The sequence below is a fragment of the Strigops habroptila genome, chromosome W (assembly GCF_004027225.2).
Source record: "Strigops habroptila isolate Jane chromosome W, bStrHab1.2.pri, whole genome shotgun sequence".
Taxonomy (NCBI): domain Eukaryota; kingdom Metazoa; phylum Chordata; class Aves; order Psittaciformes; family Psittacidae; genus Strigops; species Strigops habroptila.
In genome coordinates, this window is record NC_044301.2 from 37,200,897 (window position 1) to 37,272,985 (window position 72,089).

The following is a 72,089-nucleotide window of genomic DNA, read 5'->3' on the forward strand; positions in this document are numbered from 1 at the left end:
AGAGAAACGTAGGAGTTTTTTGTAACATTTGCTTCAGATATTGGATAGCTTACTTAGGAAGCATGCAGAAGAGAAGCCCATTTCATTAGCTTTGTGGCAAGTATCTGTTGCAAATAAAGGCTGATATTTCTTGGCTTGTTTTGTAGGAGGACTCCTTTTCAGTGGCTACTGAATAGTGCCACAATCTCAAAGTATGACTAGGTGGCTTCAGAGCAAGTAATCCAACCAATTTTTTTTACACGTTTCAAGTAGGTGGATTTGACTTCATAGGAGCTAGAAAATACAGGCAGGTAACTTTAGACATCCATCTTTGAAGATCTGTGTCTTCTTCACTAAGGAGATGATCCTTCTTGACCAGGGCCTGTGACATTCCACTGAAGGTGATGGCTCAGTCTGTGGAGTTAGTGCTTTGGTTGTGAATGTTGTCCTGTTTGCAGTGAAATGTTCTCTGACAAATGTGTCTTCCAGAGATATGCTTGATTGTCATGGTCTTTAAGACCAAATAACTTCATACGGAGAGAAGACAAAGGATGTATCAAACTGAGGAAATAACAATTACTACTAAACTAGTAGAGGTGTAGGCTCAGTAAGTTTGGGTCTAGAGCCAAATAACAGAAAGGTTTTTCTTCCATGTTTTCACATTCTAAATGAATTTGTTACCCTTTTATAGAAAAATGCTGGAAGAAATAGGATATGCTTTAGCTTTCAAAACTATTTTGTAAAGATGCAGTGGCTGTCATCTGATGGTGGTTTCCAGTATGGGTGCTTGCACTGCATCCTGGGACCCCCATGTCAATGGAGGCTCCACAGAAACCTTCTGGGTGTTATGTTTGTGTTTCATTACACCTGGGCACCGATTATGCTTTTTTCTGTAGTTTTCTGTAGTTTTGTAACATGTTTAAGTTTCAAAATATATGTAGAAGATGATACAAGTATGATAAATTGATTATTCATCTAAATGACATAAAGTGGCAGGTTTTTTAATGTGAGTGAAAGGTGAACAGTGGGTGCTGAGAACCACTCAATATGTACTCCTTGTGAGCTTCAGTGGGAAATGTATTGGCCAAATGAAGAGAGTCTATGTTATTCTCAAGGGAAGATGATGAAGAGCTATTGGAGAAGCTGAGGCAGCTAGAAAAAAAAAATAAAAATATTGTTTTCCCTTTTGTATTTGTCAGCTGCTCTAACAGAATAGAACTTAATTTCACACTTATAATATTTGGCTAAAATCCCTGTAACTATTTTTGGAAGCTAGATTCGTTAGTCTTTATGAAGTAGTGTTCAGTACTGTCTTTAAGTGGCAGTGGCTGCCATTAGAACCAGGTTGAGAATGTTCCCTGTTAAGTTTTTAATTTTAATGAAATGTCATACCTGATCTTTTGCTTTGTTAGGATGGACACAAATGGTTAGATACCAGCAGTAGTGGATCAGGAAGAGAAGGAATGGGAGACTGGCAGGAGGACAGACCATGCCTTGCTCATCTAATTTTTTTTTTTTTTTACTGCTCTTCATATAATTAAAAATGCTAAATGGCAAAAGGAAAACTATGAACACTACTGGAACTGTTAGTGGCTAGAATTTATCTGAAACACTAGTGGCTGACCTTTTCAGGGTCATACTGAACACTGCTCCTTGCATTGCTTCAGGCCAGCTGGACTAGCCCAGGGTTCTTGGGACCTGTTGAGGGTCAGGTAGCTGAGTGCCAATATTAATTCTTGCATACTGTCTTCAAAATGCGCTCTGTAGATCACATCTAAGCTTGCCCCCAGTATTGATTGTCACTAAATATGGCATTTGCACTGAGCAAAATATATTCTTCTCCCATATTCTTTACTTCTCATGCAGTGTTTTTTCATTAAACCCTGGGCTGCTCTTCTCACAACCTGTTGTTAAGCGCGTTGTTCTAATAAAGCTACTGTGTGACCACTTTTTTTCATGAGTATGTTTCTGTGGTCACCCATGGTTTTGACCACTGCTGGTATGCAAGTTACCTTTGCTAATTTGCTTCAGACAAAGGTTTGGTTTGTTTTGGGGTTTTTTGCAGGGGTTTCTTTTGTTTGTTTGGGTTTCTGTTTGTTTGGGGGAGGTTGTTTGTTTTTGTTGGGGTTTTATTAGTAACTGCATGAAATTACTCAGCAGCTATAAATTTTTTCTCCCTATGATTATTTGTGGATATGGCAGACAGAGCTTTCTGTTTCTTGGTGAATTGACTCTTTCCTATTTCAGAAATTGCCTTTTTCCTGTTTTCCTACTGCTAATAAAATCTGGTCCAGTGTTGCTATTAGATAAAGCTGTTTTCCCAAATAAGATAGCAGAGAAGCAGAGACACCTAACTGTTTCTAAACATTGAGGAGTACAGGAAAATGGATTGGACCTACTATTCGGCTTTATATATTGTTATATGACATTTGTAAGAAAAATACTTGCAGAGAATTAGTATTAAATTCACTGAGCCATTCAGAAGTAAAACTTGCTTGTATATTTCACAATAGTTTCCTAAATAACATGCGTATTGCATACTTTGTGTTAAAATATTGAATCATTGATCCATAGAGAACCAGTTGTTAATAATCTAACTGTTCAATTACTGTTTACAAGTCTTCAAAATTAAGCCACAGAAATAAACAAAAGTTTTGCCTTCTGTATTGCACAAGATGTTTCATTAGACTGTTTCCATGCACTACATTAGAATCATAGAATAGATTGGGTTGGAAGGGACCTTCAAAGGTCATCTACTCCAACTCCCCTGCAATGAGCAGGAACATCTTCAACTAGATCAAGTTGCCCAAAACCACATCCAGCCTGGCCTTGAATGTCTCCAGGGATGGCACATCTACCCCCTCATTGTAAAAAATTTTTTCCTCATGTCCAGCCTGAATCTCCCCTCTTTTAGCTTAAAACCATTACCCCTTGTCCTATCGCAACAGGCCCTGCTAAAAAGTCTCTCTCCGGCTTGCTTATAGGCCCCTTTTAAGAACTGAAAGGCCGCAATAAGGTCTCCCCAGAGTCTTATCTTCTCCAGGCTGAACAATCCAACTCACAGAATCACAAACTAACAGAATCACAAAATCACAGAATCATTAGGGTTGGAAAGGACCTCTGGAGATCATCTAGTCCAACCCTCCTGCCAAGGCAGGGCCACCTAGAGCAGGTTACACAGGAATGTGTTCAGGCAGGTTTTGAATGTCTCCAGAGAGGGAGACTCCACAACCCCCCTGGGCAGCCTGTTCCAGTGCTCTGCCACCCTCAATGTAAAGAAGTTCTTCCTCGTGTTGAGGTGAAACTTCTTGTGTTTCAGTTTACAGCCATTGCTCCTCGTCCTGTTGATGAGCACCACTGAAAAGAGTCTGGCACCATCTTCCTGGCACCTGCCTTTGAGATATTTATATGCATTAATGAGATCCCCTCTCAGTCTTCTCTAGACTAAACAGGCCCAGCTCCCGCAATCTCTCCTCATAAGAGAGATGCTCCAGACCCCTGATCATCCTTGTGGCTCTCTGCAGGACCCTCTGCAGGACCCTCTGCAGTAGCTCCTTGACTTTCTTGTACTGAGCCCAGAACTGGACACAGTACTCCAGATGTAGCCTCACTAGGGCCAAGCAGAGAGGGAGCATCACCTCCCTCAACCTGCTGGCCACACTCCTCCCGATGCACCCCAGGATACTACTGGCCCTCCTGGATGCAAGGGCACACTGCCAGCTTATAGTCAACTTACCTGCCAATACTCCCAGGTCCATTCTCAGCTGAACTGCTCTCTAGAAGGTCTGCCCCCAACCTGTACTGGTAGTTGGGGTTCTTCCTCCCCAGGTGCAGTACCCTACACTTGCCCTTGTTGAACCTCATTAGGTTTCTCTCTGCCCAATTCTCCAGCTGATCAAGGTGCTGTTGAATGGCAGCACAGCCTTCAGGTGTACCAGTCACTCCCCACAGCTTTGTATCATCAGCAAACTCCCTCAGCCTTTCCTCATAGGAGAGGTGGTCTGGTCATTTTTGTGGGCTTCCTCTGGACCCTCTCCAACAGGTCCATATCTTTCCTGTACTGAGGACTCCAGAGCTGGACACAGGACTCCAGGTGGGGTCTCATGAGAGCAGAATAGAGGGGCAGAATCACCTCCCTTGACCTGCTGCCCATGCTTCTTTGGATGCAGCCCAAGAGACAATTGGCCTTCTGGGCTGCAAGCTCACATTGTCGGCTCATGTCCAATCTTTCATCCACCAGTACCCCCAAGTCCTTTTCCTCAGGGGCACTCTCAATCCCTTCACCCCCAAGCCTGTATTGATACCAGGGGTTGCCCCAACCCAGGTGCAGGACCTTGCACTTGGCCTTGTTGAACCTCATGAGGTTCACGAGCCCACCTCTCGAGCCTGACCAAGTACCTGTGGATGGCATCCCCTCCATTGGGTGTGTCAACTGTAGCACTCAGCTTGGTGTCATCTGCAAACTTAATGAAGGTGCACTCAATCCCACTATGTCATTGATGAAGATATTAAACAGTACCGGTCTCAATACTGATTCGTAGAACTCCTCTCAGTTTATATACTGGGCATGACGTGCTGTGGTATGGAACACCCCTTTGGCTAGTTTGGGTCAGGTGTCCTGTCTCTGCTTCCTCCTGGCTTCCCCTCCTCCCTGGCAGAGCATGAGACTGAGAAAGTCCTTGATCAGGGTAAACATTACTTAGCAACAACTAAAACCATCGGTGTTATCAGCATTGTTCCCAGGCTGAAAGTCAAAAACACAGCACTGCACCAGCTACCAAGAAGGAGAAAAAATGACTGCTGTAGCTGAACACAGGACATGGGGTCAAACTGGTTCAACACCGAGTAAGTTGCTCCTGTATCCGCTAAAAATTTCACCTCATTTTCTCCAGTCCCTAGCTTCAATTTAACCAGTGGATCCGCTAGGGTAGATTCCCCAGGTCCCCATCACCGGAGCTATCTGGGCATTCTTCAACTTAGGACAATCTCACTTTCAATGTCCATTCTCCTTACAATATGCACACTGATCTGATCCCACAAGAAAAGGTTTTGCTCTTTCACTTCTTCCTGACATTCCTCCTGTACCTCTGCCCTGACTTCTTGTGCCAATTCCTCTACCAATCCCTGCTTGTCCTAAAGCTGCCACCGTGGCTGTGGCTATAGTACGACCCAACCTTTTCTTCTCTATCTGTTCCCAATTTCTGTACACTCTCCACATTTCTTCTATCAATTTTTCTATATCACAATTATCTGTTTTTTTAAATTTCTGAAGCTTCTCTCTAATATCTTCTGATGATTGCCCTAAAAATAGATTGGCTATCTGGTGCTTCCCTTCCTCTGAGGAGGGATCTAATGCAGTCAACTTTCACACTGCTTCTTTCAACCTATCCAAAATCTCGGTTGGTGTTTTGGCTTGCCCTTGTTTTATAACAAATAGGGCTGACCAATTTACTGGTTTTGGAATTGCATTTCCCAATCCAAATTTTATCCAATTTTGATATTTTTTCAAAGCAGCATAATCTGCAGACATATCATAGTCCCAATCTGGTGTTGTGGTGGGAATATGATTTTCCACTCTGCCTGCTAATGCCCCTGCAGTAATCTGAGCACTTACATGAGTGCAGGCAGTTTTTAACACCAGCTGTTTTTCTGTTTCAGTTAATGCATCCAGCATTACATCTACTTCTCCCCAGTCAGGATCTTGGCTTTTAATGATTAACTCAAATCTTTTGCCACTCTGTTGGTTTCATATTACTCATTTTATACACTCACACACGGGATCCCACAAGCACACTTCACACAACTACAATACCTAAAACACAAACAAAATCCAATTAGACAAACAACTCTTAATGACACAATCACAACATACAGTACAGCCTTAACCATATCATATCGTCAATACCAAAATCATTACCATGATAATCCGCAAAACTAGGTCAAATACCAGCAAGTCATAAACAGAGTTCCAAATAAATCCAAATGTATACCAATCGGGCGCTAGCAGCCGGGTATACACCTCTACCTATGAAACTTTCTCTGTCTCGATTTACGGGAGGCACCAAATGGGTAGCTCATAGGGTACTCTATTGCAGAATACCCCCACCACAGCTAGGGTAGCTCATAGGGTGCTTTATTACCAAAACACCCCCACCACAGCTAACCTCCCATAAGAGCTCTTTTCCTTTACCGTTACACCTATATAATATAGTTCATAAAGAATACCTTATAAAAGATGGTCCTTGTCTGCTCCCGCGGTGATCCGAATGAGTCGAGGGGTCCCTCCGGGACAATTCCCCAGGGGTACCCAAGGGAGCCCTGTTCTCAGCAGGTCCTGCAGCCAAGCAGAGAGGGTCCCATCCGGGGTGCCAGATTGATTTGTAGAAGTCATTAAGAACTCGCTGTCGTGGTTTAAGCCCAGCTGGTAACTCAGAATCATGCAGCCGCTCGCTCACTCCCCTCCTTCCTCCTCCCCCTGCTCCCGGAGGGATGGGGAGGAGAATCGGAAGAATGTAACTCCCATGGGTTGAGATAAGAGCAGTCCAGTAACTAAGGTATAATACAAAGCCACTACTGCTACCACCAGTAATAATAATGATAAGGGAAATAACAAGGGGAGAGGATACAATCACTCACCACCCACTGACCGATACCCAGCCCGACCCGAGCAGTGATCTGGGCCTTCCGGGTAACTCCCCCCAGTTTATATACTGGGCATGATGTGCCATGGTATGGAATACCCCTTTGGCTAGTTTGGGTCAGGTGTCCTGTCTCTGCTTCCTCCCGGCTTCCCTTCCTCCCTGGCAGAGCATGAGACTGAGAAAGTCCTTGGTCAGATTAAACAGTACTTAGCAACAACTAAAACCATCGGTGTTATCAGCATTGTTCCCAGGCTGAAAGTCAAAAACACAGCACTGCACCAGCTACTAAGAAGGAGAAAAATGACTGCTATAGCTGAACCCAGGACAACAAAGTTTTAAGTTGACAAGCAGGTATTCTTTATTGCGGCACCGGGGAACACGGGGGATAGCTCCTCCTAGCGTGTCCCATCAAACAAACTGTGATTATATTGTTGTTAATCATACATATTCATTACATTAAATGCATATTTATGAAGTTGCTTATACATGACATCACATTTCTAGATTATTCTTCCTGCATGCGCACTCTATTATGGTAGTGGTCTTTGGGACCCCTGGTGGTTGTTTCTTCATCATCTTCTTCTTCATCACCTTGTCCTTTGGCTGAACTTCAAGTTTGGAAAGTCCCATCATCAAGCCAACTACCACCAGTCCAGTTCTGGCTGGTTATTGTGAAACCTCATTTCTGTTACTTACTCCTTTCTATTGTTCGAAACCACCAAGCTCAACATCCCGTAACCACAAAACAAAAATGAGTTTACTTATTTACAAAAGATAATTTTTCATTTTTTACTTTCCTGTCTCAATACCTGGCTTAAGAATTTATCCTCAATGCACTCCAGGAGTCTCCTGGATTGCCTACAGGTCGCCATGCTACTTTTCCAGCAGATGTCAGGGTGGTTGAAGTCCCCTAGCAGCACAAGAGACTGCAAGCGTGATGTCTCCTGTAGCTGGAGTAAGAAAGCTTCATCAGTAGTCTCCCCCTGATTGGGCAGCCTGTAGTAGACACCAATCATAACGTTTCCTTTGTGGCCTTGGTCCCTGATTCTTACCCACAAGCTTTGACCTGCTTGTGGCTATTCTTCAGAAACAACTCTTTGCACTCTGTCCATCTCTTGATGTAGAGGGCAACCTGTCCACTCTTCCTTCCTTGCCTATCTCTTCTGAACAGCCTGTAGCCATTGATAGCCACACTCCAGTCATGGGATCTGTCCCACCAACTTTCAGTAATGGCCATCAGGTCATAGCTTTCCAGCTTCACAGTGGCTTCCAACTCCTCCCGTTTGTTGCCCATGCTGCGTGCATTGGTGTAGAGGCACTTCAGCTGGGCTGTCAGTCTCATCACCTTCTTAGAGGAACACCTCTTAATTTCTTTGGAGTGTTTCACTGGTGTTTCCCTGTTGGCATTAATTCTGGTGTATTTAGTTTTATAGTTCATGAAGCAAATAGTTCAGAGTGAACAATGCAATTATTCATGTGCAGACCACTAAGCTTATTCATTAAAAATAATAGTCCTCACACTATTGAGCTTGCTCAGTACTTTAGAATTACAATTTGGATCCATTTCTTCAGATTTTCTCAACTAATAAGATGGGAGCTGATATCTGATGGTTTAAAACTAATAATCAAAAGAATTTAAAAGATTCCTAATACTGCCATTTGGGGGGGGTGTGAGTTAAAAGTTAAATTTTATCTGAAAAAAAGCCTTGTATCCTTTTTGCTTGGTTCATGAAAAGCTGAAATGTTTAAGAGCAAAATCGTTGCTTCCTGATGAAGCAGAAGGATTTTGAGAAATATCAGTCTCCCTGGTCCAAGCTAGCACGTCAGTATCTTGACTCAAGAATAGTTTTTGTTGCATGAAGATCAGGATCAGGGCAGGATTGAGTACACTCTGGGCTTTTTAGTTTTGTTTTATTTTTGTGCTGAGGTACGGTAACATGCAGACTGACAACCCAGCTGTTGTCATGTAGCAAACTTCAGCTTGACTAGAATAGATGAGGGGTTTTGCTTCAGATGTAAAAATAAACAAAACCTGTAGGCTTAGGCTACAAAATGAGGATGTCCTGCAGTATGTAGGAAACTGTAGATTCACAATAAAAATATTTTTTCCACAGATCCAACAGTATAAGACTATTTAATAGACTATAGTTTTAGCCAAGCTTGAGTTAAAATAGGAAGGGTTTTTTTGAGTGCTTCAGAAACTGTGTTCTATAAAAATGCACACAATAATTAAATTCTGCAAAAAGATAACTAGTTTACTGAGCAAAAGTTTTCAGACTCTGTTGGTCTTTCCCACCTGCATGGAGGAAAAGCACAAGAATTATTTGTGCAGGCAAGAGTGGATCAGTTTAGTTGTCATGTGAGGAAGAAAGATAGTTGCTTCTGCTTTTTAGAGAACAAGTACAGATTGTGAAGCCTCCACTGTCATATTGCAATTCAAGTCCAAGGGCCTCTAAAAGCCTTTTTTTTTTTTTATTTCAGCTGGGAAGTTAATCATGGTTATATGAACAAATGAAATACTGTGTTATTCTTTCACTGCTGGGATAGTGTTTTCTGTCTTGTATACAAAGTATTCATGCAACTGACATGCTTCATGCCATGGAATAACTAATAAAAAACAGAGTAACTCTGTTTTTAGCTAGCACCTATATTATTTTAGTGCTGTACTGTTTCTATACAGACAAAGATTTTTGTTTGAACTGTTGGGGCTTTTTTTAACTGAGGGAAAAAATGTAAATTCAGCCCTTTTTAGACAGGCTTTTTCCTCTATTTTAAGCTTTTAGGCATGTTCTCAATTTTAACTCTACCTGCTGATGTAATGTCTTTGTTTTTAATGAAGAACAGTTAGGTTTTGTCTCTTTCTAGAAAGCAATAGTATGAAATTTAGTGCTGGGACAAAAGTAACTTGTCACTTGCATTAGTCTTGAAGTTAAGCAAGCATTAATGCTTAACCTCTGAAAAGACATTCTTAGGTGGATTGTTTTTCTATTTGTAAACATTTAAGTCTTTAATTGCTAGACAGCTCTGAGTGTCTAAATTTGGTTATTAACAGTAGTTTTAGATGTTGCTTGAAAGAAAATGAATTTTGTTTACAATATCCGTCTGCTTACTACATTTTATTACTGAACAGGAAGTGTTATTTCCTGTCTCAGAATACTTTGTTTCCTTGGTGTCTACAATGAGAGAAAAAAACCAAACCCAACACAACTACTCCTTCTGACCAGTGAAAACTTCTCATTTTTTCTAAGTAAGGATTTGTGATAAATGAACTTTAATAATACATGGCTGATAGGCATTGTAATTTTAACATCTTATTGCAGTGAACATTGTAGGTAATATGTTGTAGGTAATATGTTGTAGGTCATCATACAGTACATAAATGTAGTTTTAACTGCATAGCTAAAAGTTTTAGAAGTTGAAGACTGGATGCATGAAAGCAGCTGATGTAAATATGCAATTGCTTCTCACTGTAGCTACATTTTTATATAGCCTTATCTTCCACTTTAAATTGTGATTTTATTTTGAAACAATTTTATCTTAAGAGTTGGCTTAATCAAGCTTGCTTATTTTTATATGGCTAACTTCAAGAAGATGGAAGGGGATCATGTACTGCTGCTTAAGAATGTGGTTTTCTTGGTGATTTAGCAGATAATTCAGGAGAATCAGGAAATCTTCCAGACTGTTCATATTTTTTTTTCAGTGTCTGACAGTATTTTTTGCTGCATTGTTGTTGCCAGCAATCAAACTACTTTGCTCTAGGTCAAAAAAGCACAAGCCCAGATGGATTATACTTTCACTTCACAGATGATATGAACTTGCTGTGAGTTTTGCTATGATTATAGCTGACTTGAAGTGCTTCTGAGTCATCAGTCACTCATAAACTAATACACAGTATGTTTAAATTAGACACAGAAATCATGAAAGTAAGGCTAGTGTCCTTGAGAATTGCTTTCCAAGTCCTCTTTTTTTTTTGAGGAAGAGTTCATGTATAAGAAGAGGCACTACATACATAGCTTCATGCTTGTGCATCTTATGAAGATGGAAGCTTTTCACCATTAATTTATATTCAATTTGTAAATTGTTTTAAAATAGAAATTGCAAGCTTTGAATTGCCAATGCATGCATGAACCGTCATAACACTTGTGAATGTTTTGGTAAATGACATGACATACAGGGTAATTTTTGTATTGGTTTAATATTTGCCAAGATATTCCTCTTTACTGGGTGTCCAGTGTTTCAAGCAATACACATATATTTTAAAGAAATACCTCTCAATATAGGTATGATGTGAACTGTAGACTAGCAAATTAGTTGTAACTATTGAAAAACTTGCTGCAGTCAGTTGGAAGTAATCTTTTAGCAGCTGCATTGTAAGGAGATGGAGAACAGGATGGCACAAAGCTTAAGAATATTATAGTATTATACCTTAACTAAAAATAATTGTATCTGACTATAATAATTTTTTTTTCTTTGCTGTAGTTGTGACATGGAGAATAGAGAAACCCTCAGGGGGTTGCAGAAGATGGATGACCACCCAGAAGAACGTATGATAAGGGAGAAACTCAAGGCAATGTGTATGCCTGCCTGGAAGCATGAATGGCTTGAAAGAAGCAGCAGGAGAGGCCCTGTGGTAAGTGGCACAGAAGTAAGGGCAATAACCATTAAAACTATTACAAATAAAAAAATCCCTTAACTTTCTTTTAAAAACCTCTTTATTCTTAACAATTTGCAGACTCTTAATTGTGAACCTCTTATTTTTTTAGTTAGCTGTTTAACAGGAAATTGTGGCTGACTTTATGAAGTGTATGCATTTATTAAGTTTTATTTTTTAAAAAAGGCATATTGCTGTGCTGCAGTATAAGATGCTGTGCTGCAGTATAAGATACTGTGCAGTATAAGATACTGTAGTGTATAAGTACTGTAATAATAGTATAAGATGCTGCTGTGGCAACACTTCCCTCTAATGTTAACAGCAAAAGTAGCTCATGTTCATTAGATAAAAAAATTACATTTGAGTACAAAACTGCCCTGTAGTGCTTTATGCTCCCTTCATTATTTAGGATTCCATGAGCTTGCATTTCCTTAGTTTGTTAAAATGTTTAACGTGTGGATTTTTTTGCTAGATGAATATACAAACTGCAAGCTTATTAGAACCAGAAAAATCAAATCTGAGTAACTCCTTCACATAAGTTTCAACTCTGCTAAAACTTTGATGCCAGAGTATTCCTATTAGCCTTTTTGGGTAATGCTTTTTTATAAATGGCTCATTAGTAATTTTAAGAAATTTCATACAGATCAAACCGAAACTTTATTAAACAGTTACGATTCTAACAAACACTAGCATATTCAGTATAATGGTGGTTAATAATAGCAACTAGTTATGCATGAGTGTAGTTGCATTGATCAATGTGACTCCTGTGTAACACTTGATGGGAGTGCAAATTTAAAGCTAAGATCATCTGATGCAGTAAACAAGTGTTTAGGGGCAGCTTTTCTAGAACAGAAATAAGGGTTGGTAAATTTCTTTCATAAGACCATTGAAAATACTGAAAATGCACCAAAAAAGCAATACCTTGAATAACACAAAACAGTTCTTACTCGAAAAAATTTCCAAACGCATCTTGGTTACTGCATAGCTTGAAATTATGGTTCCCTGCTCAGCTCACTTCCCTTGAGGGTTCTGGGTTTTTTAATACAACTTTTGATGCTCCAGATTCTCAATCACCACCATTTTACATTTAAACTTTTTCAAGCACTAGCAACTGATAACTATAACTTGTCCATAGGCACATGAATCTGCTCTGTTAATTTCAAGTGTTACTTGGAGCTTCCCTCTGGCTTTGAGTCAAGCCTCTAAGACATGGGGCCTTACTCTTCTCATGCATTACGTAAATCTAAGGGGCAGGCAGCTGCAAGTTGTCTTGAAATATGCCATATCTCGGTGTCAAAATTCAGTGTTTATGCAATAAAGCACTGTATTAGTAGTGTATGTGCTAACTCTTCTTGATCATGTGTCTATTCAGGTAGTGCAACACTGTGCACAGTGATTAGCTCAGATACCAGATGCAGTGTAGCTGTTTTACTTGTATTGCAGGCAGAAAAGCTAGCTGTGGTTCTTATAGGGCACAGCACACCTTATTTTTGCTGTATTGCCTTCAGGTTTAACGCAATTTTACTTTTCAGCAACCATTCATATTGTGCTGTAGAAATAGCAATCCTAGTATTTATCAACTGATACTGTATGTAGCAGATGGATCCAAGGTTATGGCTCTTAAATAAGCAGTCAGTATCTGTAGAAAAAAATATTTTGGTTCCTACTTTCCAAATGGGAGAATTGCCATGAACGAGATGCCATGAATGACAATTACAGAAGTGCTTTGAGACTCAAATCAGTTGATGCCACAGCTCTAACATGTGGCACAAATGGACAAGAAAAATGGTTTTTGCTTCTGTGTTGTGTATAGATTAACAAGATAGACCCTACTACATGTTATTATTGGAACCTCAGGAATATGCAAGCTTTGCATGTTTAAATAGAAGCTTGATTATAATGCTAGCAAAGCAAGTTTTAATAAATTTGCTTTGCTTTAACGTAAAATGATCAATTTGTAATTCTAACATGGTTTAATTCCTGCAAGGTGGTGAAACCTATCCCTGGGAAAGGAGATGGGTTGGAAATGAACAAGCTCTCTCTAGAGCCTCAGGCTGAAGGACAAAGCACTGCTACTTCACCTACACAGAAAGGAAGACATAGTCATCCTTTTAGTAACTCTTCATCATCCTCTAGGACAGTTAAATCTGAATCACCGGGTGTTAGAAGAAAAAGGATATCTCCAGTGCCTGTAAGTTGCAAGCTCTGATGCAATTTTTTATTTGGCTACATACTGCAATCTTTTGCTTAGAGAAGCAGTAGGTATCTAATCCTTCCCGGGTAGGCAAGATGCTGATATCAAGGGGTTATGACAGGGTATCACTTGAGTGAGATATGCTCTGCATATCTCACATTACACTTCTCTTAGGTGTGGAATTTTGTTCTTTGCTCTTAGGTGTGTGTCATAGAATCATAGAATAGTTAGGGTTGGAAAGGACCTTAAGATCATCTAGTTCCAACCCCCCTGCCATGGGCAGGGAGGGATGCCTCACCCTAGACCATGTCGCCCAAGGCTCTGTCCAACCTGGCCTTGAACACTGCCAGGGATGGAGCATTTACCACTACTTTGGGCAACCTGTTCCACTGCCTCACCACCCTCATAGTAAAGAATTTCTTCCTTATATCCAACCTGAACTTCCCCCGTTTAATTTTGAACCCATTACCCCTTGTCCTATTGCTACAATCCCTGATGAAGAGTCCCTCTCCATCATCCTTGTAGGCCCCCTTCAGATACTGGAAGGCTGCTTTCAATTTTTATTACTAGGAAATAAATTAAGAAATATAGATGTTCAGTTGTGAAGACATGTATGTTCTCTTAGCTTGATTTGCATGAAGAGGTGCCAGGAGTTTTTTGCTTTTTGTGGGGTTTTTTGTTTTGTTTTGGGGTGTGGGTTTTTGGGGGGTTTTTTTTGTTTGTTTTGGGTTTTTTGTTGTTGTTGTTTGTTTGTGCATTTGGGTTTTGTGGGTTTTTGCATGTCGCTTCTCCAGGCAGGTATATTCCCTTGGGGATAGGATTGTTGACTGGACCCCACAGTCAATTGATGCAAATGATGCACAATATAATTGCTTGCTACATGCTGACTAATACCCAGATGGTCCCTGAGCAGTGATCAGCCACCCCTGGCCAATTCTCTCCAGTTTATATACTGAGCATGACATTCTATGGCATGGAATACCCCTTTGGCTAGTTCAGGTCAGGTGTCCTGTCCAGCTACTAGGAAGAAAATTAACTCTATCCATCCCAGCTGAAATCAGGAGAGTATCCACCCCTTATTCCATACCATTTACATCAGGCCAGGTCCCAAAATTCAAAATACACCATCACCTTTCCGGTCTTTTTTTTATATATACACACACACACACAGATATTCCCTTAATCTCTGGACCATCCTATAAGAGTCCATTGCGTTAACTTATTCCATGACTTTGGGCTCCATCTGTTATAAGATTCAGGGTGGGAAAGATGGATGGTGAGGTGTTCGATTGTTGCATGCTGAAACCAGTTCTGATTCCATCACCACTGCACTTGTCTGGTTTCATCGAAGTTTATTCTTCATTAATGTGGTGATAAAAAGGGAGTCAGGTTCAGATCCTAAAATCTGGAGCAGCAGAGACAGGCACTGTGAGGTGCCTAGCGTGGTGATGGGCATATAGCTGCCATGGAAATGACAATATATAATATACAGTAGTTAACATCATACACTTGAATTCCTGCTTATTCTCACTCAAAATCAAATCCCCTTGAAGCACACACCAGATATTTCCATCCTCCCACACTACCCATGAAGTGTACCCAGGTCCTTGAGCAAAAACATTCCCACAAGTGGGTTTGTCTTTGCCTGAGGCAGGAATAACCTGGACTGTTTACTCCAGCATGTTCTTTATGTGCACCACAGGAACATTATTCCATACTACAGTACGTAAAAGCTTTGATTGGGCAGGACCAGTCCGATCAGCAGATACCGTAGTGTTGACTAACCATGTGGCGTCTGCTAAATGTATATCCCAGTGTTTGAAAGTCCCACCACCCGTTGCTCTCAGTGTAGTTTTTAACAGTTCATTGTACCATTCAATTTTCCAGAGGCTGGTGCATGATAGGGGATGTGATATACCCACTCAATGCCATGCTCTTTGGCCCAGGCATCTATGAGGCTGTTCTGGAAATGAGTCCGGTTGTCTGACTCAATTCTTCCTGGTGTGCCATGTCGCCATAAGACTTGTTTTTCAAGGCCCAGGATAGTGTTCCAGGCAGTGGCATAGGGCTGAGCATGTTTCCAGCCATCCAGTGGTTGCTTCCACCATCATAAACATGTTCTTCAGTAGCTTGACTCTTGGGTACATGGCGGGGGGAAGAAGGGGGGGAGTGAGTGAGCAGCTGCATGGTTCAGAGTTACCGCCTGGGCTTAAACCATAACAACGGCATACCTTTACAACCAGGTTCTCCACCTGGGCAGCAATATCTTGCCACAGTGCAGCAACCCAGATGGGTTTACCTCTGTGTTGCCAGTTGCTCTGCTTCCATTGCTGCAACCACCCCCACAGGGCATTTGCCACCATCCATGAGTCAGTATAGAGATAAAGTACTGGCCATTTTTCTCATTCAGCAATGTCCAAGGCCAGCTGGATGGCTTTCACCTCTGCAAACTGACTCGATTCACCCTCTCCTTCAGCAGTTTCTGCAACTTGTCATAGGGGACCCTATACAGCCACCTTCCATCTCCGATGCTTTCCCACTATATGGCATGACCCATCAGTAAACAAGGCCTATTGCTTCTCACTCTCTGGTAATTTATTATTGTCCTGGGTTCAGCTGTAACAGTTATTTTTCTCCTTCTTAGTAGCTGGTGCAGTGCTGTGTTTTCAACTTTAGTCTGAGAACAATGCTGATAACACTGATATTTTTAGTTGTTGCTAAGTAATGCTTACTCCAATCAAGGACTTTTCAGTCTCATGCTCTGCCAGGGAGGAGGGGCATGGGAAGCCAGGAGGAAGCAGAGACAGGACACCTGACCCAAACTAGCCAAAGGGGTATTCCATACTGCAGCATGTCTTACCCAGTATATAAACAGGAGGGAGTCACTCGGAAGGCCCAGATCATTGCTTGGGTTGGGCTGGGTATTGGTCAGCGGGTGGTGAGCAATTGTATTATGCATCACTTGTGTTTATTGGGGTTTTTTTCTTTAGTTTTCCTTTAGTTTTATATTCTCTCCCCTTATTATTTCCCTTATCATTATGATTATTATTATTGGTAGTAGTAGTAGTGGTTTTGTATTATACCTTAGTTACTGGACTGTTCTTATCTCAACCGGTGGGATTTACATTCTTTCAATTCTCCTTCCCATCCCTCCGGGAGCGGGAGGAGGAAGAAGGGGGGGGAGTGAGCGAGCAGCTGTGTGGTTCTGAGTTACTGGCTGTGCTTAAACCACAACAGTTATACACTGGGGCCTCTTCAGCATGCGTCACCTCTTCTAGTGACGTTCCAAAATCTTTGCCCTCTGGCCAGTCCATGATCACTTCCAAGATTCATGGATGACTGGGATTTCCTATTTGAGCTCATTGTGTGATCAGTGTGACCCATCAGTTGCATGATGTGTAGAGGATACCTGCCCTTTGAACATCCAGCCCAGCACGGGCAACCTGGGTGCGAGGAGGAGCTGTGCTTCACTACCAATCCCTTGGAGTATTTTCTTCCCTTTTTCAAAAACTTCTTCTGCTGTATCACCCCACACAATGATGTGATCAATGTACTGCAGGTGTTCTGGAGCTTGCCCCTGTTCCAGTGCAGTCTGGATCAGTCCATGGCAGATGGTAGGGCTGTGTTTCCACCCCTGGGGCAGTTGGTTCCAAGTGTACTGGACGCCCCTCCAAGTGAAAGCAAACTGTGGCCTGCATTCTGCTGCCAAAGGAATTGAGAAAAATGCATTGGCAATATCACTTGTGGCATACCACTTGGCTGCCTTTGACTCCACTTCATATTGAAGTTCTAACATGTCTGGTACAGCAGCATGACTTCATTCAGGCCACGATAGTCCACTGTTAGTCTCCACTCTCCATTAGTCTTTTGCACTGGCCATATGGGGCTATTAAAGGGTGAGCGGGTCCTGCTGATCACTCCTTGGCTCTCCAGTCTATGGATCAGCTTATGGGTGGGAGTCAGGGAGTCTTGGTTGGTGCGATGTTGCAGCCAGTGAGCTGTTGTGGTAGCAATAGACACTTGTTGTTCTTCGACCTTCAGCAACCCCACAACAGAAGGGTGCTCTGACAGACGGCCCTTTTGGGTCCTTGAAGTACTCTCTCCTGAGATAGTCTATGGAAAGGATGCATGGAGGCTCTATACCAGTCACACTAGGGTGCTTTTACCACTCCTTCCCAGTCAGGCTGATTTCAGCCTGCAGTACAGTCAGCTGTTGGGAGTCCCCTGTCACTCCAGAAATACAAATGGGTTCTGCCCCTTGATAGCTTGATGGCATTAGGGTACACTGTGCACTGGTGTCTACTAGAGCCGTATACTCCTGTTGGTCTGACATGCCAGGCCATCTGATCCACACAGTCCAGTAAACCCAGTTGTCCCTCTCTGCCACCTGGATGGAGGCAGGGCCCCTCTAGTACTGGTCACAGGATTCTCCATGTCCTTCTTGTAGATATGGGTTAGAATGTCTTTCCATAGGATCAGGAGTAACATCAGCCCTTCCAATCTGGTTCGGAAATAGAGACACTGGAGCAACAAGTCCCCTGGAAGAACACCCATTTGCAGTTGTTTTCCCTTGCAGTTCATGTACCTATTCCTCTAGAATTGAGGTAGGCTTTCCATCCCGGTTCCTCATGTCCCCTCCACAGTCCTGCAGATAAAACGACAGGGTACCCTGTGGTGTGTACCTCCTGTATCCACCCTCTCGAGTGAAAGGATGCTTACTGTTAATATGTGAGACATGGGTCCGTACAGGTGGAGAGTAGGACTTATCCTGTTATTGTTGCTGGAACTCCTGGAACAGTTTTTCACACTGTTTGGACAGTTTTCCACAGCGTGCTTCAAGTAAGGTGTTGCAAAATGCAACTCTGAGAATACAGGCAACAACTCCGAGATCAACATTCTGACCACTTGTTGCTGCGTTGCTTCAGCCAAGACTTGCAGAACTAAGCCAACCCCTGGCTTAGGGCTAGAAGATCACAGACACCAATATGGAGGATGACCAAATAGCGTTTTATTGAACAACAGCAGGTGTTTTATACCTTTCGGCCACACGGAAGTACCTGTGCTGACCCAATCAGAGGGCAGGTTAACAATTTTTACCTTTTATGGTATTGTCCAGCCTTGCCCCACAATTCCCCTCTCCATGCTATGGGGCTTCTGAGAGTATCTAGGGGGGGGCTCTCTCTTTCCGTACATCGCGATATCTTCCGGCCGCCATACCTTAACTACCTACATATCCCCCCTCCCTATGCACCAATAAGGTGATTAAGATAAAACAATCCTAAAAATACGTATCATAAAACTTGTGTGCAAACCTAGCAAATGTGTGCTGTTTCTACATTATTTCTTATAAAAATTCTAAAAATATACATTATAAGTTTAGATAGAAAATATAAGGCACGCCAAACAGGATAACTGGGGAACAACTGAGAGTAGTGGTGTATAACTAGGGATAGCTAAAGGGAGTTTTAAATGAAAACAGTCTTAGAGCAATCGCTAAAATGCCATTAATCTAATGCTAACACTCTCTAATTGACTCTTAACAAATGAAACGAGCTTGACAGGGTCCCAAAATCACTGCTATTACAATCATTGTGATTGGTCCCATTAGGTAGATATCAGAGTGGTCAGCCATGGTGAATGGTTGAACCATGACGTAAACCAACTTTGCTGTGCCTCTCGTTCCCTCCTTCGTTTTTTCCAGACCTTTCTGCAATTTGGTCATAGTGTCTTTTACTATTCTGGTGTGGTCTGCATATACACAACACCCTTCCTCTAGTGCAGCGCACACTCCCCCTTGCTGTAGAAGCATCAGGTCTGATCCTCTTCCTTGTCATCTTCATTCGTCACTGGGACGTACGGGTTGCGAGGGTGTCCGACAATCCAGTCCTGCGGACAAGAACTCACAATTTTCATTAGTTTTATTCTGATCCTCCTTTAATTCCGCCTTAATACATCTGCTAGGTACCCATCTCAGCAATCCCTCCTTTTCTACTGCTGCATACCCTCTTCCAATTGTACGCAGCCTCCACCCGGATTCCCACTGTAGGTCCCCTGGAAATTTAACACGCACCTGGGGAAAGGTAGCTACTTGTTGTTTTAAATACTGTTTTTCCATTGGCGAATACTGTTCGTGTCCTCTAATATAGTGATTTAAAGCTAACAGGGCTCGATTTAAGATATTAGTTTGTTGATCTGTCGGTATTTTTCCCGAATACCCTTCTTCTTCTCCAAGGATCTTAATTTTTTCCTTGAGCGCACGGTGACCACGCTCCACAATCCCCTGGCCCTGACAGTTGTATGGGATCCCGTGTTTTAATTCAATGTCCCACTTCTTGCACCAATCTTCAACTAATGTGCTTCTAAAACAAGGCCCATTATCTGTTTTAATCGTTTTTGGGGTTCCCAGCCAGGCCATGACGGTGACCCAGTGTTGTATGACTGTCTTTCCCATCTGCTTGATGTGTGGTGTGGCCATTATTGCACCGCTGTAAGTATCAACTGTAACCGCAAGGTGCTTCCTAGGGGCCATGAGTGAACATTCCGTAAAGTCTGTCTGCCATAACTCTCGTGCTTGCAGACCTCTAGGATTCACTCCAGCCTCCCATAATGGGGAGTGCTGGCAATAGGGACAAGTAGCGACAACTTCCCGAGCTTCTCTAATAGGAATATTACATTCTTTTGCCAATGCCTTTGCACCAATATGTAGCTTTCGGTGCAGTTCACTAGCCTGTTGTAACGTCCACAACCTTTTTGCAGCAGAATCTGCTTTTGTGTTACCTTCCACCAGTGGACCAGGGCAATTTTGGTGGCTATTGATGTGAATCACTGTGACTGTACCAGTTCGCTTTCCTAATGCTTCTTGTAATGCATTTGAAATGTCCCCGTTAGCGTATCCTCCTCTCTTCATTGATTGAACCAATTTGTACACGTACATAGAGTCTGTACAGACATTAATATGTTTTTCAGGAGTTTGTTCAAGCGCTAGACACATAGCTTTTGCCTCTAGCCATTAAACACTCTTCCCTGCTTCTACCCAGATTAGTTTTTCCCATTTATCGGCTTCCTTCCAGACCACCACTGCTGTGTCTGTGACAGAGGATGCATCGGTAAAATATGTCAGCCCAGGCTGGGGATTATCAAGCATTCTCAACTGCAGTGAGGGCTGTAATGCATCCATGTATCTGTCGTGGTTTGAGCCCAGCCGGTAACTCAGAACCACACAGCCGCTCGCTCACTCCCCCCCCCCCCCTTCTTCCTCCCCCCGCTCCCGGAGGGATGGGGAGGAGAATGGGAAGAATGTAACTCCCACGGGTTGAGATAAGAGCAGTCCCACAACTAAGGTATAACACAAAACCACTACTGCTACCACCAATGATAATAACGATTAGTGAAATAACAAGGGGAGAGGATACAATTGCTCACCACCCGCCGACCGATACCCAGCCCGACCCGAGCAGTGATCTGGGCCTTCCGGGTAACTCCCCCCGGTTTATATACTGGGCATGACATGCTGTGGTATGGAATACCCCTTTGGCTAGTTTGGGTCAGGTGTCCTGTCTCTGCTTCCTCCTGGCTTCCCCTCCTCCCTGGCAAAGCATGAGACTGAGAAAGTCCTTGGTTGGAATAAACATTACTTAGCAACAACTAAAAACATCGGTGTTATCAGCGTTGTTCCCAGGCTGAAAGTTAAAAAACACAGCACTGCACCAGCTACTAAGCAGGAGAAAAATGACTGCTATAGCTGAACCCAGGACAGTATCTTTTCCAGAGCTCTACCTTTCCTGTCTCAACCTTCCCATGGTATGTACTTAGAGATAATTGCAGCTCTACTTTGTTCTCCATCAGTTCTGTCACCTGTTTTTTAGTCCAGGGCAGCCAGATGACATCTGGTTCCTTGCCAAATGTTTTTCTGCTTGATTTTCTTAAAGATTCCATTACCAAAACTGCAACCTTGCTCCACCTCACAAAGCTGTCATTTCCCTTTGAAGAGTATGCCCACAACAGGGGACACAATTCCTTCTTTCTGTCTTGTCCTAGCATTCCAAAACAGCCTCCTTTGGTAAAGGCCCAGGCTAAAATGATGTCCTTGCCTGGTTGTATGCGAATAAGGGCAAATTTCTCTGTTCTGCGTTGGATTTCTACCAACGCCTTTCGCGCCTCCTCTGTAAGAGTGCGTGGTTCCCAAATTTGGTTACCCTTTAACAGGTCATAAAAAGGTTCCATTAGGTCATTGGGGATCGGAACAAAAGTTCTCAACCATTGAATGGCCCCCACTAGCTTTTGAACATCGTTAAGTGTCTTAATTTCTGGATTTATTTGGATAGGTTGGGCAGTGACCTGCTCTCCCCTAATTTCTGTTACCAAGTATTTGAGTGTACTACCCTTTTGAATCTTCTCCTCTGCTATGTTTAACCCGAATTGCTGTAAATTGGTCTGCACCTGTTGGAACAAGGAATCCAGGATGGCTCTGTCCTCTGCAGCCATCAAGATATCATCCATGTAATGCAAAACCTTTGTTGTACTCCACTTTTCCCTGATACCCTCCAGCGCCTTAGCCACGTAACGCTGGCACATTGTGGGTGAGTTTTTCATACCTTGTGGCAGGACTGTCCATTGCCAGCGTGTTGCTGGCTCCTCCAAATTGATTGCAGGTAGGGTAAAGGCAAACCTTTTCCGGTCTTCCAGGGCAAGAGGGATGCTGAAAAAACAATCTCGAATATCAATTATTATGATGTACCAATCCTGTGGGATAGCAGAAACAAGCGGCAGACCAGTTTGCAAAGGTCCCATCGCTTCCATATGCGCATTCACAGCTCTCAGGTCATGGAGTAATCTCCATTTGTTTTTGTTTTTCTTTCGAATTACGAATATTGGGGTGTTCCATGGACTAGTAGAAGGCTCAAGATGACCACTTTGAGCTTCTACCTTCACAATTTCCTTGGCTGCTTGTAATTTTTCTTGAGTGAGGGGCCACTGTTCCACCCAAACCGGATCATTCGTCAGCCAAGTAATTCTATCTTGTTGTGGGTCAGGTTGAGCAGTGGCCCCCACTAAAAATCCTTTATAGTAATTCCCATTTGACAGAGTGCATCTCGGCCTAACAGGGCTTGGTCTATCCTAGCAATAACGGGAGTCACTGTGGCAACCGTTTTCCCTGCTCTTCATCTTCTATTATAAACATCATTGGCTGCGAGCTTACAAGAATGTTAGTATCCCCTCCCGCCCCGGTGACCTATCAAAAGTGGACTGTCGGAGGGGATGGGTGGGATCTGTCGTTGCAGCTTGTATGCGGCCTTGCAGTTCGAGATACCATGCCTCCTTCAAAAGAAGGAATAGCAGGCCAGTTAGCACCGCCCTTGCCAGCTGCCTAGCGTCGGCAGGGGCTAGTGGCTGGACGTGGGCGGAGTCGAGCAGCATAGCTGTGGTTTTGCTCGACAAACCTTCCTCTTTTACTGCCTTGTGAAGGGCCTGAACCAACTTAGCGTCTAGGGGCGTCCACATAGCTCCTCCTTGTGGCCCAACCTGAACAGGGAACGCCTGTGGAGGCGCGGCCGCAGGTACGGCTTCTAGGGTTACGCCACTTAGCACACAGTCTTTCGCAATCAAGTTCCAATTTGGCTGCGCCACAGGGGGTGGGGCTTCGCCCAGCCGCTCCAAGGCGCGTTTTTGTCTCAGTGTCTGTGCCTTCAGCGCATCTATCGCTTTGGTAAGTCCCCCCATAACCTCCTTAGGTGTTTCAAGCTTCTCTTCCTCGACACTCGAGCCCTGAGGGGGTCCAGCGCCACTCGCCGTAGCCTCCTCATTTTCTGACTCAGAATCAGAACGCATTTCACACCCACCTCCCCGCCATTCCCGCCATGCCGTTTGTTCCTTCGGGGTACTGCGTTCCTTCTTCCGTGCCCCAAAGGGCCCTGCGTCACCGCCACCCACACGTTTCAATCCCAGGTCTAATAATTCCTCGTCGTCTAGATGCCTCAGTACCATGCCTGGGAGCGCATCTAGGGGGTCCACATTCTGATTTTTTAATTCACCCGGCCCAGACTCGCCGCCCCTGATTGCAGCGTCCCCTTTAAGACATTCCTTGTTAAGACGGGCTGCAGACTTGCCGCCCCTGACTGCAGCGTCCCCTTTAAGACATTCCTCGTTATAATGAGCTACAGTATCCTTTAACTCCCCCCACGGATATGCCGGTGGCGCGGAGGGCTCCTTCCGCGCGGCCCCTCCCTGCGCACCGGTCGCAGAGGGCTCCTCTTCAGACTCAGTAACAAGAAATGCCTGCGGCTCAGGCAGCTGCTCTATAGATTTATCCTCCACCTCGTCCTCCCCACCATCACCAGGCTCGCCAGTCTGCACTGCCGCTGTTGTAGTGGGAGGCGCAGTTTCAAGCGCGGCTCCCCGTAAGTATAACTGCGCCGCCCCCCATGCCTCCCGATCTTGCCGAGCCAGTTGTAATAAAGCCAACAACTTTCCCAAAGTGATGAGGGCGTCTGGCTTTCCCGCCAGTGCCTGCTCAATCAGTGTCTGTTTAACTTGTGGCCAATTTTTGGAATTAAATATCTGAGCAGGGTGACCAAGCACCCCACTGTGAATCAAAGATTCCAGGCACGCCTTAATGCTGCCAGATTTGATACAAATCTTGAAATCCTTTGCCAACGTTTTCAGTACCTTAACCGTCACATCCATGCTCGCGAGCTACACCTCTGCCCTCCGAACGAATCACGTCGGGCTCACCACTTGTTGCTGCGTTGCTTCAGCCAAGACTTGCAGAACTAAGCCAACCCCTGGCTTAGGGCTAGAAGATCACAGACACCAATATGGAGGATGACCAAATAGCGTTTTATTAAACAACAGCAGGTGTTTTATACCTTTCGGCCACACGGAAGTACCTGTGCTGACCCAATCAGAGGGCAGGTTAACAATTTTTACCTTTTATGGTATTGTCCAGCCTTGCCCCACAATTCCCCTCTCCATGCTATGGGGCTTGTGAGAGTATCTAGGGAGGGGCTCTCTCTTTCCGTACATCGCGATATCTTCCGGCCGCCAGACCTTAACTACCTACAACCACTGACTATTAAACCAATACAATGAATTCTTATTATGACACATTTGTTTTAATATGATCCAGTCAGATCTGTTGTTATCTTAACCCTTCGTGCCCCACGTTGGACGCCAAAAAGGACTGTCCTGGTTTAACCCCAGTTGGCAACTAAGTGCCAGGCAGATTCTCACTAATTCCCCCTCTGTTGTGGTTTATCCCAGCTGGTAACTCAGAACCATGCAGCTGCTTACTCACTCCCTGCCTTATTCCCCCCCTGCTCCCGGAGGGATGGGGAGGAGAATAGAAAGAATGTAAATCCCACAGGTTGAGGTAAGAACAGCGCAGTAAATAAGGTATAATACAAAACCACTACTCCTACCACCAGTAATAATAATGAGAAGGGAAATGACAAGGGGAGAGAATATAAAACTAAAAGGGGAAAAGGAAAAGAAAACAATAAACACAAGTGATTGTCCTGGGTTCAGCTATAGCAGTCATTTTTCTCCTTAGTAGCTGGTGCAGTGCTGTGTTTTTGACTTTCAGCCTGGGAACAACGCTGATAACACCGATGTTTTTAGTTGTTGCTAAGTAATGTTTACTCTGACCAAGGACTTTCTCAGTCTCATGCTCTGCCAGGGAGGAGGGGAAGCCCGGAGGAAGCAGAGACAGGACACCTGACCCAAACTAGCCAAAGGGGTATTCCATACCACAGCACGTCATGCCCAGTATATAAACTGAGGGGAGTTACCCGGAAGGCCCAGATCGCTGCTCGGGTCGGGCTGGGTATCGGTCAGCAGGTGGTGAGCAATTGTTTTCTCTCCCCTTGTTATTTCCCTTATCATTATTATTATTAGTGGTAGCAGTAGTGGTTTTGTATTATACCTTAGTTACTGGACTGCTCTTATCTCAACCCATGGGAGTTACATTCTTCCGATTCTCCTCCCCATCCCTCAGGGAGCAGGGGGAGGAGGAAGGGGGGGAGTGAGCAAGCGACTGTGTGGTTCCGAGTTACCAGCTGTGCTTAAACCACGACAGTTGTTTGTGGCACCCAATGTGGGGCACGAAGGGTTGAGCCAACGACAGATCTGACCAGAGTGTGTCTAGTCATATTTGTGATAAGCATTCATTGTTACTACTCGTCACAATGGTGATTTATTTGCTCTCAGAGTTGTTGCGCTTGGTCTCAGAGTTTCAGCATGTTGTACCTTATTTACAGCCAGTATTTGCTGTTTTAATGTTTATTGGCTGGCAGGCCTGGGCTAAAGTTCTTGTTTCACTGCACTTCATGGTAATGACTTGTAATACAATAGACTCATTGATCATGAAACTGGTCTGGCTTGTGTTCCCAGCGTGGCCATCACCTCTATACTTTGGGAGGTATATAATGAAATTTTTTAGCAATTACATATCTTTTTTTTTCTCCTCGGGGGGTCAACCTACAAAGGAGGCATTCCCTTACACCCCCCGTTCCCCCACCAAACTATTTGCAACAGCATTTGAGAGTTCTGAAGGTTTTGGATGGCCTTTGAATACCCTTGAGAGCTGCCTGCTGATTGTGCTGGGGATCAGCATGTTGGCAAACATACAGAGTATGTTTTACCCATGGCCATCCCTCCCTGGGAACACCCTATTTCGTCTGATCTTGAAAGTTAAGCAGTATCGGGTTCAAATCTGGTCTAGGGTTAGAGAATGATATAGGAGAACCAGCAAGAGATTTTCCCTGAGGCTGGACAGTCATGAGTGGCAGGGTGTGTGGGATAGTATGGGCAAGTATCTAGGCCAGTGGGCCCCTCCAGTGCTTTGGAACTTCACCACTGAACAAGTGCAACATCCAGAAAAACTAGTAAAACACTTAAACGAGGTGTGCTGTTGTTCTGGTTATACCATAGAATCATAGAATCATAGAATCATAGAATCATAGAATAGTAAGGGTTGGAAAGGACCTTAAGATCATCTAGTTCCAACCCCCCTGCCATGGGCAGGGACACCTTGCACTAAACCACATGGCCCAAGGCTCTGTCCAACCTGGCCTTGAACACCGCCAGGGATGGAGCATCCACAACCTCCCTGGGCAACCCATTCCAGTGCTTCACCACCCTCACTGTAAAGATCTTCTTCCTTATATCCAATCTAAACTTCCCCTGTTTAAGTTTGAAGCCATTACCCCTTGTCCTACCACTACAGTCCCTAAGGAAGAGTCCCTCCCCAGCATCCTTGTAGACCCCCTTCAGACAGTGGAAGGCTGCTATGAGGTCTCCACACAGCCTTCTCTTCTCCAGGCTGAACAGCCCCAACTCTCTCAGCCTGTCTTCATATGGGAGGTGCTCCAGCCCTCTTATCATCCTCGTGGCCCTCCTCTGGACTCGCTCCAACAGCTCCATGTCCTTTTCATGTTGAGGACACCAGAACTGTACGCAGTACTCCAAGTGAGGTCTCACAAGAGCAGAGTAGAGGGGCAGGATCACCTCCTTTGACCTGCTGGTCACGCTTCTTTTGATGCAGCCCAGGATACGGTTGGCTTTCTGGGCTGCGAGCGCACACTGCCGGCTCATGTTAAGCTTCTCATCAACTAACAAACACCCCCAAGTCCTTTTCTGCAGGGCTGCTCTGAATCTCTTCTCTGCCCAGCCTGTAGCAGTGCCTGGGATTGCCCCGACCCAGGTGTAGGACCTTACACTTGGCTTGGTTAAACTTCATAAGGTTGGCATCAGCCACCTCACAAGAGTTTCAAGGTCCCTCTGGATGGCATCCCTTCCCTCCAGAGAGGGACAATTCTCTGCAACTTGCTGGGGCTTGGCCTACGCCTACAGAGCCCTGCTCAACACTATCCAGCACCTTCAAAGGGAAAAAAATGTCTCTGGATTTGATGGCAAAGCAACAGACAATGCAGCTACTCTAACTCCAAGTACAGCAGCTATACCAACTCCAGTGAACAAGCACAGCAGTTGCTCAAACCCTGACCACAACAGACAACGCAGCTACTCCAACTCCAAGCACAGCAGTTACACCAACCCCAGTGACAAGCACAGCAGTTGCTCAAACCCTGACCACAACAGACAACGCAGCTACTCCACGTACAGCAGCTATACCAATCCCAGTGACAAGCACAGCAGCTACTCAAACCCTGACAGCAACAGACAACGCAGCTGTTGGTGTTACTCAACCCCCAAGCACAGCAGCTGCACCAACCCTGGCAACAGACACTGCAGCCACTTCAACCCTAGTGGCAGACACTGCAGCCACTCCAACCACAGTGACAGACACTGCAGCTAAACCAAATGGCCAATTTGTGACAATATCGGTTGCCCCTGTAAGCAAAAGCAAACGAGAGGCACAAAAAGCAACCTGTGCAGTGAAGAAAGATGAAGTCCCAATGCAATTGCTACAGGGGACATCATCTGAACAAGAGTTACTACTACGTGGATCAGAGGAAGAGGAAGAAGAAGAAGAGGTGACTTCTCGACCCCGGACATCGACCGAGCTACGGAATATGTGAAAAGATTTCACCCGTCTTCCAGGGGAGCACATTGTCACCTGGTTGCTCCGATGCTGGGACAATAGGGCCGACAGTCATGAACTAGAAGGTAGGGAAGCCAAGCAGCTGGGATCACTTGCTAAGGAAGGAGGAATTGACAAAGCGATTGCAAGAGAGAAACGAGCCCTCAGTCTTTGGAGGCGGCTCCTGGCAGCTGTGAAGGAAAGGTTTCCCTACAAGGATGATATTATGACTCGCTCAGCCAACTGGACCACGATAGAGAAAGGCATCCAGTCCCTGAGGGAATCAGCCACTCTAGAGATGATCTATCGTAGGCCAGATGCCGGGAATGCATCCATAGATCCAGATGAAGTCGAATGTACACGACCCATGTGGCGGAAACTTACACGGAGTGCGCCATCATCATATGCCCACACATTGGCATCAATGACCTGGAATGACCTAGCACCATCAACAGTGGATGAAGTGTGTCATCAACTCTGAGAGTTCGAAGACAATCTCACCCCTTCCATCATTTCAGCTGTGGAAAAACTGTCCCAGGAGTTCAAACAAATGAGAGATGATTTATCCGATCTATCCAGCTCCCCACGTGTACCAACCCATGTCTCAACTAGTAACAGAAGGCGCCCTACTGATCGAGAAAGAAAATATAGGAGGTACACGCCACGGGCCACCCTATGGTTTTACCTGCGGGATCACGGAGAAGACATGAGAAAGTGGGATGGAAAACCTACCTCAGTTCTGGAGCAACGGGTGCGTGAACTGGAGAACAATGATCAAGGATGATCCTCCCATGAAAGTTGCTGCTCCAGTCTCTGATGAGCAGTTTCCCAGGTGGAGTAGAAGAGCTGATTTTACTCCAGCTCCTGTGATAAGGAATACTAATCCCTTTCTACAAGACAGAAGTGGAGAATTTTATGATCACTATTAGAGGGGCCCTGCCTCCAGCCAGGTGGAGGAGAGGGACAATTGGGTTTACTGGACTGTGTGGATCAGGTGGCCTGGCACATCAGTCCCACAGGAGTATCAGGCTCTAGTAGATACCGGTGCACAGTGTACCCTGATGCCATCAAGGTATCAAGGGGTGGAACCCATTTATATTTCTGGAGTGACAGAAGGATCCCAAGAGTTGACTGTACTGGAGGCTGAAATCAGCCTGACTGGGAGGAAGTGGCAAAAGCACCCCATTGTGACTGGTCCAGGGGCTCCATGCATCCTTGGCATAGACTATCTCAGGAGAGGGTACTTCAAAGACCCAAAAGGGTATAGATGGGCTTTTGGTATCGCTGCCTTGGAGATGGAGGAAATGAAGCAGCTGTCCAGCTTGCCCGGTCTCTCAGAGGATCCTTCTGTTGTGGGGTTGCTGAAGGTCGAAGAACAACAAGTGCCAGTCGTGACCACAACAGTGCACCGGCGGCAATATCGCACCAAACGAGACTCCCTGACTCCCATCCATAAGCTGATCCATAGACTGGAGAGCCAAGGAGTGATCAGCAGGACCCGCTCACCCTTTAATAACCCCATATGGCCAGTGCAACAGTCTAATGGAGAGTGGAGACTAACAGTGGACTATCGTGGCCTGAACGAAGTCACACCACCATTGAGTGCTGCTGTACTGGACATGCTAGAACTTCAGTATGAACTGGAGTCAAAGGCAGCCAAGTGGTATGCCAGAAGTGATATTGCCAATGCAATTTTCTCAATCCCTTTGGCAGCAGAATGCAGGCCACAGTTCGCTTTTACTTGGAGGGGTGCCCAGTACACTTGGAACCAACTGCCCCAGGGGTGGAAACACAGCCCTACCATCTGCCATGGATTGATCCAGACTGCACTGGAACAGGGGCAAGCTCCAGAACACCTGCAATACATTGATGACATCATCGTGTGGGGTGATACAGCGGAAGAAGTTTTTGAGAAAGGGAGGAAGATAATCCAAATCCTGCTGAAGGCTGGTTTTGCCATAAAACAGAGTAAGGTCAAGGCACCTGCACAGGAGATTCAATTTTTGGGAATAAAATGGCAAGATGGACATCGCCAGATCCCCACAGATGTGATCAACAAGATAACAGCAACGTCTCCACCAACTAACAAGAAACAAACACAAGCTTTCTTAGGTGTTGTGGGGTTCTAGAGAATGCACATCCCAAATTACAGTCTGACTGTAAGCCCTCTCTCTCACGTGACCTGGAAGAAGAATGATTTTAAATGAGGCCATAAGCAACAACAAGCCTTTGAACAAATTAAATGAGAAATAGTTCATGCAGTAGCCCTTGGACCAGTCCGGGCCGGGCATGATGTACAAAATGTGCTCTATACCGCAGCTGGGGAGAATGGTCCTACCTGGAGCCTCTGGCAGAAAGCTCCAGGGGAGACTTGAGGTCCACCCCTCAGCTTTTGGAGTCGGGGATACAGAGGATCCGAGGCCAGCTATACTTCCACTGAAAAAGAGATACTGGCAGCCTATGAAGAGGTTCGAGCTGCTTCAGAAGTGATTGGCACTGAAGCACAGCTCCTCCTGGCACCCCAGTTGCCTGTGCTGGGCTGGATGTACAAAGGCGGGGTCTCATCTACCCATCATGCAACCGATGCTAGATGGACTAAGTGGGCCACACTAATTACACAACGAGCTCAAATAGGAAATCCCAGTTGTCCAGGAATTCTAGAAGTCATCATGGACTGGCCAGAGGGCAAAGATTTTGGGATGTCACCAGAAGAGGAGGATATACGTGCTAAAGATGCCCTGCCATATAATGAACTGTCAGAGAGTGAAAAGCAATATGCCTTGTTTACTGATGGGTCCTGCCGTATTGTGGGAAAGCATCGGAGATGGAAGGCAGCTGTGTGGAGTCCCCTGTGACAAGTTGCAGAAACTGCTGAGGGAGAGGGTGGATCGAGTCAGTTTGCAGAGGTGAAAGCCATCCAGCTGGCCTTGGACATTGCTGAATGAGAAAAATGGCCGGTACTTTATCTCTATACTGACTCTTTATACCCATCCCGACCTGAGCAGCGTTCTGGGCCTTCCGGGTAACTCCCCCCAGTTTATATACTGGGCATGATGTGCTGTCGTATGGAATACCCCTTTGTCTACTATGGGTCAGGTGTCCTATCTCTGCTTCCTCACCGCTTCTTGTGCTCCTCCTCACTGGCAGAGCATGAGAGACTGAAAAGTCCTTGACTGGAGTGAGCATTATTTAGCGACAACTAAAAACATCGGTGTGTTATCATCATTGTTCTCAGACTAAAGTTTAAAACTCAGCACTGCACCAGCTACTAAGAAGGAGACACATAACTGTTACAGCTGAACCCAGGACACCCTCCCACATCAGGATGGGGAGGAGAATTGGAAAAGAGTTAAATCCCGTGCACTGAATTACGGACAGTTAGAATCATCAGAGAATCATCATAGAATGGTTAGGGTTGGAAAGGACCTTAAAATCATCTAGTTCCAACAGCCAACACCTCCTACTAGACTAGGTTGCTCAAGGTCCTGTCCAACCTAGCCTTGAACACTGCCAGGGATGGAACATTTAATAATCGAAATAAAGTAGAATATAATAATAATAATGCAATGATAAAGGAAATAAGAAAAAGAGAACAAGTCAGAGATAAAACTGAAAACAAACCAAAAAGCAAACCAAAACCACAACAAAAAAAACCCAACAACACACAACAAAAACCAAATAAAAAAGAAAAAACAAATGATGCACAATACATTTGCTCACCACACACTGACCGATACCCTGCCTGTCCCTGAGCACTGATTGGCCCTGCCGTGGTTTAAGCCCAGCCGATAACTCAGAACCATGCAGCCGCTCGCTCACTCCCCCCCATTCTTCCTCCTGGTGGGATGGGGAGGAGAATCAAAAGAATGTAATTCCAATGGATTGAGGTAAGAACAGTCCAGTAACTAAGGTATAATACAAAACCAGTACTGCTACCACCAATAATAATAATAATAATAATGATGATGATGATGATGATGATAAGGGAAATAACAAGGGGAGAGAATACAATTGCTCACTACCTGCTGACCAATACCCAGCCCGACCTGAGCAGCAATCTGGGCCTTCCGGGTAATTCCCCCCAGTTTATATACTGGGCGTGACGTGCCATAGTATGGAATACCCCTTTGGCTAGTTTGGGTCAGGTGTCCTGTCTCTGCTTCCTCCCAGCTTCCCCTCCTCCCTGGCAGAGCATGAGACTGAGAAAGTCCTTGGTCGGCGTAAACATTACTTAGCAACAACTAAAACCATCGGTGTTATCAGCACTGTTCCCAGACTGATAGTAAAAAACAGCACTGCACCAGCTACTAAGAAGGAGAAAAAAATGACTGTTTCTGCTGAACCCAGGACAGGCCCCTTTCTGCTAACTCCCTGCGGTTTATACACTGAGTACGACATTCTGTCCTTTTGGCTATTTCGGGGCAGGTGTCCTGGCTGTGCTCCCTCTCAGCTTCTTGCGCCCCTCCTCATTCGCAGAGCATGAGAGACTGAAAAGTCCTTGATCAGGGTAAGCACTACTTAGCAACAACTAAAACATCAGTGTGTTATCAACATTATTCTCAAGACTAAAGCCAAAACACAGCACTGTACCAGCTACTAGGAAGAAAATGAACTTTTTCCCATCCAAAACCAGGACAGCAGGTTATATTTTCTTCAGGCTTTGGGGAGTCTCTTATTCTTTGTCATTTTGGGAAAAAAATGCATAGTTAAAAATTACTGTTGTCCTGGAAATGCTCATGATGGAACTGCTTATGTAGTTTCAGAGTGGACAAATAACACCACCTCGAAGAGCCCCATCTCCAGATGGCTCTTCTCCATACAGCCCTGAGGAAACGAATCATCGTGTCAACAAAGTTCTACGAACCAGGCTGTACCTGCTTCAGCAGATAGGACCCAACTCTTTCTTAATTGGAGGAGACAGCCCTGATAATAAATACAGAGTGTTTATTGGGCCTCAGGTAGAGAATGTTTTTGTGTTGCCTGTAGCTTTTATTAATTTATAGTTAATCTTGGAAAACTGTACAAAACCAAATTAAATCAAGTTTGTCACCAACCCTTGCTAACAGTTCTATAAAGCAATGTTTAAAAGATGTAATCTGTGCTTATGTAATATAATGGCCAGCTTGTGGGTTGTTTTTTTTTTAATGTAGCACGTATTAGTTTTTTTCTAGAGTTTATCTTTAAAATAAATAAATAAATTACTTGGGGGAAGTAATTACTAATGCTCTGTAGATTTCTCATTCCTAGAAGTGGCTCCTAATTCTATGTCTTAAGTACTTTTTGGCTATAATTTGCCCACTTCATTTTCTTAGTTTCTTAATCTGAAACACTATATTTATTCTATTCATGGGTTATTAAATGACAAGAATATGACACAATTCCTTTAATGGTGTGCTAATTTCATTGATGCCCATGGTGAGGTTCTTTTCAGAGACTTGTGTAGGGGAACATTTAGGTTTTTGAGTAAACAGAAGCATCTCATTTAAGTTAGATTGCTGTCATGTTATGGGTATATGATGATTATATGCATAATTTCCTTCTAGTATGAAGTATAGCAATAGCTTTAGCTGATTTTAAAACATAAAAAGGGGGGGGGTGTCAAGAGAAAACTGGTGTTATAATTGTATGCTTTTCCATACATATTCCTGAGTAATGTTTTGGGGATTTGCATTTTCTGTAAGGCCATGCAAGAAGATATTTATGTCATATATATGAAATATTTTGCATTAACTACTGTTTTGTTGTGGGTTTTTTTAAGCGGGGGGGGGAGATCTCTAGTATATGTCTCTGTGACACACTTCATGATCTATGTAATTATCAATCCAGTAGAGCTCTAGCATATTCTTTTCTTTGCAGACTTGTAGCTGTGGCCATGGGATGTTTTGTGTTCATCTGTTGTTTGTTATGTTGCGGGTCTTTCAGCTTGAAGCCTCAGACCCAACGCTCTGGAGGAAGATGCTGAAGAACTTTGAGGTAACGGATTTCTGATAGATCTAATGGCAGATCTAAAATACACTCCAAGTGAAAGTCTTTAGGGTATTATCTAAAAAATGCTGAGAACTGCTGCATTTCAAAGCAACAGGAATATGTTTTTAATTATATCTTTAATTTGGGTTCAAGGGTTCTGCAAGTAGAAAACAAAATACCCTGCAAATAAAAGGCATAACTAAAAGAAATAGCAGAGAGATGTAGCTTAGTGAATGATTCAAATCTTGGATTTTTTACTCAAATTTGTATGTCGTCTCACTGATTAGCTGAAAGGTAAACAGAACAAGGATCTTCAGAAGTAACTGTGTGTATACTTAAAGCTACTATTTTTAATAAGCAAATAGTTTTTTGTTGTAAAGTTTCTTGTGATCTATTAGTAAGATTTCTGAAATTACTACTACTGCATTATCGTGAATGTGAATAGACCTTTCTCAGCAGTAGTTAAGCTTCACTAATAATAACTTTTAAATACAAGCTATTCATAGCATAAATATGACTGTTGCTATCTTTCTGATGTTAGGTTGAGAGCTTGTTCCAGAAATATCACAGTAGGTGTAGCTTGAGGACCAAAGCTCCATCTCGTAACACCATCCAGAAGTTTGTCTCACGCATGTCAAATTCTCATACATTGTCGTCATCTAGTACTTCTACATCTAGTTCAGAAAACTGGTTAGTATTTTTCTAAAGGAATTAAAAGCTTTATTCTCTTGGGGTTTTTGTGGGTTTTTTTAAGGTTTAGAATCACCTACATTCTTTTTGTTCAAAGCTGCTTTAATTTCAAGCCATATTAAGTCTCTGTATTTGCAAACAAGAGTCAAGCATGCATTAGTCACAGTCATACCAAGTGCCCAAGGCTGGGCCTTTCGATCTCTAAGTGGTATCTGACCGAGTCTGAAAAGATATCATGCATTTTGTGATGTTCACTTTCATTTCAACAGTGTTGTCTGCACTCAGTGCTTCTAAAAATTTGGTTGCTCACTTATTCAGACCAAGGTTTAGGTGAATGATTCATGAATAGCATATGGTTATTTGGAAGTGACTGTTCCAAACTTGGAAGTAAATCTTTTTGACTGTTAAAGCTTGTTCTGAATTTTGATTTGCCATTTTTGCAATCACAAATATTTATTTTTATAGTATGAAGGATGAAGAACAGATGTGCCCCATTTGTTTGTTAGGCATGCTGGATGAAGAGAGCCTAACTGTGTGTGAAGATGGCTGCAGGAACAAATTACACCACTACTGCATGTCAATATGTACGTTGTCATCTTTGTCTCATTAAATTCTGGTGACTTGGAGCACTGTGTACAGTTCTGGTGTCCTCAACATAAAAAGGACATGGAGCTGTTGGAGCGAGTCCAGAGGAGGGCCACGAGGATGATAAGAGGGCTGGAGCACCTCCCGTATGAAGACAGGCTGAGACAGTTGGGGCTGTTCAGCCTGGAGAAGAGAAGGCTGTGTGGAGACCTCATAGCAGCCTTCCACTGTCTGAAGGGGGTCTACAAGGATGCTGGGGAGGGACTCTTCCTTAGGGACTGTAGTGGTAGGACAAGGGGTAATGGGTTCAAACTTAAACAGGGGAAGTTTAGATTAGATATAAGGAAGAAGTTCTTTACAGTGAGGGTGGTGAAGCACTGGAATGGGTTGCCCAGGGAGGTTGTGGATGCTCCATCCCTGGCGGTGTTCAAGGCCAGGTTGGACAGAGCTTTGGGCCACATGGTTTAGTGCGCGGTGTCCCTGCCCATGGCAGGGGGGTTGGAACTAGATGATCTTAAGGTCCTTTCCAACCCTTACTATTCTATGACTCTATGACTCTAAATATGCAAAAGTATTATAATTTACTCTGTGTGTTGTAGGTTGTTTGGGGATTTTTTTTGGTTTGTTTTAAAAGCTAAACAGAAACCTGTTCTTAAGTGATGACTCCTTTGAGAGTTTGGTATTATTGTTCAGGTACTATTGATATGCCTTATTTATCTGTTATTAAATGACAACTTGATTTGTGAATGCTTTGAGAAAAAAGTTAACTGCAGGGCTAGAGGTTTGAGCCTCTTACTGAGTGAGAAGATCATGTACAATTAGAGGAAGTTAGGAACAGACTTTTTACCCTTCTGACTTGTCATTAGAATGCATGCAAGTCATCTACTAGGATTATGTAGTGAGTTATGGAGTATTTTTTTATATACTGCATTAAAGTATTTAAATAGTTTGCTTTAACAAATAAAAATCAATATCCCATGTTTTGATACCTTTGAAAAAGTATTGTGTATGTTTGAAGCACAAAAAGAACTGCATTTCAATTTATAAATTTAATCTTAATTGCAGTGCTAAACTGAAGTATTTCTGCACGCAAAAATGTTTAAATGTACATATTTATCAGGCTTCTGCACATGGTTCAGTTCAGAAGTGTTTATCTGAAACTGACATTCTTCAGTAAAAATAAAAAAAAACAAACCAAACCCATATCCTGGTTTTATGCACTATAAAACTGAAATGCACATTATCCTGTTGCTGTGTTCCAGGGGCAGAAGAATGCAGAAGAAACAGAGAGCCACTTATATGTCCTCTTTGTAGATCTAAATGGAGATCTCATGATTTCCGTGGGTAAGGATTGAGTCTAACAAACTATCTGTTTCTGGATCCTTTGTAGGTGTTCCTAAATATGCTAAAGTATTTACTTATCTAAATGTTTCAGTTGTTAATCCATGTTATTTGTTGTTAATCTGTAGTCATGATTTGCCAAGCCCTGTGGATTCTTCTTCTGTTCTCCATGTGGTTCACCAAGAAATTCAGCATCAATCTACAGCTGTATCACAGACAAGAACCCAAGATAGTAATTTTAACCTTACTTATTATGGAGTCCAGCAGATCCCTTCTTCATGGCTAGCTGAGCCATGGATTCAGGTAATTTTACTTTGTAAAAGAAGTTTCAAATGTAAAACCTGATATTTTTAACTGTTTTACTAGATTTGACAACTCAACAGCTACAAAATTTATTCTGAATCCCATCAGCTTTATGGCTGATTCTTATTGGAAAGAATTATATTTAACTTGTGTCAGAAGAAAATGTCTTGTTTTCACTGGGGTTTTCAGTTTTGAGCATTATCTCAGGCCTCGTATTAAAGGTCTATGTAATAAAATGTAGTTTTCTTAATTTTAGTTTTGGTTGTGTGTTGCTGCGTTGCTTCAGCCAAGACTTGCAGAGCTAAGCCAACCCCCTGGCTTAGGGCTAGAGATCACAGACACCAATATGGAGGATGATCAAATAGTGTTTTATTGAACAACAGCAAGCATTATATACCTTCGGCCACGCGGAAGCACCTATGCTGATCCAATCAGAAGGCAGGTTAACAATTTTTGCCTTTTATGGTATCGCCAGGCCTTACCCCACAATTCCCCTCTCCATGCTATGGGGGCTTGTAAAAGTATCAGGGGAGGGGCTCTCTCTTTCCGTACAGCGCGATATCTTCCGGCCGCCAGACCTTAACTACCTACATTTCCCCCCTCCCTATGCACAAATAAATTGATTAAGATATAACAATCCTAAAAATACGTATCATAAACTTGGCTGGAAACATAGTAAATGCGTGCCGTTTCTATGTTATTTTTTACAACAATCTAGAAATATACATCATAAGCTTAAATAGAGAATATAAGGCATGCTAAACAAAGATAACTGGGGGACAACTGGGAGTAGTGGTGTATAACTGGGGATAGCTAAAGGGAATTTTAAATGGAAACAGTCTTAGAGCAATCGCTGGCGTGCCATTAACATAATGTTAACACTCTCTAGTCGGCTTTTAACAAATGAAACGAGCTTGTTCAATATACAGGGTCCAAAAATCAATGCTATCACAATCACTGTGATTGGTCCTATTAGGGTAGATATCAGGGTGGTCAGCCATGGTGAATGGTTAAACCATGACGTAAACCAACCTTGCTGTGCCTCTCATTCCCTCTTTCGTTTTTCCAAACCTTCGCGCAATTTGGTCATAGTGTCTCTTACTATTCCGGTGTGGTCTGCATATACACAACACTCTTCCCCTAGTGCAGCGCACACTCCCCCTTGCTGTAGAAACATCAGGTCTAATCCTCTTACTTGTCATCTTCATTCGTCACTGGGACGTACGGGTTGCGAGGGCGTCCAACAATCCAGTCCTGCGGACAAGAACTCACAGTTTTCATTAGTTTTATTCTGGTACAACTTGCATGGGTATCAGTTATCTGTCTCCTTTAATTCTGCCTTAATACACCTGCTAGGCACCCATCTGTCGTTGCAGCTTGTATGCGGGCTTGCAGGTCGAGATACCACGCCTCCTTCCAAAGAAGGAATAGCGGGCCAGTTAGCACCGCCCTTGCCAGCTGCCTAGCGTCGGCAGGGGCTAGTGGTTGGACGTGGGCGGAGTCGAGCAGCATAGCTGTGGTTTCGCTCGACAAACCTTCCTCTTTTATTGCCTTGTGAAGGGCTTGAACCAACTTAGCGTCTAGGGGCGTCCACATAGCTCCTCCTTGTGGCCCAACCTGAACAGGGAACGCCTGTGGAGGCGTGGCCGCGGGTAGGGCTTCTAGGGTTACGCCACTTAGCACACAGTCCCTCGCAATCAAGTTCCAATTTGGCTGTGCCACCGGGGGCGGGGGTTCGCCCAGCTGCTGCAAGGCGCGTCCCTGTTTCTTTGTCTGTGCCCGCAGCATACGCATTGCTCTGGCAAGTTCCTCTATAAGCTCCCCCGGGGTTTTATACCTCTTTTCCCCGGCACCCGAGCCCTGAGGAGGTCCAACGCCTCTCATCGTAGCTTCCTCATTTTCTGACTCAGAGTCAGAACGCATTTCACGACCACCTCCCCGCCATTCCCGCCACGCCGTTTGTTCCTTTGGGGTACTGCGTTCCTTCTTCCGCGCCCCAAAGGGTCCTAGGTCACTGTCACCCACACGTCTCCATCCCAGGTCTGACAACTCATCGTCATCTAGATACCTCAGTACCATGCCTGGGAGCGCATCTAGGGGGTCTAGATTCTGATTTTTTGGTCCATTCAGCACAGACTCGCCGCCCCTAACTGTGGCGCCTCCTTCAAGACACTCCTTGTTAAGACGGGCTACAGACTCGCCGCCCCTATCTGCGGTGCCCCCTTCAAGACACTCCTTGTTAAGACGGGCCACGACATCCTCTAACTCCCCCCACGGATACGCTGGTGGCGCGGGGGGCTCCGTCCGCGCGGCCCCTCCCTGCACACCGGTCGCAGGGGGCTCCTTTTCAGGCTCAGTAACAGGAAATGCCTGCGTCTCAGGCTGTTCCTCCATAAACTTGTCCTCCACCCTGTCCTCCCCACCAGGCCCACCAGTCTGCACTGCCGTTGTCATAGTGGGAGGCGCAGTTTCAAGCGCAGCTCCCGGCAAATACAACTGCGCCGCCTCCCATGCCTCCCGATCTTCCCGAGCCAATTGCAATAAGGCCAACAACTTTCCCAGAGTAACGAGGGCTTCTGGCTTTCCCGCCAGTGCCTTCTCAACCAGTGTCTGCTTAAGTTGTGGCCAAGTTTTTGAATTAAATATCTGAGCAGGGTGAGTAATCACCCCACTGTGAATCAAAGATTCCAGGCACGCCTTAACGCTGCCAGATTTGATACAAATCTTAAATTCCTTTGCCAAAGTTTTCAGTACCTTAATCGTTACTTCCATGCTCGCGAGCTACACCTCTGCCCTCCGAATGAATCACGTCGGGGTCACCACTTGTTGCTGCGTTGCTTCAGCCAAGACTTGCAGAGCTAAGCCAACCCCTGGCTTAGGGCTAGAGATCACAGACACCAATATGGAGGATGATCAAATAGCGTTTTATTGAACAACAGCAAGCATTATATACCTTCGGCCACGCGGAAGCACCTATGCTGATCCAATCAGAAGGCAGGTATAACAATTTTTGCCTTTTATGGTATCGCCAGGCCTTACCCCACAATTCCCCTCTCCATGCTATGGGGGCTTGTAAAAGTATCAGGGGAGGGGCTCTCTCTTTCCGTACAGTGCGATATCTTCCGGCCGCCAGACCTTAACTACCTACAGTTGTGCAAATGTCACATAAATACAAAGTTGGCATTTGCTGTTACCCATGTTGGGTTTGCAGGAGACAAATAACCTAAATAACCTCTAGAGTCCAGAGGTGGGTTCAACTGATCAGGGATCACATACTGAGAGTGGGGGAATTTGTATTGCCTATATTTCTGCTGTAACTGTTGTCTGGTATAGATGGACCTTGGTTTCGGGGTTATTTATATCAATAAGCTCAACATGAGCTGGCAGTGTGCACTTGCAGCACAGAAACCAATCGTATCCTGGGCTGCATCAAAAGGAGCGTGGACAGCATGTTGATGGAGGGGATTCTCCCCCTCTACTCCACTCTGGTAAGACCCCACCTGGAGTACTACATCCATTTCTGGGCCCCCAACACAAGAAGGACATGGACCTGTTGGAGCAAGTCCAGAGCAGGCCACAGAGATGATCAGAGGGCTGGAGCACCTCTCCTATGAAGACAGTCTGAGAGAGTTGGGCTTGTTCAGCCTGGAGAAGGCTCCAGGGAGACGTTAGAACAACCTTCCAGTACCTAAAGGGGGCCTACAAGAAATCTGGGGAGGGACTTTTTACAAGGGCATGTAGTGACAGGACAAGGGGGAATGGCTTTAAACTGAAAGAGGGTAGATTTAGATTAGATATTAGGAAGAAATTTTTTACTGTGAGGGTTGTGAGGCACTGGAACAGGTTGCCCAGAGAAGTTGTGGAGGTCCCATCCCCGGAAGTGTTCAAGGCCAGGCTGGACGGGGCTTTGAGCAACCTGGTCTAGTGGAAGGCATCCCTGCCTGTGGAAGGGGGTTGGAACTGGATGATCTTTAAGGTCCCTTCCAACCCAAACCATTCTATAAATGAACTCCATACTGAATAATTAAAATTCAGAGTGAATGAAACCATCCATACAGTCATTCCCCCACTTAGCAGAATTTTTGGAGAACTGATGACTTGAAAATGAAACATCATAAATGATGTCACAGAATCTTTTTTAAGACACTACTTTCTGGCACATTTTTGCTGTCAGGCTTCTTAAGATGATCTTTCACCAGAAACATTTTCTTCCTCTTTTTGATTACTGCTCTTAAGTACTTAAGTTGCAGTATTGTTCAATTTGACTCCTGTAGTGTTGCTTTTTTCTTGGCAGGTATTTGGAGTGGAGTTAGATGGCTGCTTGATTTCTCAAAACTGGAATATATGAGAGATGGCACTTAGACATCTTTCCCATGATGTTAGTGGTGCTCTATTACTGGCTAATGGTGAAAGCACTGGAGATTCTGCAAGTAGCAATGGAAACAACACAAGTGCTGGAGCTTTGGGTGCAGTTAGTGGGTCATTTCAGACCAGTATATCAGGAGATGTGGTAGAATCCTGCTGCAATGTGCTATCCATGGTCTGTGCTGACCCTGTCTACAAAGTGTATGTTGCTGCTTTAGTAAGTAGCTGTTTACTCATTGTATTCTAGCAATTTCCAGCTTCATTTTTGAAAGGGGGGAGATATATGAAGTCAGGAATCCTAATAATTGTTGTCAAGCACCACTCACTTTTAACCATCATCTGAAAGTGGTTTGAACAAAATCATCAGCAAGAGTGAAATGATGTGACTCCACTGGTCAAATATAAGGAAATGCTTGCTACAGTGCAAAGTGTTAACAGTACTTATATGACCAGATTCTTTCCAATCTCAAAGAACATGTGACTCATTCTAACAGTGAATATATAGTAAGATTTTTGTTCTTTGAAAATTTCACTGATATTTTGTATGCAATTTACATAGAATTATTTACAACTCTTGAAAAAACAAAGTAGTTAATTTGATTTCATATGTATTGTTTTTTCCTTTCTCTTAGAAAACCTTAAGAGCCATGCTGGTATATACTCCTTGTCATACTTTAGCAGAGAGGACTAAACTACAGCAACTTCTCAAGCCAGTCGTAGAAACAATATTAGCTAAATGTGCAGATGCTAACAGGTATGGTGTCTCATGAACTTCAAATGGATTTTGGATTGTTACTGAAATATCTTGAAGCTTCACTTGTTGCTATTTTACATGGAACTAGGAGACCATTTATAGGTGGTGGTGAAATAAAATGTGTGGATCATATCTATAAATGTTTTTGTTAAAGTCTAGTTGCTACCAACTGACTTCTGTCTTGAAAGTTGTAGGGTTTGAAGACACCTGATTATATTTTTTCCAGCACTTAGGGATCTTAAATGATGCTTTGCTTGCATAAGGCCTTTTTTCCCCTTAAAACAAAGGAAGATATGTTGGGTGCAGTCATCAACCATCCCCTCCATCTCAGTTGATATTACTTTGGTCTAATTCTCATGACCCCTTTAAGCAGTCAGTAACTACCAATCATCAAATTTTGTATCTTTATGTGTGTTTCCTACTTCGACAAAAGCTGTCGTATATCTATGTCATGAAGTGCTAACATAACACTGCTACTTTTTACTTCACAGCATAATGTTAGGAGATGGCTATTCTGAGTGAATGCATTTGGCAGTTCTGTCTTGAGTAGCCCTTGTCTTCCTCTCCCAAACTACCCCATCTGCTCTGCCAGACCAACCGTTTCTTCAGCTGTACTGTAAACTAGATGCAGAAGTCCATCAGATCAATTTTTTTTTTCTCTTTCAGTTTAGTTCCTAAGCAGCGTTGCTTCTGAAACTGCAACTAGAGATGCACTGACAATAGTTTAGTAATAAAAAATATAAAATTAAAGGTGTAAGTGAAATAGAACTGTTCCTTATGGTGCTGGATTCCTGGATTTGGCCTGTGTGCAAAAGGATGAGATCCTAATGTGTAGTTGAATTAATTTCTTTTAATAAAGAGATTATTGCCTGAAAGTCTTAAAGAATATGAGAAATGGGAAACTTATTTCTATTTGGGTTTTTTATTTATTAGTGATAGACATTACACTTCTGGAAGTATCCTTGCAAAAAATGTCACAACTCTATTGGTGGCTTACAGATAGAGGATTATAGAAGTGTATTGGAATAAAGCGATGTGAAATAACTTTCCAAATACAATTCCAAGCTAATGATTATTGAAATGTAATGATTGATTTTTATTTTTGTTGTTGTTGTTGTTGTTGAATGCATCTGCTAAAAGTTGCTTGGGGCATTTCTTTTAATTTCTTAGTCAAACAAGTCAACTTTCAGTCTCAACACTATTGGAGATGTATAAAGGCCAAGCGGGAGAGCTGGCAGTTGGGAGAGAAATACTTAAATCTGGTAATAATAGCTCTTCATATATAATTGAATTATAATTACAAGCAAATATACTGAAGTGTTTTAAATTTAATACAGGTTTTATCCTGTATTCGCCAGCATAGCAAAGAGAACAGTGTTGCTCTCAGCATTTTGGGTTGGGAGGGTGGTGTTAATTTGAGTGCAAATTGTTTATTTCTGTATGATATAGTTCTGTTCCTTATTTAGATTAGAATTTAGATTGTGAACATATCTAATCCTTACTTTATTGACTTTTTTTATAGGGTCTATTGGTATTGATGGTGTCGATTATGTCTTAAACTGTATTCTTGGAACCCAAACTGAGTCTAACAACTGGCAAGCTCTACTGGGGCGACTTTGTCTAATAGACAGACTTCTGTTGGAATTTCCTGGTGAATTTTATCCCCACATTTTCTGTGGAGGTGTTTTACAGGCTGATACCATAGTAGACAGGTACTCACTTAAATTATGTGACTATTGTTCTTTGTAGTTGAATGTGTTGTTGGTGATTTCTTAAAAAATTGGTTGTTTTCATTCCTGTAAACAAATAGTGTATATTTATATGTGAAAGTGCACCTGCTTTACAGAGTAAATGATTGCCTTTTTTTAACTTCTGAGCTGTGAAACAATTCTGAAGAACCAGTGCAGCAATAAGTCTCCTTTCTACTGCAGAACTGACAGCTAAATAGATTATCTTGAAATGGCTTTCTTGGCACTAGTTAACTAGAGCATATCAGTTTATAAGATGCTTCTTTTTTTTTTCTTTTTTATTTTTTAACTTTCAGGTATAAGAAACTTCTCTCCCTCTTAAATTTCGCCTTGCAGTCAATTGACAATTCCCACTCAATGATTGGAAAACTATCACAGAGAGTATTTTTGAGTGCAGCAAGAATGGTGGCAAGAGTACCCCATGTTTTTGTAAAGCTGTTAGAAATGTTGAGTGTGACAAGCTCAACTCATCACACAAGGATACGTCAACGTCTGATGGCAATAGCAGATGAAATGGAAATTGCAGGCTCCATCCAGCTAGGCATGGAAAAAATGCACTCTGGGGAACGTCAACATGAAGATTTTTTGCAACTACCTGTACCAGATAAGTCTCCAGAAGCTACAGAAAGTAATATTCTTAACAATACTGTCCAGATATCAAGGAAAAGTTTAAGTGATGATAAACTGAGTGCTAGTCTAGAGGATGCTTCTGAGATGCTGGATGGCCTTGCTGTGTGACTTTCCATTTCATCAGTAACCGGTGAGCAACCAAAGCCAGCCATTCAAACAAAAGGAAAAACCCGCAGTCAGTGTTTGAACTCTTCTCCCTCATCCAGTCATTCTCACTCACTATTCCCAATGCTTCTGTCTCCTTCAAACCCACCTGTACTAGCTGGCACTGTAACAGATGTCTCTAAACTCAGACCTCAGGGATTTATTCCCTCCAAAATCCCTTCACCTTCTCCTCAAATACAGGGGAAACTTTCTCTCTGGTTTAGAGAAACTGTTCTGAAAATAAAGAACCAGAGAAACTTTTTCCAGTTTTTACCCAAGACAGGCCATTACCATCCAGTCACATACACAGGCCAAAGCCATCATGACCCACCCCAAGTGATGTGAGCAAGCAGGGAGAAACCTCAAAAAACAGTATGACACTTGAAATGAATGATATTTTGCAGTATGATGGCAATAGTAGTAGCAGTTTAGTTATACCAAGTGAAGAGACAGTGTTCACACCAGTAGATGAGAAATGTCAATTGGATGTTAATGCAGAGCTCAGTTCCAGTACTGAGGACCTGTTCAAGGCCACCATACCAAGAAGTGATGGCACAGTTACATTCAAGTCTGAAGTTGCAGTTCTTTCTCCTGAGCAGGCACAAAATGATGATACTTACAAAGATGATGTAAATCATCATAAAAAATGCAAGGAAAAGATGGAAGCTGAAGAAGAGGAAACTTTAGCTATTGCTATGGCAATGTCGGCATCTCAAGATGCCCTGACAATAGTTCCCCAACTACAGGTCAAAAATGGTGAAGATATAATAATCATTCAGAAGGATGTAAGTATACATATGGTAATTTAGCATAAGTCTCTTAACTGAGGTTCACTGATGTCGTGGTTTGAGCCCAGCCGGTAACTCAGAACCACACAGCCGCTCGCTCACTCCCCCCCTTCCTCCCCCCGCTCCCGGAGGGATGGGGAGGAGAATGGGAAGAATGTAACTCCCACGGGTTGAGATAAGTGCAGTCCCGCAACTAAGGTATAATACAAACCACTACTGCTACCACCAATGATAATAACGATTAGTGAAATAACAAGGGGAGAGGATACAATTGCTCACCACCCACCGACCAATACCCAGCCCGACCCGAGCAGTGATCTGGGCCTTCCGGGTAACTCCCCCCGGTTTCTATACTGGGCATGACGTGCTGTGGTATGGAATACCCCTTTGGCTAGTTTGGGTCAGGTGTCCTGTCTCTGCTTCCTCCCGGCTTCCCCTCCTCCCTGGCAAAGCATGAGACTGAGAAAGTCCTTGGTTGGAATAAACATTACTTAGCAACAACTAAAAACATCAGTGTTATCAGCGTTGTTCCCAGGCTGAAAGTTAAAAAACACAGCACTGCACCAGCTACTAAGCAGGAGAAAAATGACTGCTATAGCTGAACCCAGGACAGTATCCACCCCTTATTCCATACCATTCACGTCATGCTCAGATCCCACATCTCTCAACACACCATCACCCCTGTCCCATATATACACATATATATACACCCACACCCACACACAGAGAAAGATATCGTTCCCTAGTCCATGGACCAATCCCTGTAAAATTGCTGAACTCATCCAGTCCATGATGTCAGGCTCCATCTCTTGTAATAGTCTTTCAGGGCAGGAGGGACGGTACGTAGTGTTGGGTTGTTGCCTGCTGATGATACCGCCAAACTCGTCTGGTCACTGCTGAGCTCATCTGGTTTCCTCAAAATTCATTCTTTGTTGAGGTGATGATCGGAGGGAAGTCAGGGTCAATTGCTGGCGACCTGAAGATATCTAGCTGGTGGGCTATAAAAGTGTTATAGAGCAGGCAGCAGAGTACAATTGAGTTCATTGGCTGTTTTCCCCCAAAATCAAATCCCCTTGAGGTACACATCGGACTTCCCCATCTTCCCGCATTACCCACCAAGTATATCCAGGTCCCCGAGCAAAAGCAACCCCACGAGTGGGTTTGCCTTTACCTGAAGCAGGAATAACCCAGACTGTCTTCCCCAACAAATTCTTTATGTGCACCACAGGAACTTTATCCCCCTCTACAGTACGTAAAAGTTCTGATTGGGCTGGGCCAGCCCTGTTGGCAGATCCCCTCGTGTTGACCAACCAGGTGGCTTTTGGTAAATGTGTATCCCAGTGTTTGAAAGTCCCACCACCCATTGCTCTCAGGGTAGTTTTTAACAGCCCATTGTACCGTTGGATTTTCCCAGAGGCTGGTGCATGGTAGGGGATGTGGTATACCCACTCAATGCCATGCTCTTTGGCCCAAGTGTCTATGAGGTTGTTCCGGAAATGAGTCCCATTGTCTGACTCGATTCTCTCTGGGGTGCCGTGTCACCACAAGACTTGTTTCTCAAGGCCCAGGATAGTGTTCCGGGCAGTGGTGTGGGACACAGCGTATGTTTCCAGCCATGCAGTGGTTGCTTCCACCATGGTAAGCACATGGCGCTTGCCTTGGCGGGTTGGTGGGAGTGTGATATAGTCAATCTGCCAGGCCTCCCCATACTTGTACTTCAGCCATCGTCCTCCATACCAGAGAGGCTTTAACCGCTTGGCTTGCTTAATTGCAGCACATGTTTCACATTCGTGAATAACCTGGGCAATAGTGTCCATCGTTAAGTCCACCCCTCGATCACGAGCCCATCTATATGTTGCATCTCTGCCTTGATGGCCTGAGGTGTCATGGGCCCACCGGGCTAAAAATAATTCACCCTTATGTTGCCAATCCAAGTCCATCTGAGCCACTTTAATCTTAGCAGCTTTATCCACTTGCTGGTTATTCTGGTGTTCCTCAGTGGCCCAACTCTTGGGTACATGAGCATCTACGTGGCGTACCTTCACCACCAGGTTCTGCACCCGAGCAGCGATATCTTGCCACAATGCAGCAGCCCAGATGGGTTTACTTCTGCGTTGCCAGTTGCTCTGCTTCCATTGCTGCAACCACCCCCATGGGGCATCTGCCACCATCCATGAGTCAGTATAGAGATAAAGTACTGGCCATTTTTCTCATTCAGCAACGTCCAAGGCCAGCTGGATGGCTTTCACCTCTGCAAACTGACTCGATCCACCCTCTCCTTCAGCACTTTCTGCAACTTGATGCAGGGGACTCCACACAGCTGCCTTCCATCTCCGATGCTTTCCCACAATACAGCAGGACCCATCAGTAAACAAGGCATATTGCTTTTCACTCTCTGACAGTTCATTATATGGTGGGGCCTCTTCAGCACGCGTCACCTCCTCTTCTGGTGACATCCCAAAATCTTTGCCCTCTGGCCAGTCCATGATGACTTCTAGAATTCCTGGACGACTGGGATTTCCTATTCGAGCTCGTTGTGTAATTAGTGCGGCCCACTTAGTCCAGGTAGCATCAGTTGCATGATGTGTAGAGGAGACCCTGCCTTTGAACATCCAGCCCAGCACAGGCAACCGGGGTGCCAGGAGGAGCTGCGCTTCAGTTCCAATCACTTCTGAGGCAGCTCGAACCCCTTCATAGGCTGCCAGTATCTCTTTCTCAGTGGGAGTGTAGCTGGCCTCGGATCCTTTATATCCCCAACTCCAAAAGCCAAGGGGTCGACCTCGAGTCTCCCCTGGAGCTTTCTGCCAGAGGCTCCAGGTAGGACCATTCTCCCCAGCTGCGGTATAGAGCATGTTTCACACCTTGCCCGTCCCGGACTGGTCCAAGGGCTACTGCATGAACTATTTCTTGTTTAATTTGTTCAAAGGCTTGTTGTTGCTCAGGGCCCCATTTGAAATCATTCTTCTTCCGGGTCACGTGAGAGAGAGGGCTTACAGTCACACTGTAATTTGGGATGTGCATTCTCCAGAACCCCACAACACCTAAGAAAGCTTGTGTTTCTTTCTTGTTAGTTGGTGGAGACATTGCTGTTATCTTGTTGATCACGTCTGTGGGGATCTGGCGGCGTCCATCTTGCCATTTTATTCCCAAAAATTGAATCTCCTGTGCAGGTCCCTTGACCTTATTCCGTTTTATGGCAAAACTGGCCTTCAGCAGGATTTGGATTATCTTCCTCCCTTTCTCAAAAACTTCTTCCGCTGTATCACCCCACACGATGATGTCATCAATGTATTGCAGGTGTTCTGGAGCTTGCCCCTGTTCCAGTGCAGTCTGGATCAATCCATGGCAGATGGTAGGGCTGTGTTTCCACCCCTGGGGCAGTCGGTTCCAAGTGTACTGGACGCCCCTCCAAGTGAAAGCAAACTGTGGCCTGCACTCTGCTGCCAAAGGGATTGAGAAAAATGCATTGGCAATATCACTTGTGGCATACCACTTGGCTGCCTTTGACTCCAGCTCATATTGAAGTTCTAGCATGTCTGGTATGGCAGCACTCAATGGTGGTGTGACTTCGTTCAGGCCACGATAGTCTACTGTTAGTCTCCACTCTCCATTAGACTTTTGCACTGGCCATATGGGGTTATTAAAGGGTGAGCGGGTCCTGCTGATCACTCCTTGGCTCTCCAGTCTATGGATCAGCTTATGGATGGGAATCAAGGAGTCTCGGTTGGTGTGATATTGCCGCCGGTGCACTGTTGTGGTCGCAATTGGCACTTGTTGTTCTTCGACCTTCAGCAACCCCACAACAGAAGGATCCTCTGAGAGACCGGGTAAGGTGGACAGCTGCTTAATTTCCTCTGTCTCCAAGGCAGCGATACCAAAAGCCCATCTATACCCTTTTGGGTCTTTGAAATACCCTCTCCTGAGATAGTCTATGCCAAGGATGCATGGAGCCCCTGGACCAGTCACAATGGGGTGCTTTTGCCACTTCCTCCCAGTCAGGCTGATTTCAGCTTCCAGTACAGTTAACTCTAGGGATCCTCCTGTCACTCCAGAAATATAAATGGGTTTCACCCCTTGATACCTTGATGGCATCAGAGTACACTGTGCACCGGTATCTACTAGAGCCTGATACTTCTGTGGGACTGATGTGCCAGGCCATCTGATCCACACAGTCCAGTAAACCCGATTATCCCTCTCCTCCACCTGGCTGGAGGCAGGGCCCCTCTAATAGTGATCATAAAATTCTCCACTTCTGTCTTGTAGAAAGGGATTAGTATTCCTTATCACAGGAGCTGGAGTAAAATCAGCTCTTTCACTCCATCTGGGAAACTGCTCACCAGAGACTGGAGCAGCAACTTTCCTGGGAGGATCATCCTTGACCATTGTTCTCCTCTTCAGTTCACGCACCCGTTGCTCCAGATCTGAGGTAGGTTTTCCATCCCACTTTCTCATGTCTTCTCCGTGATCCCACAGGTAAAACCATAGGGTGGCCCGTGGCATGTACCTCCTATATTTTCTTTCTCGAGCAGTAGGGCGCCTTCTGTTAATAGCTGAGACATGGGTTGGTACGCGTGGGGAGCTGGATAGATCGGATAAATCGTCTCTCAATCGTTTGAACTCCTGGGACAGTTTTTCCACAGCTGAAATGATGGAAGGGGTGAGATTGTCTTCGAACTCTCGGAGTTGACGAATCAGGCAATCCACTGTTGGTGATACTCCGTCATTCCAGGTCATTGATGCCAATGTGTGGGCATATGATGATGGCGCACTCCGTGTAAGTTTCCGCCACATGGGTCGTGTACATTCGACTTCATCTGGATCTACAGATGTGTTCCTGGAATCCGGCCTACGATAGATCATCTCTATAATGGCTGATTCCCTCAGGGACTGGATGCCTTTCTCTATTGTGGTCCAGTTGGCTGAGCGACTCGTAATATCGTCTTTGTAGGGAAACCTTTCCTTCACAGCTGCCAGGAGCCGCCTCCAAAGACTGAGGGCTCGCTTCTCTCTTGCAATCGCTTTGTCAATTCCTCCTTCCTTAGCAAGTGATCCCAGCTGCTTGGCTTCCCTACCTTCTAGTTCGTGACCGTCGGCCCCATTGTCCCAGCATCGGAGCAACCAGGTGACAATGTGCTCCCCTGGAAGACGGGTGAAATCTTTTCGCATATTCCGCAGCTCGGTTGAGGTCCGGGGTCGAGAAGTCACCTCTTCTTCTTCTTCCTCTTCCTCTGACCCACGTAGTAGTAACTCTTGTTCAGATGCTGTTGCATGTAGTAATGGCATTGGGTCTTCATCTTTCTTTGCTTTGCGGGTTGCCCTTTGTGCCTCTCATCTGCTTTTGCTTACGGGGCAACAGACATTGTCACAAACTGGCCATTTGGTTTAGCTGCAGTGTTTGTCACTGTGGTTGGAGTGGCTGCAGTGTCTGCCACTAGGATTGGAGTGGTTGCAATGTCTATTGCTGGGGTTGGTGCAGCTGTTGTGCTTGGGAGTTGAGTAACACCAACAGCTGCATTGTCTGTTGCTGTCGGGGTTTGAGTAGCTACTGTGCTTGTCACTGGGGTTGGTGTAGCTGCGGTGCTTGAAGTAGCCATATTGTCTGTTGCTGTCGGGGTTTGAGTAGCTACTGTGCTTGTCACTGGGGTTGGTGTGGCTGCTGTATTTGAAGTTGGAGTAGTTGCGTTGTCTGTTGTGGTCAGGGTTTGAGTAGCTGTTGTGCTTGTCACTGGGGTTGATGTAGCTGCTGTACTTGGAGTAGCTGTGTTGTCTGTTGTGGTCAGGGTCTGAGTAGCTGCTGTGCTTGTAGTTGGCATAGCTGCGTTGTCTGTTGCTTTGCCATCAGATCCAGAGACATTTTTTTCCCTTTGAAGGTGCTGGATAGTGTTGAGCAGGGCTCTGTAGGCATAGGCCAAGCCCCAGCACGTTGCCAAAATTTGTCCCTCTCTGGTATAACCAGGACGACAGCACACCTCGTTTAAGTGTTTTACTAGTTTTTCCGGATGTTGCACTTGTTCAGTGGTGAAGTTCCAAAGCACTGGAGGGGCCCACTGGCCTAGATACTTGCCCATACTATCCCACACACCCTGCCACTCATGACTGTCCAGCCTCAGGGAAAATCTCTTGCTGGTCCTCCTATATCGTCGTCTAATCCTAGACCAGATTCGAACCTGATACTGCTGAATTTTTGAGATTAAACGAAATAGGATGTTCCTACGATGGGATGGCCGTGGGTAAAACACACTCCGTATATGTGCCAACATGCTGATCCCCAGCACAATCATCAGGCAGGTTTCAAAGGTATTCAAAGGCCATCTAAAACCTTCAGAACTCTCAACTGCTGTTGCAAATAGGCTGGTGGGGGAACGGAGGGTGAAAGAGAATGCTTCCTTCGTAAGTTTACCCCCCGAGGAGAAAAAAAAAGATATGCAATTGCTAAAATATTTCATTATATACCTCCCAATGTATAGAGGTGATGGCCACGCTGGAAGCACAAACCAGACCAGTTTCATGATCAAAGAGTCTATTGTATTACAAGTCATTACCATGAAGTACAGTGAAACAAGAACCTTAGCCCAGGCCCCCCAGCCGATAAACACTAAAACAGCAAATAGTGGCTGTAAGTAAGGTACAACATGCTGAAACTCTGAGATCAAGTGGAACAAGTCTGAGAGCCAAATAATCACCATTGTGACGAGTAGTAACAATGAATGCTTATCACAAATATGATTAGACACACTCTGGTCAGATCTGTCGTTATCTCAACCTTTCGAGCCCCACGTTGGGCGCCAAAAAGAACTGTCGTGGTTTGAGCCCAGCTGGTAACTCGGAACCACACAGCCGCTCACTCACTCCCCCCCTTCCTCCCCCCGCTCCCGGAGGGATGGGGAGGAGAATGGGAAGAATGTAACTCCCACGGGTTGAGATAAGAGCAGTCCCGCAACTAAGGTATAATACAAAACCACTACTGCTACCACCAATGATAATAATGATTAGTGAAATAACAAGGGGAGAGGATACAATTGCTCACCACCCGCCGACCGATACCCAGCCCGACCCGAGCAGTGATCTGGGCCTTCCGGGTAACTCCCCCTGGTTTATATACTGGGCATGACATGCCATGGTATGGAATACCCCTTTGGCTAGTTTGGGTCAGGTGTCCTGTCTCTGCTTCCTCCCGGCTTCCCCTCCTCCCTGGCAAAGCATGAGACTGAGAAAGTCCTTGGTTGGAATAAACATTACTTAGCAACAACTAAAAACATCAGTGTTATCAGCGTTGTTCCCAGGCTGAAAGTTAAAAAACACAGCACTGCACCAGCTACTAAGAAGGAGAAAAATGACTGCTAGTGCTGAACCCAGGTCAACTGAATTTATAAAGCAGTGCTGTTGTATTTCCAAAGTTATATAAAACACAAAGGGACTCAATGCCCTTTCCTAGAAGTTGGAGTATAAACAGTCTAACAGTTGAGGGTGCTAACAGAATCCTTCTATGGTTATTAGCAAGTTTAGAGACAGTATTTGGAAGAGAGACATTGTGTCATATACCAACCTTTAAAATGGCAGAGAAGAAAGTGTAAAAGTGGGGAAACGGGAAATGAGAACAAAGTTTTTAAGCAGGAGTAGAACTGTACAAGGTCTTAATGCTGATTTACTTTGAAGGCAATTGTACAAAACCAAATTAGTTTCTGAAAGAAAAGGCAAAGAGAGTAGGAAGAGATCTTGCTGTCAGCACATTGAGAGAGTTGATGTGAGATACTTTAGAAATCAGAAAAAAAAAAAGTTTGTTTGCAAATAGACAAAAGCATAAGAAGTAAGAATAGAGAAAGGAAAGGAGTATTTTATAAGAAGTTCACAAAATGGTGGAGTGTATTGACTTGAGAGTAAGGCAGGTGCTGGAAGCTTGTGAGGCTGCAAGCCTAAGAAAGGTGACAGACTTGGTAGAGTTACTGGAAAGAAGAATGAAATGTTGGAGTTTGTGATCCTTTGTCTGACGTAACATGTGAAGTATGAAATGACAGAAATAAATTAAGTAGAAAACATGATTTTGTTTGTGTTTACTATAAATGCTGACAAAACCTTGACTAGACATGAGAATCAGGAATAGGAAAAAAGTCTTATTCCTATTTGTGTCCTTACATCTTGCCTTTTACCTTAAGGTAGCAACATAGAGGAGGCTCTCCATTCTTACATACAGTAGAAATATGTGGATTAAGGAATACACTGGTACTCTGGTGTCAACTGAAACATATATAACATGCAGTACAAATAACTGTAAGGGAGAAGAGGCATATAAACTTGAATATTTCATAACCTTCCAGAATGTCTACATTTTAGATGCATATCAATAAACATTTATTTTGAAATTAATTTGCAGACACCAGAAACCCTGCCTGGACATACCAAAGCAAAACACCATTACAGAGAAGATGCAGAATGGCTTAAAGGTCAACAAATTGGTCTTGGAGCTTTCTCTTCCCATTATCAAGCTCAAGATGTAGGAACAGGGACATTAATGGCTGTAAAACAGGTAAATACTTCACTTTCTTGAATATATTGTGCTTGTTCTTTGAAGTATTAAATATAAAAGCTCTCTGCTCTTGCAGACTTCTGTTCCCTACTTCCTTTTCTCTCTGCTGTGTGTACTCACATGATACATAATAGTCTTTATGTGCATGGTATTAACATAATGTTTACAGTTTCTTTTACTTCTCCTTAAAAGGAAAATAAAGTACTTATTTTTTATATGCCCCCTTTCTTTCATAATTCTTCAAATGTATTTTTATTTTATCAAGTTCACAAATCGGTGACAGAGACAGGAATGGAGTATAGGTCTCTTGATTCCAAATTAATGCTCTATTTGAAAGATAGCTATTAAAAGTAATTTCCCCTTGTCAAGATTTTTTCCTAAAACACTTTAAGCAGAGGAAATGTAGTTTAATGCTTGTTTCCTCTGATCCAACATGCGACTTTGAGGCAAGTATTTTTAATATTCAAATTATTAGACACAAAAATGTGACTAATGATGATGGTTCTGAAGCCCAGGGAAAATTCTTTGCAGCATACTATTATTTCAGATTTAGTATGGATCAGAGCTGAGGTTGGCTCCAGTTCCATTTCTGAATTTCTGATCGGCGCTTTTTTTTCCCATCAGCTTTCTGGGATAACACGTTTAGTTATGAAACATGTAGTATAGTTAAACTGGTAAAAAGTCTTACAAATAACGTTACTGTCAGAATCCTGTTTCAGGCCTTATCTATCTTCCTTGTCTTCAAAATATGGGGGGGGGGGACAAACAGAAAAAAAAAAAAACAAAACCAAACTCGTCCTGTCCTAGTTTAAGCAGAGGAGAGTTAAGAGGGAAGTTTCCCCATGCCATGCTTGAAGAGTTTTTAGTTGGCATTTCTTCAGATCACTCTTAATTTTCAATGAATCTCACATGGAGATATATGGTCTCAGCTGAAGAGACTTGAGATAAAAGAATACTTGCTGTTTCCAGATGGTGAAAAGGGACAGAAAAACATCTATTCTTGTTACTGTACTGAAGGGGGGTAGTTATAGGATTGGTAATTATGTAAGGTAAATATGAATACCATATTTCAAAACAGGTGATGTATGTGAGGAACACATCATCTGAGCAAGAAGAGGTAGTTGAAGCACTGAGAGAAGAAATAAGGATGATGAGTCATCTGAGCCATCCTAACATTATTCAAATGTTGGGTGCTACATGTGAGAAGAGTAACTATAACCTCTTTACTGAATGGATGGCAGGTAAACAACTGTATGTCAAAGAAAATTAAAGTATCCATTGAATCTTGAACTATGTAGTTTCATACTGCAAAATATTCTATGCATCACTTCAGTTTGTGAACTTATATTTTTATTGCTGTTGGTAACCAGTTTAAAGGTTTATTCTAGAACAGTTTAAGCGGTATTCTTACTGGCATCCTTTTTTGAATTGGAATTTTCCATCCATACCTAATCTGTAATAAACAAAAATTCTACTACCTAAAATTCTGAATTTAAATGAGGAGTTATGTATTGGGTTTGTGTGGCAAGGTTTTGGTAGTGGGGAGGTGTCAGCAGGGGTGGCCTCCGTGAGAAGATGCCAGAAGCTTCCCCTGTGTCTGACAGAGCCAATGCCAGCTGACTCCAAGATGGACCTGCCGCTGGCCAAAGCTGAGCCAATCAGTGACGGTGATAGTGCCTCTGTGATAACATATTTAAGAAGCAGAAAAAAATGCTGCACAATGGCAGCCAGAAGAGAGGAATGAGAATATGTGAGAGAAACAGCTCTGCAGACACCAAAGTCAGTGAAGAAGGAGGGGGAGGAGGTGCTCCAGGCACCAGAGCAGAGATTAACCTGCAGCCCATGGAGAAGACCAAGGTGAGGCAGGTTGTCCCCCTGCAGCCCATGGAGGTTAATGGTGGAGCAGATACCCACTTGCAGCCCATGGAGGAGGCTGTAACCCCATGGGAAGCCTGCACTGTAGCAGGCTCCTGGCAGGACCTGTGGACCCATGGAGCCTACACTGGACCAGGTTTGCTGGCAGAACTCGTGACCTCATGGGGGACCCATGCTGGAGCAGTCTGTTCCTGAAGGACTGCACCCTGCAGAAAGGATAAATGGGAAGGACCCATGCTGGACCAGTTCGTGAAGAACTGCAACCCGTGGGAAGGACTTGCATTGGAGAAGTTAATGGAGGACTGTCTTCTGTGTGAGGGGCCCCATGCTGAAGAAGGGGAAGAGTGTGAGAAGGAAGGAGCAGCAGAGACAACATCCTTCTCTCTAAATTGGAGAAATGGATTTGATGGGTGGACTGTGTGGTGGATGAGGAATTGGCTGGATGGTCACATCCAGAGGGTAGTGGTCAATGGTTCAGTGTCTGGATGGACACCAGTGACAAGTGGCATCCCTCCGGGGTCCATATTGGGACCAGTACTCTTTAATATCTTCATCGACGACATAGGCAGTGGGATTGAGTGTGCTGTCAGCAAGTTTGCAGATGACACCAAGCTGAGTGGTGCAGTTGACATGCCCAAGGGAGGAGATGCCATCTATATATTGGTACTTAGATGATAAAACTTAAATAAAGATCCTCAGAGGGAACACTTACTGGAGGCTGCACATATCCATTGCCCCAAAGAAAACTAGTGTTCTGCTAGTTGAAAAGCTGACTGCAAAATGTAAATATAAATACATGTAGTTCTTTATCAGCAACAGTACTTTGTATTTGTAGAGATTTGTACATTCTTTTAAGGACAGATTAAAATATTAGGAAGCATAATGACTTATGTATTTGCAGCATATACAGTTCCAGGTAAAAAGTATTAAGTAATTGAGTAACCAAGTATATTACTTAATTACTTCTTGCCTATGGAACCTATGGTTTGGGGTTTGGGGGGGTGGTTAGTTATAAATTAGGAAAATCAATACCAAGCTCCAATTTTAGGAGGCAGTGCTGCATTCTACTAATACAAAATAAGTGTTGACAAATTGTTTTGGTGGTTTGTTGGTTTTTTCATCTTCTAGGGGGTTCAGTTGCTCATTAGTTAAGTAAGTATGGAGCCTTCAAAGAATCTGTTATTATTAATTACACAGATCAACTGTTACGTGGCCTTCTTACCTCCATGAGAATCAGATAATCCATAGAGATGTTAAAGGTGAGAATTATTTAGAATGTCTTTTAAAGAGGAATATTCAGAAAGCAGCATGTATTTTGGCTTGAGACCTATTGCTTCTCTTGGATACCATCTCAAGAGTGTTATTTCTGTTGGGTTTGTCTGATCGTACTTAAGAACCTTTAATTACCGAAATTAATCGGAACATTCCTAGTATGCTTGGGGACACTTTCTACCTGTGCCAATGGTTTAGAAAAATTAGTTTTCTGAATTTGTTCAAATAAAATATGAAGTTGCCATATATCTTTAAAGATTGTTAGTTTAATGTAAATACCCTGAAATGATAGTAGTCTGTGAATAAGCCAAAATAAAGAGGTCAGGTTTCTAATGTATAGGGATATTATGTGTTTTCTTTTTTCATTCTAATTGAACATAAAAACAGTTGTACTGTTTGACGAACAAAATGTGGACTTCATTGGGAAATACCAGTCTTACTAAACTTCTCCCTGTAACATCACTATAGTTGTCCATAAACCAGAAGGATATCCAGATAAGTAGTAACATAGCAATGACAAATATTTGCCTTTTAATATTTCTCCTTAAAATAGGAAAACTTTCAATTGCTCTGTAATTCTCTTCAAGACAACTCAAAGTTGTTTAAGGATGAAATAAGTTTAAATTTCCCAGGGAACTGAAGGCAATGAAAACCTCCAGGATTTTAGGTCACCATTTTGTTTCCATCTCCAGGTATTGTTCCAGAATACTGTTTGCCCTACTTTGAAAGTTTGATTGCTTCTCTAAATCTCTCAAGCAGCCTCCAGCTGTGTGCAGTGTCATTCAGGCATAACAGAAAAGTGACAATATTAGACTTTGTCCTTGACTTTTAGATCTCCTTGATATTGTGGGTGGGGACTATCAACCTATTTATAGCTTTGAAACAGAGGGCGGAAGAGTGTCTGTTCATCCTTTTGCCTTTAATAAAAAGTCAATTAGCAGTATTTTTATTATGCTGTTGACAGGTGCCAATTTGCTAATTGACTGCACAGGTCATAGATTAAGAATTGCTGATTTTGGAGCTGCAGCCAGGTTGGCATCAAAAGGAACTGGTGCTGGGGAGTTTCAGGGACAGTTGTTGGGAACTATTGCATTTATGGCACCGGAGGTAAGGAACCAGTTTTGGAAGTTACTTCAAAAAGTTTGTTTGTACTCTTTAAGCTAATTCATATAGCCAAATAATGGAAAATTGCTATAAATGCTTCAAATGTGTTTTAAATGTACTTTTTCTAGAAATTAGGAACTATTCCAACATGGTGATAATGACATTTCTTTCTTGCTGTCAAAGTTGTTCTAAGTAGCTTGTTACAAGATACATGCTAAGTATTGCTATTAAAGCTCAAATGACCATTTGGTTGAAAGCTAACTATTGCAAGATACTTTGCCCCTTGATCAGGAATTTTATTTACTAGCTCTTTACAGCTGTATAAATCTCATGGCATTTACATCACTGATCACTCTCTCAACCTGAAATGTTAATCAGAATGCACTTGCCTTTTTCTTTTTTTTTTTTTTTTTAAATCTAAATTACTTAGTTAAGATACTTTGAAGTGGATAATCTGAGCTTTGATCTGTCCAGGTTCTGAGAGGTCAGCAATATGGTAGGAGCTGTGATGTGTGGAGTGTTGGCTGTGTTGTTATAGAAATGGCTTGTGCTAAACCTCCCTGGAATGCGGAGAAACACTCCAATCATCTTGCTCTGATATTTAAGGTGAGGTAATTTGTTGCTACAAATATGCTACAGAAGACACTGACTAATTTCATATACAGCAATGTGAATTTTAGAAAAGTATACAAGTGGTAGGGTTTGTTGCAATGGCTCTTTATATTGGTGCTGTTAGTACAAAAATCACTATTGATACCAACATAATTATACTTGCTCATTTAAACAAAAAAAGGCTACCAACACAATATAATATGCAGAAAAAGCTCTGGATTAAGATATAAATATGTAATGTAACAGGCTTAAAAAAATAATATTTGGGAATAGAGTTGATCTTGACTCTAGGCAAAAGATTGGAGTTTGAACTCTTTCTTTACAATCCTGTAAAAGAGAGAAAGATGGTTTTCTACCATAAAATGGTTGTGTATTCATATTTCATAGTGGGGAATGTCCTTTCGTAAAAACCTGATGTTCCATGTTCAGATTTTGCTGAAAGATATTTACCGTTATGCCATGCTATATATGAATATTATTCCTCCTGACCTTCTAGGTCATATATTTTGGCATTCATGTTTCTTACTAAAATCAATCAGGTATATTTAATTCTAAAAATATAATTGAACTGTAGGCATGAATAAAGAAAAAACTGCCACAATTGAAGAAAGTGATTAGCATCTTCACTAGCATGAGTGAAGAAAGTGTTTCCACAAAACAAAACTAGCACACCAGTATTCAAATATGTTCTAATTAATTACAAATCACATATGAGAGATGTAATTGTCTTGGCTCTGTGTCTGTGAATCTGGTGGTGTCACCCTAGTGTTCTCAATCTTAATTTGATCTAGAGAAGATCAAAATAAATTTGGTCAAGAGTGATCTGCTTCTATCTGAGAAAGATTGCCCTTTGGGGTGGTAGCAGAAATACAGTAAGACGATGCAAGAGAACATACTCAGCTTAACATATCATAACGTAACATCACTCAGCTTAATATATCTCAATGTTTGCTTACACTATGCCAATTAACAGTGATGGCAAGTATTACACTAAAGAATACCCGTAAGTGTGGCATAAGAGCTTTTATGGCCTGCTTTACAGATGGTTACTGCAGAATCTTGCTGCAAGAGGAAAATTTAGAAAAAAGTACAAGGGGAGAGGCAGACTGTGAAAAGTAATAGAGCATATGTTATTGAGGAAAGAAGCATAAAGGGAGCTTAAGACCCTTTTTATAAAATGGAAGCAGTAATTTAATCCTCAAACTGCAGTAGGAAATATTCTAAGTGGATAAAAGCTCATAATAATTAGTCAGCTGAAAATGATTAGCTCGTTGAGGGCTTTTGGGCTTAAGAATCACTGACTTCTAAGAAAGTTATTTTCCCTTTGTTCAGATTGCTAGTGCAACTACTGCTCTATCTATCCCTTCACATCTGTCTCCTGGTTTGAGAGATGTGACTCTTTGATGTTTAGAACTTCAACCTCAGGACAGACCCCCATCAAGGGAACTGCTGAAACACCCAGTCTTCCATACTACGTGGTGGCTACTTATGCGTAAGGCCGATATACCAAAGATGCTGCTACTGAAAATATGATAACTATCTTGCAGTGCAGTTAAGCACAGCTGCTTGTATTATTCTGCTGGCCTTAATGATAGATACATCAAGAACATAAGGCCAGTGGAGGCCCCTAAGTATGTGACTGACAAATCGAGATCTTTACCTAAGCTCAGTATGCAACATTTCACAACTTGTACAGAGACATGTAAACTGTGCCTTTTCAAACATCTGGCTCTATGTGAACACAAAAGCATTTTTCCTTAAATCTGCATGATTATTTATTTGGAGCACTTTTTAAGCAATATTAGCAGCTGAGGGGCTCGGGATCTATTTCAATATACCAATCACTGTTCCATTTCACATCATGTAGATGTAAGCAGAGAGTTCTGCAATTAGTCAGTTTTCAGCACTGGTTAAAAGGAAGTTCTGTATCTGTCTCTTAATTATACAAAGTTCTCAAGTAACAAATCCAAACATCGATGGATACTTTAAAAAAACATTTTGCCTTCCTTAAAGTAAGAAGCAGGCAGTTCACTGTGCATTTACTGCTGGTCATGCAATTTCTTCTGAAATTAAAGTTTGTTTTCATTGTATTCTTAACTTTCAGGGAAAGGTGATCTTTTAAAATAGTCTTTAGAAAAAGATGCCAACTGTGTCATGGAACATCTTGCTGACAGGTTTTTAAAACAGATTTGCTGGAAATCTGGAATAAAATGCCATCTTCAAGTCAATGTTTCAGCCTCTGATAGTATAGGCTATTAAAAAAAATTGCATAAAACAACTTAGTCTGAGTTGTGCTAAACATTAAGCCTTCTTTTCATATAAAAATTTCTTCTGGCAAATCATGTAGAGACATTTCATGTCAAAGGCCCCAAACCCAGCTCCTATTAAAATTTATGGGAGACTCTCCTGTACTTCAGTGGATGCTGGTGCCACCTATGAGAAAATCTCATTCTTTGTGTAACAAAATTGAGGTTGCATCCTCTGCTGATAACAAGTTTTACCTGCTGTTTTCTTTCAGCTGTACATCATCTATTTACTGTAGCCATTAGTGATAATTTAATTTGAAAATGTTAACTATCACCATAAGGTATTTATTTTAACAAGAAACGAACTTGGACTTGAAAAAACAAGGTTAAGTAAAACATGAAGCAAAGCTTCACCTGTAATGCAAAACTTGTGATTTTAGCAAGTGTGTTTTTAAAATAATTTTAAAGGCAGGCTTTTAGATTCTGATGCATGTAATGTTGTCGTGGTTTGAGCCCAGCCGGTAACTCAGAACCACACAGCCGCTCGCTCACTCCCCCCCCCCCCTTCTTCCTCCCCCCGCTCCCGGAGGGATGGGGAGGAGAATGGGAAGAATGCAACTCCCACGGGTTGAGATAAGAGCAGTCCCGCAACTAAGGTATAACACAAAACCACTACTGCTACCACCAATGATAATAACGATTAGTGAAATAACAAGGGGAGAGGATACAATTGCTCACCACCCGCCGACCGATACCCAGCCCGACCCGAGCAGTGATCTCGGCCTTCCGGGTAACTCCCCCCGGTTTATATACTGGGCATGACGTGCTGTGGTATGGAATACCCCTTTGGCTAATTTGGGTCAGGTGTCCTGTCTCTGCTTCCTCCCGGCTTCCCCTCCTCCCTGGCAAAGCATGAGACTGAGAAAGTCCTTGGTTGGAATAAACATTACTTAGCAACAACTAAAAACATCGGTGTTATCAGCGTTGTTCCCAGGCTGAAAGTTAAAAAACACAGCACTGCACCAGCTACTAAGCAGGAGAAAAATGACTGCTATAGCTGAACCCAGGACAGTATCCACCCCTTATTCCATACCATTCATGTCATGCTCAGATCCCACATCTCTCAGCACACCATCACCCCTGTCCCATATATACACATATATATACACCCACACCCACACACAGAGAAAGATATCGTTCCCTAGTCCATGGACCAATCCCTGTAAAATTGCTGAACTCATCCAGTCCATGATGTCAGGTTCCATCTCTTGTAATAGTCTTTCAGGGCAGGAGGGACGGTACATAGTGTTGGGTTGTGGCCTGCTGATGATACCGCCAAACTCATCTGGTCACTGCTGAGCTCGTCTGGTTTCCTCAAAATTCATTCTTTGTTGAGGTGATGATCGGAGGGAAGTCAGGGTCAATGGCTGGTGACCTGAAGATATCTAGCTGGTGGGCTATAAAAGTGTTATAGAGCAGGCAACAGCGTACAATTGAGTTCATTGGCTGTTTTCCCCCAAAATCAAATCCCCTTGAGGTACACATCGGACTTCCCCATCTTCCCGCATTACCCACCAAGTATATCCAGGTCCCTGAGCAAAAGCAACCCCACGAGTGGGTTTGCCTTTACCTGAAGCAGGAGTAACCCAGACTGTCTTCCCCAACAAATTCTTTATGTGCACCACAGGAACTTTATCCCCGTCTACAGTACGTAAAAGTTCTGATTGGGCTGGGCCAGCCCTGTTGGCAGATCCCCTACTGTTGACCAACCAGGTGGCTTTTGGTAAATGTGTATCCCAGTGTTTCAAAGTCCCACCACCCATTGCTCTCAGTGTAGTTTTTAACAGCCCATTGTACCGTTCGATTTTCCCAGAGGCTGGTGCATGGTAGGGGATGTGGTATACCCACTCAATGCCATGCTCTTTGGCCCAAGTGTCTATGAGGTTGTTCCGGAAATGAGTCCCATTGTCTGACTCAATTCTCTCTGGGGTGCCGTGTCGCCACAAGACTTGTTTCTCAAGGCCCAGGATAGTGTTCCGGGCAGTGGCATGGGACACAGCATATGTTTCCAGCCAGCCGGTGGTTGCTTCCACCATGGTAAGCACATAGCGCTTGCCCTGGCGGGTTGGTGGGAGTGTGATATAGTCAATCTGCCAGGCCTCCCCATATTTGTACTTCAGCCATCGTCCTCCATACCAGAGAGGCTTTAACCGCTTGGCTTGCTTAATTGCAGCACATGTTTCACATTCGTGAATAACCTGGGCAATAGTGTCCATCGTTAAGTCCACCCCTCGATCACGAGCCCATCTATATGTTGCATCTCTGCCTTGATGGCCTGAGGTGTCATGGGCCCACCGGGCTAAAAATAATTCACCCTTATGTTGCCAATCCAAGTCCATCTGAGCCACTTTAATCTTAGCAGCTTTATCCACTTGCTGGTTATTCTGGTGTTCCTCAGTGGCCCGACTCTTGGGTACATGAGCATCTACGTGGCGTACCTTCACCACCAGGTTCTGCACCCGAGCAGCGATATCTTGCCACAATGCAGCAGCCCAGATGGGTTTACTTCTGCGTTGCCAGTTGCTCTGCTTCCATTGCTGCAACCACCCCCACGTTGGGCGCCAAAAAGAACTGTCGTGGTTTGAGCCCAGCCGGTAACTCAGAACCACACAGCCGCTCGCTCACTCCCCCCCCCCCTTCTTCCTCCCCCCGCTCCCGGAGGGATGGGGAGGAGAATGGGAAGAATGCAACTCCCACGGGTTGAGATAAGAGCAGTCCCGCAACTAAGGTATAACACAAAACCACTACTGCTACCACCAATGATAATAACGATTAGTGAAATAACAAGGGGAGAGGATACAATTGCTCACCACCCGCCGACCGATACCCAGCCCGACCCGAGCAGTGATCTCGGCCTTCCGGGTAACTCCCCCCGGTTTATATACTGGGCATGACGTGCTGTGGTATGGAATACCCCTTTGGCTAATTTGGGTCAGGTGTCCTGTCTCTGCTTCCTCCCGGCTTCCCCTCCTCCCTGGCAAAGCATGAGACTGAGAAAGTCCTTGGTTGGAATAAACATTACTTAGCAACAACTAAAAACATCGGTGTTATCAGCGTTGTTCCCAGGCTGAAAGTTAAAAAACACAGCACTGCACCAGCTACTAAGCAGGAGAAAAATGACTGCTATAGCTGAACCCAGGACAAATGTTAAAGGAAAATGGCAGCTTTTCTTTTGCCTTAAGGGGGGGGGTGTCTTTCTAAATCAAATAGTCATTGTGTTTAATCAATTTTGAGGAGGGGGAAAAAAAACCAAAAAAAACCCCAACAAAAAACCTTCATGTTTTAACTCTTCAGAAGCCAGTTGATTTGTTGGACTGAGATAAATTGATTATTTTCAACGACTCAGGATAAACTAAATAAACTGTAGTACATTAATAATGTACAATACAAATTGGAAGTAAAATATCTTTAAGTTTACAGGGTGCTCATACTAATAAAAGCAGTGTCATTAGTTGTGAATGTGTTTGTTTTGGAATCTTTACATTCTTTTGTTTTGAAAGTTTGTCAGACTTTGAATAGTTAAAAAGATAATACCAAAATGTGAAGTTTGGTAGTTCTGTTTTGTACTTTATCACTTTAGAATTTCTTATTAGAATAAGATTTTTTTCCAAGTCTCTTATGTGCAGGCTTTAGAGGATGCCCTCTTGCCAATTCGTGTACCGGAAGATCAGTTGTCAGATATATACTGTTTCTGGCAGAAATGTAAACTGATGAAACTCAGCTAATCAGTATTACTTTGTAGCTCACCATGCCTACCACATTTCAAACTCAAACTGCCTCTAGGTGTCCAAATGTATTCGAGTTTGTGTTTCCCTCAGCTTGCTAGTAATTGTGGTGTTTTTAAAATCCAGATGTGATGCAATATTCTTATTTTCTTTGGATCAAAGCTGGACTGAAAATTATATTATGTAATTATTTTGTTTGTTTTCTTAATATTTTGGTACTTAAGTTGTAAATAATGTCTACTGTTGTTTATTTCAGTTTCTACTACCTCAGGTGTCCTATAGTGATTCTTCTACCAAAGTTCATTTTCACAATGAAATTATATTTGCTATGTGATAAATTCCTAAGCCTTCCATGGCTTAAGAACTAACTTCTATTAGCACCTTACTGCGCAAGCAACTTTGACAAAAATCTCTGGGTTAAGAAATTTGGCTTCATTTTATCCTTTATTATTTTAAATATATCAAGATGTTTTAATTAATTTTTTACCCTGTTGAACCAAATTTCTATAGTATACTTGGTACCTATTTTGGTGGGTTTTCTTTATAATAAAAAAGGTTTTGAACAAATTTTGTCCTTTGCTTATTTTAATGTAAATGTGCTTAATGATGTGAAGAAAATATTTCTGATACGCTTCACTTTATACAGTTTTATATGCAGCACTTGATATAGAAAGACTTCATTTCTAATATTAAATGACACATGCATATTAGCTGATGTATGTATCTTAGGTATATCAATGAAGAATGCTTAGATAAAGGGCAGCAACAAACACTAAGTACCTTTAAATTGATAATTAAAGGTAGGAACTGCTTTGTATCTATGAACCTCATTTTGCTTATGCCCTTAGATCTAACATTAAATGTCACATTACTACAGAAGTGTAAATATTAAATGCCAAGTCAAGTGAGTTGATTTGGTTAGATCAGTTCTGGAGCCACTGAGAGGTATCTTGGAAGTTAATCTGCTATTTTATGGTTTTCAGTGAAATGATTCTGTTGCTTCTGAAATAATTAGCAAACATAAATCTTTCCTTATTTAGGCAATCTGAATATGTATTGCAAAACTAGGGCTTGTTTCAGTTGCTTGTGTTTCTCCAGATTTTTTTTATATTTTTAAAATATGCTTTTGAATATTTAGATAAAAAATAAAAACACTTTTGGATATTTAAAAATCAAGTTCAAATGTTCTGTACCTTCTTGTGTCACCGAAAGTCAGGAGAATAAAACTCCTTAACACCAATGTAGCATTAAGAAGCAGGCACTTCTTTATTGCAGCGCTGGGTGCTAGGTGGAATTTCCACAAATCAAGCATGCCCAATGCCGATTTCATCGTTATATTCATACACAAAAATTACAAGATAATACACTCTGGACTGTTCTTAACCCGTGGGATTTACATTCTTTCGATTCTCCTCCCCATCCCTCCAGGGGTGGGGGGGAAGAACGGTGGCAGGGGGTGAGCGAGCGGCTGTGTGGTTCTGAGTTACCAGCTGGGCTTAAATCATGACACCCATCTTTTTCCCAGTTCACTTGCCATCTCATCAGGATTAAGGTCTGGAATTTGAGTAGAATTACATTCTAATTTCAATAGATTTCCAAGTCTTACTAATTCTCCACTTGGTTCAGTTTTTACTACAAAATTGGCTCCCATTAACATCCAAATCAACATCCATTGTCCCCAGATTTGAAAAGGATACACAAAATTAGACATATTTCAGAGTCAATTTTGAGGTTTTATCATCCTTGTTGACAATTGTCCACAATGATGGGACTTTCTTCACCCTAGTGTAGTGCATCCATGCTTCTGATTCAGATATCTTGATGGCAGGGAAGGTAGTCAACAGTACTTGAAAAGGTCCTTTCCAGTGTTCTCGAAGAGGTTCAGAGGTCCATGTCTTCACATAGACATAATCTCCTAGTTGGAAATCATGTACTGGGTTCTCCAGAGACAGAGGCCTGTTCCAAACAACCACACTCCAAAGCGCAGTTAAAGTTTTTCCTAGGGAAAGTAGATAGCTATATACATCTTGTTTTCCTTTTATGTGTACATTCAAATTTGGCTCTGGAGATTCATACGGCTTTCCATATAACAACTCATAAGGACTAATTAAAGTTCCATTTTTAGGTTGAACCCGAATTCGCAAGAGGGCCAAGGGGAGTGCCTGAGGCCATTTCAAATTAGTTTCTTGACATATTTTACTAACCTGTCTTTTCAATGTTTGATTCATTCTTCCTACTTTTCCACTGGATTGTGGCCTACAAGGCATACATAAGTCCCAAGTAATTCCTGATATTTTACTAACATCCTGTACCACTTCTGCAATAAAATGTGGACCTCTATCTGAAGATATTCCAATAGGCACCCCAAATCTTGGGATAAGCTCCTGCAATAGCCACTTAATGACTTCTTTTGCTTGATTTGTCTGACAGGGAAAGGCTTCTGGTCATCCTGTAAAAGTATCAACCCTTACCAAAATGTACCAATACCCATTTTGCCGAGGTAGTTCAGAAAAATCTATTTGCCAATAATCTCCTGGTTCCATTCCTGATTTCAGTATTCCCATTTGAACCTTTTTCTTTACAACTGGATTGTTTTTCAAACATATTTCACATTTCGCAGTTGTCATTTTAGCTATTTCTGGCATTTTTACTGATACTATTTGTCTCCTTAAAAATGTCACTAATGCTTCTGCTCCCCAATGACATTCCTTATGTTTTGTCTGCATTATTTCCCTCATTATAAGTGGTGGGATACTACTTGACCTTGTGATGTCACCCACCATCCTGCTAGATTCTTCTTTGCATTCAGCAACTTCCCTAATTTCTCATCTTCCTCTGAATATTTAGGTTTTTATTTTGGTAGAGCTATGGTTTTAGTAGGGATTAATGCCATTTGGAAGGCATCTCTTTTTTTCAATCCTCCTAGCTGTTCTGTCTGCTAATTTGTTTCCTATAATTTCTTTTGTATTTCCTGACCGATGTGCTTTACAGTGCATGATTGCCACCTTAATTGGCTTCTGGACTGCTTGTATTAATGTTAAGATTTCTTCTTTGTATTTAATACTTGTTCCCTGGGAGGATAATAATCCCCTTTCCTTCCACAGAACTCCATGCACATGTACCACACCAAAGGCATATTTTGAATCAGTCTAAATATTCACTTTCTTTCCTTCACTCAGTTCTAATGCTCTCATCGAGGCTATTGGTTCTGCCTTTTGAGCTGAAGTAGTGCAAGGTAAAGACTTTGCTTCTATAACTGAATTCTCAGTAGTCACTGCATATCCTGCATATCAAATTCCGTCCTCCACAAAACTGCTACCATCTGTGTATAATTCCCAATCAGGATCATCCAGTGGTCTATCCTTTAAGTCTTCTCAACTGGAATAGGCATGTTCAATGGTCACCAAAGAGTCATGTTCTAATTGTCCTTCTTCCTGTATGGAGTTCAAAAAGACTGCAGGGTTAATCAGGTTAGTTGTTTTCAGAATAACATCATCTTGTTCTGTCAAAATCACTTGGTAAATACCATCATTCTGCCAGGGGATAACCAATGACCCCCCTTTTGTTCTAAAACAGTAATTACCATGTGCGGTACATATACTGTTATTGTCCTCCCCAAAGTTAGTTTTCGAGCTTCTTGTATTAGCATCACTGTAGCAGCAACTGCCCAGAGACAAGTAGGCCATCCTTTACTTACAGTGTCCAGTTGTTTGGAGAAATACCCAACCAGTCTTTTCCAGCTTCCTATTTTCTGAGTCAGCACCCCGAGTGCAAGATGTTGTCTTTCATGAACAAATAACTGAAAGTCTTTGGTTAGGTCTGGAAGTCCCAATGCTGGTGAAGTCATTAAAGCCTGTTTTAAGTTCAGAAAGGCCTTTTGCTGTTCCAGGCCCCACACGAACGGTACAACCTTTTGGGCTTCATATAGTGGCTTTGCTATCAGACCATAATGCAATTATCCAGAGCTGACACCATCCGGCCATTCCCAGAAATGCTCTCAATTCATGAACATTTCTAGGTTCAGGAATACAGCAGATGATTGCCTCTTTATGGTCTGTTCCCAATTGTCGTTGTCCTTTCGAAATTTCAAAGCCCAGATATAATACAGTTTGGCTTGCTATCTGAGCCTTATTTCTAGATACTTTGTACCCATTTAGTCCAAGAAAGTTTAAAAGGTCTATTGCTACCTTTATACAGGCCATTCTCTCTTCTGTAGCAATCAAGATGTCATCCACATATTGTAGAAGCAGATATCCAGGTTTAGGTTCTGTGTCACTTTGCTTCCACCATTCCAGCTCCTTTGCCAACTGGTTACCAAAGATCGTTGGACTATTTTTGAATCCTTGTGGCAATCTTGTCCATGTTAATTGTGGTTTTTGTCCTGTTTGTGGATACTCCCACTCAAAACCAAATAATTTTGGCTTTCCTTCTCCAGGGGTATGCAAAAGAAAGCATCCTTTAAATCAAGCACTGTAAACCACCGATGATTCTCTCTCAATGCTGTTAAAAGTGTATATGGATTTGCAACTACAGGGTATATGTCTTTAACTATTTGATTTATAGCCCTTAAATCCTGAACCAATCTATATTCACCTGAAGGTTTTCTTACTGGTAAAATTGGAGTATTATATTCCAACTCACACTCTTCAAGAATCCCAAACTTTAAGAATTTATCAATCAATTTCTTAATTCCTTGTCTAACCTCTGGCTTGATTGGATATTGCTTGATTCTTACTGGTTTTGCCTGTTCTTTCAACTCTATTTTTACAGGTTGTGCTGTCTTCGATTTACCAGGTTGTCGTGGTTTGAGCCCAGCCGGTAACTCAGAACCACACAGCCGCTCGCTCACTCCCCCCCCCACTTCTTCCTCCCCCCGCTCCCGGAGGGATGGGGAGGAGAATGGGAAGAATGTAACTCCCACGGGTTGAGATAAGAGCAGTCCCGCAACTAAGGTATAATACAAAACCACTACTGCTACCACCAATGATAATAATGATAAGGGAAATAACAAGGGGAGAGGATACAATTGCTCACCACCCGCCGACCGATACCCAGCCCGACCCGAGCAGTGATCTGGGCCTTCCGGGTAACTCCCCCCGGTTTCTATACTGGGCATGACGTGCTGTGGTATGGAATACCCCTTTGGCTAGTTTGGGTCAGGTGTCCTGTCTCTGCTTCCTCCCGGCTTCCCCTCCTCCCTGGCAAAGCATGAGACTGAGGAAGTCCTTGGTTGGAATAAACATTACTTAGCAACTACTAAAACCATCGGTGTTATCAGCGTTGTTCCCAGGCTGAAAGTTAAAAAACACAGCACTGCACCAGCTACTAAGCAGGAGAAAAATGACTGCTATAGCTGAACCCAGGACAGTATCCACCCCTTATTCCATACCATTCACATCATGCTCAGATCCCACATCTCTCAACACACCATCACCCCTGTCCCATATATACACATATATATACACCCACACCCACACACAGAGAAAGATATCATTCCCTAGTCCATGGACCAATCCCTGTAAAATTGCTGAACTCATCCAGTCCATGATGTCAGGCTCCATCTCTTGTAATAGTCTTTCAGGGCAGGAGGGACGGTACGTAGTGTTGGGTTGTTGCCTGCTGATGATACTGCCAAACTCGTCTGGTCACTGCTGGGCTCGTCTGGTTTCCTCAAAATTCATTCTTTGTTGAGGTGATGATCGGAGGGAAGTCAGGGTCAATGGCTGGCGACCTGAAGATATCTAGCTGGTGGGCTATAAAAGTGTTATAGAGCAGGCAACAGCGTACAATTGAGTTCATTGTCTGTTTTCCCCCAAAATCAAATCCCCTTGAGGTACACATCGGACTTCCCCATCTTCCCGCATTACCCACCAAGTATATCCAGGTCCCTGAGCAAAAGCAACCCCACGAGTGGGTTTGCCTTTACCTGAAGCAGGAATAACCCAGACTGTCTTCCCCAACAAATTCTTTATGTGCACCACAGGAACTTTATCCCCCTCTACAATACGTAAAAGTTCTGATTGGGCTGGGCCAGCCCTGTTGGCAGATCCCCTACTGTTGACCAACCAGGTGGCTTTTGGTAAATGTGTATCCCAGTGTTTGAAAGTCCCACCACCCATTGCTCTCAGGGTAGTTTTTAACAGCCCATTGTACCGTTCGATTTTCCCAGAGGCTGGTGCATGGTAGGGGATGTGATATACCCACTCAATGCCATGCTCTTTGGCCCAAGTGTCTATGAGATTGTTCCGGAAATGAGTCCCATTGTCTGACTCAATTCTCTCTGGGGTGCCGTGTCGCCACAAGACTTGTTTCTCAAGGCCCAGGATAGTGTTCCGGGCAGTGGCATGGGACACAGCGTATGTTTCCAGCCAGCCGGTGGTTGCTTCCACCATGGTAAGCACATACCGCTTGCCTTGGCGGGTTGGTGGGAGTGTGATATAGTCAATCTGCCAGGCCTCCCCATATTTGTACTTCAGCCATCGTCCTCCATACCAGAGAGGCTTTAACCGCTTGGCTTGCTTAATTGCAGCACATGTTTCACATTCGTGAATAACCTGGGCAATAGTGTCCATCGTTAAGTCCACCCCTCGATCACGAGCCCATCTATATGTTGCATCTCTGCCTTGATGGCCTGAGGTGTCATGGGCCCACCGGGCTAAAAATAATTCACCCTTATGTTGCCAATCCAAGTCCATCTGAGCCACTTTAATCTTAGCAGCTTTATCCACTTGCTGGTTATTCTGGTGTTCCTCAGTGGCCCGACTCTTGGGTACATGAGCATCTACGTGGCGTACTTTCACCACCAGGTTCTGCACCCGAGCAGCGATATCTTGCCATAATGCAGCAGCCCAGATGGGTTTACTTCTGCGTTGCCAGTTGCTCTGCTTCCATTGCTGCAACCACCCCCACGGGGCATTTGCCACCATCCATGAGTCAGTATAGAGATAAAGTACTGGCCATTTTTCTCGTTCAGCAATGTCCAAGGCCAGCTGGATGGCTTCCACCTCTGCAAACTGACTCTATTCACCCTCTCCCTCAGCAGTTTCTGCAACTTGTTGCAGGGGACTCCACACAGCTGCCTTCCATCTCTGATGCTTTCCCACAATACAGCAGGACCCATCAGTAAACAAGGCATATTGCTTTTCACTCTCTGACAGTTCATTATATGGTGGGGCCTCTTCAGCACGCGTCACCTCCTCTTCTGGTGACATCCCAAAATCTTTGCCCTCTGGCCAGTCCATGATGACTTCTAGAATTACTGGACGACTGGGATTTCCTATTCGAGCTCGTTGTGTAATTAGTGCGGCCCACTTACTCCATGTAGCATCAGTTGCATGATGTGTAGAGGAGACCCT

At 43.3% G+C, this 72,089-nt stretch overlaps 1 long non-coding RNA gene and 1 pseudogene across 1 annotated transcript; one reads left to right on the forward strand and one right to left on the reverse strand.

The window, feature by feature from the left end:
* The first annotated feature begins 11,052 nt into the window (after nucleotides 1–11,052).
* Nucleotides 11,053–60,236, forward strand: LOC115619027 (annotated as a pseudogene).
* LOC115619199 lies at nucleotides 19,029–22,226 on the reverse strand. Its single transcript, XR_003994951.1, has 2 exons — nucleotides 22,060–22,226; nucleotides 19,029–19,351 (listed from the first exon to the last, which is right to left on the reverse strand). It is a non-coding gene; the product is annotated as an uncharacterized LOC115619199 (long non-coding RNA).
* Nucleotides 60,237–72,089: the final 11,853 nt, after the last annotated feature.